This window comes from Papio anubis, chromosome 14 (assembly GCF_008728515.1).
Source record: "Papio anubis isolate 15944 chromosome 14, Panubis1.0, whole genome shotgun sequence".
Lineage (NCBI taxonomy): Eukaryota > Metazoa > Chordata > Mammalia > Primates > Cercopithecidae > Papio > Papio anubis.
In genome coordinates this window covers 87,447,881-87,509,422 of record NC_044989.1, presented here as the reverse complement: position 1 = coordinate 87,509,422, position 61,542 = coordinate 87,447,881, and the positions used below count along the sequence as shown (strand labels likewise).

General features: G+C 46.7%; 1 protein-coding gene and 2 long non-coding RNA genes across 5 annotated transcripts; 1 reads left to right on the top strand and 2 right to left on the bottom strand.

The window, feature by feature from the left end:
• The first annotated feature begins 13,359 nt into the window (after window positions 1-13,359).
• Window positions 13,360-60,701, top strand: CD8B (CD8b molecule). 3 transcript variants are annotated; one of them, XM_003908942.4, is made up of 6 exons: window positions 13,360-13,527; window positions 16,912-17,271; window positions 22,225-22,314; window positions 28,530-28,619; window positions 30,330-30,366; window positions 32,975-33,694. In XM_003908942.4, the coding sequence occupies exons 1-6, from the start codon at window positions 13,485-13,487 to the stop codon at window positions 32,985-32,987; spliced, it is 633 nt and encodes a 210-aa protein (XP_003908991.1). In that variant the 5' UTR covers window positions 13,360-13,484; the 3' UTR covers window positions 32,988-33,694. The 3 variants fall into 3 exon arrangements, with proteins under 3 accessions (XP_003908991.1, XP_009182871.1, XP_009182872.1); XM_009184607.4 differs by lacking the exon at window positions 32,975-33,694 and adding an exon at window positions 60,318-60,701 and having other exon boundaries at window positions 13,394-13,527; XM_009184608.4 differs by lacking the exons at window positions 28,530-28,619; window positions 30,330-30,366; window positions 32,975-33,694 and adding an exon at window positions 60,318-60,701 and having other exon boundaries at window positions 13,394-13,527.
• LOC116270308 lies at window positions 43,531-51,905 on the bottom strand. Its single transcript, XR_004178333.1, has 3 exons — window positions 48,969-51,905; window positions 46,830-46,970; window positions 43,531-43,793 (listed from the first exon to the last, which is right to left on the bottom strand). It is a non-coding gene; the product is annotated as an uncharacterized LOC116270308 (long non-coding RNA).
• LOC116270309 lies at window positions 53,148-56,145 on the bottom strand. The gene is made up of 2 exons (XR_004178334.1): window positions 55,236-56,145; window positions 53,148-54,913 (listed from the first exon to the last, which is right to left on the bottom strand). It is a non-coding gene; the product is annotated as an uncharacterized LOC116270309 (long non-coding RNA).
• Window positions 60,702-61,542: the final 841 nt, after the last annotated feature.

The following is a 61,542-nucleotide window of genomic DNA, read 5'->3' as shown; positions in this document are numbered from 1 at the left end:
GGCCGAGGCAGGCAGATCACCTGAGGTCGGGAATTAGAGACCAGCCTGGCCAACATGGTGAAACCCCGTCTCTACTGAAAATACATTTAAAAAAAAAAAAAAAATTAGCCGGGTGTGGTGGCGGGTACCCATAATCCCAGCTTCTCAGGAAGCTGAGGCAGGAGAATGGCTTGAAACCAGGAGGCAGAGGTTGCAGCGAGCCATGATCGCACCATTGCACTCTAGGCTGGGTGACACAGTGAGACTCCATCTCAAAAAAAAAATTATTTTCCAGGCTGGGCACGGTGGCTCATGCCTGTAATCCCAGTACTTTGGGAGGCCAAGGCGAGCAGATCACTTGAAGTCAGGAGTTCAAGACCAGCCTGGCCAACATGGTGAAACCCCATCTCTACTAAAAATACAAAAATCAGCCAAGCATGGTGGCACACTCCTGTAATCCCAGCTATTCAAGAGGCTGAGGCATGAGAATCGCTTGAACCAGGGAAGCAGAGGTTGCAGTGAGCTGAGATCGCTCCACTGCACTCCAGCCCGGGTGACAGAGCAAGAATCTAACTCAAAAAAAAAAAAAAAAGAAAAGAAAAAAGAATTATTTTCTGTTTTGTCTGAGACAGGGTCTCCCTCTGTTGCCCAGACTGGAGTGCAGTGTTGAAATGATAGTTCACTGTAGCCTCCAGCTCATGGCCTCAAGTCATCCTCCCACCTCAGCCTCCCAGGTAGCTAGGACTACAGCTACAGACCATCACCCCCAACTAATTTTTAAACATTTTTTGTAAAGATGGGGTGTCACCATGTTGCCCAGGCTGGTGCTGAACTCCTGGCCTCAAGCAATCCTCCTGCCTTGGCTTCCCAAAGTGCTGGGATTACAGGCATGAGGCTCCACATCCAACAACATTAATAATTTTTTTTTTTTTTTGAGGTGGAGTATTTAGCCTGTTGCCCAGGCTAAAGTGCAGTGGAAAAAGGAGGGTCTGGAGGGAAGAATGGCTCCTGCCCTTGTCCAGGGAGCTGGGCAGGCATGCGTCTGGGCTGAGTTTTGGCTTCCTTGTCCCACAAGTCTCAAGCTGCCTGACCTGCTGACAGAGTTCTCTTCCTCCCAGGTAGGTGTCTAGAGCAGAACTGGCCAGAGTGTTGCTGCTAGTTCTGATTCAGGTAGAGCGGGACCCACCTCCTGGTCCCCTGATTCACAGGATACAGATACAAGTGTCTGTGTACATTGGGTATAAGGTGACTAAACGGTGGCAGGATGCCTCTGCTTGGGTTGTCCTCAAGGCAGGAATGGTGAGACGTAGCCCTGGAGCTGGAATGAGGAGGTAGGGGGTGGGGAGATGCTCTGCCTACCTTTTGGAAGTAGGCTCTGAGAACATAGAGAAAAAAAACAACTCTGTTTTTCCTGTACTCTCACAGCATGAAATACTTCTGTGACCTCAGATGTGTGGGAGTTTTTCCCCACATGCCAGTCCTCCAGGAGGTGACACCAGCTGGGTGTTCGCTAATTACATTCAATTCTTTGGGGTTTTTGTTTTGTTTTGCTTTTGTTTGTTTGTTTTTGATACTGACTCTCCCTTTATCACCCAGGCTGGAGTGCAGTGGCGCGATCTGGGCTCACTGCAACCTCCACCTCCTGGGTTCAAGTGATTCTCATGCCTCAGCCTCCTGAGTAGCTGGGATTACAGGTGCCTGCCACCATGCCTGGCTAATTTTTGTATTTTTAGTAGAGACGGGGTTTCACTATGGTGGTCATACTGGTCTTGAACTCCTGACCTCAAGTGATCCACACACGTCAGCCTCCCAGAGTGCTGGGATTACAGGCATGAGCTACCGCGCCCTGCCTTAAATTCAATTCTGATGCTACTTACCTGAGAAATTGTCAGATCCCACAGGTGGAGGGCTCAGTCCCACAAGACTGTCTCCCATTGCTGATGCCAATCACAAGCCCCATGTTGTTTTACCTGTGCTTCTGACAAAATGGCTAGAAATTAGGGTTCTTAAGCCCACCTCCTTGGGTTTAATTAAATTGCTAGAGTGGCTCACAGAACTCAGGGAAAAACTTACTTACATTTACTGCTTTATTATAAAGGATATTACAAAGGATATAGATGAAGAGATGCATGGGGTGAGGTTTAGGGGAAGAGGCTTAGAGCTTCCATACCCTCCCTGGCGTGCCACCTTCCAGGAACCTCCACGTGTTTAGCTGTCCAGAAGCTCTCCAAGCCCTGTCCTTTTGGGTTTTTTTTTGTTTTGTTTTGTTGTTTTGTTTGGAGTCTCGCTCTGTTGCCCAGGCTGGAGTGCAGTGGTGCCTTCTTGGCTCACCGCAACCACTGCCTCCCAGGTTCAAGTGATTCTCATGCCTCAGCCTCCCTAGTAGCTGGGACTACAGGCACATGCCACCATGCCACCATGCCAGGCTAATTTTTGTGTTTTTAGTAGAGATGGGGTTTCACTATTTTGGCCAGGCTGGTCTCAAGCTCCTGACCTCATGATCTGCCTGCCTCAGACTCCCAAAGTGCTAGGATTATAGGCGTGAGCCACCACGCCTGCTTTTGGGTTTTTATGGAGGCTTTACTACATAGGCGTGATTGATTAGATCATTGGCCATTCGGTGATCAACTCAACCTTCTGCCCCTCTCCCTCCCTAGAGGTTGGAGGGTGGGGCTTAAATTTTTAATCCCAACCCTCTCATCCTATCTTGGTCTCTCTGTGACCGGCACCATTCAGAAGCTATCCAGGAACCCCCAGGCATCAGTCAACTTAGTAGTATACAAAAAGACTTATCGCTTTGGAGATTCCAAAGATTTTAGAAGCTATATCTCAGGAAACAGGATGAAGACCAAATATATATTTCACAAATCATACCCCCTCGTACCCCTTAACTTCCCACCACCAAGTGGCTGATTTGCCCTTGAACCTGAAAAGCTCAGAACTGGTCATTTCCCCAATAGGTGACCAGGCCTGCCAGCCCCAGGGCTCTGACCCAATGAGCTTTGTAACATCCTAAGTGGAAGCTAGTCCAGGCCATTCAAAGGTTTATTAATACTTGTTGATCATTCTAGAACTGAAGGTCCCTCTGAAGAATGAACACTCTAGCCTGCAGGGTCCTAAGGAAAAGAGACTAGAAGGAGTAGCCATGTGCAAAATTTCACCCTGGTGCAGTTTTATTCATGGTTCAAGCAAAAACTCAGAGTGGTTTTGTTATCAGGGTAAACAAACTTGTAATTTTACTTTGCCCAGTGTTAGGAAAGCTCCTTCTGCACTGTGAATGCTGAGCCATGAGGATTAATCAGGGTGTGAACGTGTAGAACGTTAAATAGACCTGCAAACTTGTGTGTCATGCAAACATGCAACAATGTGTGTGCAAACACATTGATGTGCAGCTCCCATTCACAATCACAGACGTGAACACTTGGAAATAAAAATAAATTACTAAGCCCCCCAACCAACTGAAAAGATGCCATCTTGGCCAAGGGAACCCCAGAGAAAACATAAAAACTAAGTTTCTAGCCAAGACAGGATGGGACTTTGGACACACCTCATTATACCACCCCGTCCCACCTCGCTAACTACCACTAGACTGTCTTTCCTAAAGGTTAAACAAAAACCAGAAACCAGAAAAAAGATTATCTGGCTAGACTCAGTGGCTCATGCCTGTAATCTCAGCACTTGGGGAGGCTGAGACAGGGAAGCATTGCTTGAGTCCAGGAGTTTGAAACCAGCCTGGGCAGCATAGTGAGACCCCATCTCTACAAAACAATTTTTAAAAAATTAACCAGGCAAGACCAGGCACAGTGGCTCATGCCTGTAATCCCAGCACTTTGGGAGGCTGAGGCCTGTGGATCACCTGAGGTCAGGAGTTCAAGACCAGCCTGACCAATATTATGAAACCCCCGTCTCTACTAAAAATACAAAAATTAGCCAGGCATGCTGGCATGTGCCTGTAATCCCAGCTACTCGGGAGACTGAGACAGGAGAATCACTTGAACCCGGGAGGCAGAGATTGCAGTGAGCCAAGATCACGCCATTGCACTCCAGCCTGGGCAACAAGAGCGAAACTCCGTCTCAAAAAAAAAATTAGCCGGGCATGGTGGTACATGCCTGTAGTCTCAACTCTCAAGAGGTTGAGGTGGGAGGATTGCTTGAGCTCGGGAGGTAGAGGCCGAGGCTGCAGAGTGGTCATTGCACCACTGCACTCCAGCCTGGGCAACAAAAAGAGACTCTGTACCCCCAACCACCAAAAAAAAAAAAAAGATTTGCTCCACCGCTGACTTCAACCAACCAACTGGCTCTCCATTTTGCAATTTCAACACTGACCAGCATTCCTTCCTGATAAGAAACCACTGCCCACAGGAGTGGTTCTGGCCAGTCTACAGAGGTTGCACACAGAGGGACTTCATGTCCTCTGCTTCACCTTTTGAGGTATAGGGCCTAATTGTCATAAATTAGGTTAACCATCTGTGATAGTTAATATTAGGTGTCAACTTGATTGGATTGAAGGATACCTAGATGGCTGGTAAAGTCTTGTTTCTCACTGTTTCTGTGTTGCCAGAGGAGATTAACATTTGAGACAGTGGACTGGGAGAGGAAGACCCACCCTCAGTGTGGGTGGGCACCATTCAATTGGCTGCCAGCTCAGCTAGAAGGAAGCAGGTAGAAGAAGGTGGGCTAAACTGGCTTGCTGCGCCTTCTAGCTTTCACCTTCCTCCCAGGCTGGATGCTTCCTTCCCCTCCTCCTGCCCTTGGACATCAGACTCCAGGTTCCTCGGCCTTTGGACTCTTGGGCTTGCACAAGTGGTTTGCCGGGGGCTTTGGGGCCTTTGGCCACAGACTGAAAACTGCACTGTTGGCTGCCCTGCTTTTGAGGCTTTTGGACTCGGACTGAGTCCCTGCTGGCTTCCTTCTTCCTCAGCTTGCACATGGCCTATCATGGGACTTCACCTTGTGATCATGTGAGCCAGTTCCCCCAGATAAACTCCCTTTCATATATACATATAGCCTATTAGTTCTGTCCCTCCGGAGAGCCCTGACTAATACAACATCTAAAGTTGAACATAGGATGCATGTTGCAATCATTAGCCTACTATGCCTGTGCTTCCTTTTCATGAATATTCATAGCTTCTCCTGTAACCTGTTGAATATATATACGTGGCCGACCCACTCAGCATAAATTCCTGTTTCCTTAACCCCTACCTTGAAGTGCTGCTGGCTGGAGTCCAAGCTTCCTGACCTGTCAGAATGGCCACTTGCAGGCTGCAACCTTTTGTGAGAAATAAAGCTCTCCTTTCTAAACTTAGGAACCTCCTCATTTGTCAGGTGACAACACAGTGATACACATACACACACAGCAACCTCCAGTCTGTCAGCCTGAAATAATCAAAGGGATGAACATAGAACTTTGAAGGCTTATTTAAGCACACAGTTTGAGGATATCTACCTGGGAAGTACAGACTCCAAAGGAAGGCGGTCAGTCCTGCGAAGTGAAGAAGTTAAGATCTCACTATCTAGGCAGAAACAAAGAAGTTTAGCGGGATGACAGCATCTTCCATACAAAGGTGGTTCATGATTACAGCAAGCTGATTGGTTTAGCTTGTTCCTTTTTGGAAAGAGATACTTAATATTTTATCATTTATTTATTTATTTATTTATTTATAGAGACAGGTCTCACTCTGTTGCCCAGTCTGGAGTGTAGTGACATGATCATAGCTCACTGTAACCTTGAACTCCTGGCCTCAAGCGATCCTCCCACCTCAGCCTCCCAGAATAATTGGATTACAGGCATGAGTCACCATGACTGGCTCTTAAATCCCTTTTAATCTATAGTTTCTCCTCCATTCTTTCTCTGCTTTGTTTTTAATTTTGGAATTACTTTTGAGGAAACTTGATTGTTACGTGTGGTAAAAATGACTCCTCCCAAAGATATCCCCCCTTTTTTTTTTAAGAGATGGGGTTTCACTATGTTGCCCAGGCTAGTCTCAAACTCCTGAACTCAAGAGATCCTCCCACCTCAGTCTCCCAAAGTGAGCTGCCATGCACAGCTGCATCTTGAATAATTTAATAGTCATGGAGTATTTTGTGCCATCTGGTACAAGAAAGGAAGTTAATCTATAACAAAAGATCAGTGACTAAGAAGGGAAGGGGTCTTATCTCGGTGCCATTCAGTCTTTCACAACATTTTACAAAGAAAAAAAAATTTTAAAAGGATGAACCTATAATCAGATAAGCAAAAGTTGCAGCTGTTAGCTATGTTGCTCAGGTTCCACAATCACATTTTCGTCAAGCCACAGAATAAGGTTGCAACAACTTATTTAAATTATTTATTTTTTGGCCGGGCCTGTAATCCTGTACACGCCTGTAATCCTCTCACGCCTGTAATCCCAGCACTTTGGGAGGTCGAGGGGGGCGGATCACGAGGTCAGGAGAATGAGACCATCCTGGCTAACACGGTGAAACCCCATCTCTACTAAAAATACAAAAAATTAGTGGAGTGTGGTGGCGGGCGCCTGTAATCCAGCTACTCTGGAGGCTAAGGCAGGAGAATGGCGTGAACCTGGGCACAGTGGAGGTGGAGCTTGCAGTGAGCCAAGATAGCGCCACTGCACTCCAGCCTGGTGACAGAGTGAGACTCCACCTCAAAAAAAAATTTTTTTCCAAGTCTCATCTGGGCCTCTATTTCTTTACCAGGCATATTAATTGCACATTTTTATAGCATTTATTTATTATTTGCTTTTTTAAAAAAATAGATATGAATTTTCACTACATTAACCAGGCTGGTCTCGAACTCCTGGCCTCAAGTGATCCTCCCATCTCAGCCTCCCAAAGTGCTGGGATTACAGGTGTGAGCCACCACACCTGGCCTATTATTTGTCTATCTCACAAGACTGTATGCTCCCCGTGGACACAAATCTTATCTGTTTAGCTTATTAATATATGCACAATGCCTGGAATGCACAAGGCCTGGAATAGCAGAGCTTGTGCTCAGTCAGCATGTGTGGGGTGGTGGGCATAGAACACACTGCATTACACGCTGAGTCTGATCGCACAAAACATGCTGTGAAGTACGTGTGATTCATATGAGAACTGTGGGACCCAGACAGGAGAGCCATTCCCCCAAAGTAGGGCACCAGTTAGTGTCCAGCCCAGTTCCAATTTCTGTCTTGCTGATAGGCCCAGGGCCACAAGATACAAATCCTCAACGAAGGAGGTGAGTAGGGGCTAGAATCTAGACCACTCTGCTCACCAGGTTTGAGCTAAGACTGCCAAACAATAAGAAAATTTTCCAAACACAAGCTGATTTTAGATCAATCTGTCAGAGAATGTTTTGAACTATGTAAAATAATATAAATGCATATGCACATGCATATATAGCTATAGATGTAGTTAGAACCGATAGATCTCTCATTGGCCAAGGTCCTGAGCAAAGCCAGATCCTGAGCAAAGCCAGTTGACACTAAGTATCCCAGCCCTTCTTCACCCTCTCATTTTCTTCCTTCTACTTTTGCATTTGTGCACAAAGAAGTAAAAGACCAAGAAGCATGACACACTTAGTCTGAAAAGTATTTAAGGAACAGAGATTTATGTTGCAATAAGTTTGCTAATTTAGATACAGAAATGCTTGATGTCCTCTGGGCAGTCATAACTTTTAAATTAGCTTTTCTTTCTTTTTTTTCTTTTTTTTTAAATTGAGATGGGGTCTTGCTATGTTGTCCAGGCTGATCTTGAACTCCTGGCCCCAAGTGATCCTCGCAGCTCAGCCTTCCAAAGTTGCAGGCATGAGCCACTATTCTTGGCCAGAGATTAACTTTTCTACTGGATCAACATTTTTGATCTCCTGAAAAAAAAAAAAATCCCTTTTTATTTTGAGACAAGGTTTCCACTCTGTTTCTCAGGCTGGAGTGCAGTGGCACAATCACGGCTCACTGCAGCCTCAACCTCCTGGGTTCAGGTGATCCTTCCACCTCAGCTTCCCAAGTAGCTGGTACTATAGGCACACGCCACCACCTCTGGGTAATTTTTTACTTTTATTTTTATTTTTTGGTAGAGACAGGGTTTCACCATATTGCCTGGGCTGGTCTCCAACTCCTGATCTCAATCAATCCTCCCACATCAGCCTTCTGAGTAGCCGGGATTACAAGTGCAAGCTACTGCACCTGGCCCTCTTTCTCTTATTTGAATAAATTTCTTTTTGATAAGAGGCTCACCCTAGAGTCTGGAATTGGTAGGAGCAGAAAAAGAGACTTCCATTTCTTTATGTGATTTTTTAAATCCTGGATATTCTTTATTATGTTTTTTAACATTTTTTATTTTTATTTTTGATTGACAGTACAATATGAACCTAGTGTTTCAATATTTTAAAATAAAATCACTAAAATAAGAAAATTAATGTGGCAAAAAAAAAAAAAAAAGTGGGAGGCCGGGTGCGGTGGCTCATGTCTGTAATCCTAGCACTTTGGGAGGCTGAGGTGGGTGTATTGCCTAAGCTCAGGAGTTCGAGACCAGCCTGGGCAACACAGTGAAACCCCATCTCTACGAAAATACAAAATGAATTAGTTGGGCATGGTGGCACATGCCTGTAATCCCAGCTACTCAGGAGGCTGAGGCAGGAGAATTGCTTGAACCCGGAGGTAGAGTTGCAGTGAGTTGAGGTTTGACACTGTATTTAGCCTGGGCAACAGAGCAAAATCCCATCTCTAAAAAAAAAAAAAAAAAAGTGAAATGTGTCCTTGGGGAGAAATTAAAGTGTCGAAGTGGACTTGACTTTGGGATATACAACTGCACTTTGACCTCTAATAGGGGAGCGTTCCATGGGCCTGGTCTCCAACTTGGAAATAAACTTCTTTTTTTTTTTTTTTTGAGACGGAGTTCCGCCTGCCGCCCAGGCTGGGAGTGCAGTGGCCTGATCTCAGCTCACTGCAAGCTCCGGCCCCGGTTCATGCCATTTCCTCTCTGCCTCAGCCTCCCGAGTAGCTGGGACTACAGGCGCTCGGCCACTCCTCTGGCTAGTTTTTTGTATTTTTTAGTAGAGACGGGTTTCACCGTGTTCGCCAGGATGGTCTTGATCTCCTGGCCTCGGGTGGATTCAATCTGCCTCTCGGGCCTCCCCAAAGTGCTGGGATTACAGGCTTGAGCCAACGCTACCGGGCCGGAAATAAACTCTCTAAAGACATTCTTTTCTTTGCTTTGCACCTCATGTGACTTCTCTGAGTAGGACGGATTCTGCTTTCAATTCTTTTAATGGTAACAGTGGAATCATTAACTCCCTACTAAAAGAGGCTTATTCAATATATTTTTGTTTGATTTGGGCTCCCTTTGATGGTGGTTAGTTTGATATTTGTGACTTTTTCCTAAGGAGACTAGAAAAAGCAATCTAGATTGCTTCTCTTTGATTTAGGTTAGAACTAAGTGTGAGATTTCTAAGTGGAAAGTGAACATCAACCCAATAAGCTTTTATTCTACCTGGTTCAAAATGTTCTCTGTAAAACTGATCTAAAAATCTGCTTGTAATCTGGAATTTTCTTATTGCACTATCTTAATTTTTTTTTTTTTTTTTTTTTTTGAGATGGAGTCTTGCTCTGTCGCCCAGGCTGAGTGCACATGCCGACCTGGCTCACTGCAACCTCTGCCCCCCTGAGAGTTCAAGCATTCTTTCTGCCTTCAGCCTCCGGAATAGCTGAGATTACAGGCACCCCACCACGCCCGGCTAATTTTTGTATTTTTAGTAGAGATGGGTTTTGCCATATTGGCTAGGTTGGTCTTGAACTCTTAACCTCAGGTAAAGAGCACCCCTCATTTGTGAATATAGGAACTGAGGCCTGAGAGTGGGTAAGTAGCAGAGAAGCGATGCTAATGGGCACTCTTTCTGCTATACCAGTGCGGTCCAGGCAGGTTAGGTACTCTCTGATTCCATTTCCCTTTTCTCTTGGGTACCCAACTAAACTCCATTTTCCAGCCGCCTTACAGTTTGGTTGAGTCCATGTGACTGAGTTCTGGCCAGGCACCACAGTGGCAGTGGGTCAATTGTGATGACCCAATTTAGCAGTTCTCAACCCATCAGACCAGCCCTCCTTCACCAAAATGACTCTTTGTAATGATACTTTTACTGCCCTGAAATGAATTTCACAGATAATAGGCTCTACCTACACACGTAATTTCAAAACAAGTCAACAAAAATCCTGAACTATATAAAAGAGGAGATTGCTTTATAATAAACAGATGAGTATTTTAACCAGCCAAAACTCAGGCACAGCTGCAGGAGACAATATAGTGAGGTCCCCAAATACTTATACCAACCTGTACTGAACAAACGTCAACGGAAGATAAGTCAGATCATGAACTGATCTGTAGCTAAGACCAGAAATATGGAAGAGCAAAGGCACAAGTGAATGGTAGACTAAAAACCGCTACATTCAGAGAAGGCAGAACTTGAGAGGGAAAGGTACTTTATGTTGAAAGGCAAAACTGAGTTTTGTTCCAGGTTCAGATAGTTAATTACAAACAGGTTATTCACCTGAATGAATATCCAATGGCACACGTGAACATCAAAGGAAGGGTCCTTTTGTACATCTGGCTTCCCTGACACCACCCATTAAGCGCCCACAGCCCACCTCAATTAATATGACCATCTCCATGCCCTCAATGTTTTTCCAAGAGACCTGCTGACTTACCTCCTCCACGTTCAATGGGCAAGCAGATCCCGAATTTTATTTAGCCCTGAAGATAACCCAGTGAGATGGCATGGTTGGTGTTATTTTCCTCATTTATCCATGTAGAAACTGAGGCCTGAGAGTATGTAAGTAGCAGAGAAGCGATGCTAACCAGTGCTCTTTCTGCTATACCAGTGCGATCCATGCTGGTTATATATTTACTGATTCCATTTCCCCTTTCCTCTTGTGCACTCAAGTAAACTCCATTTTCCAGCCCCCTTACAGTATGATTGAGTCCATGTGACTGAGGTTTGGCCAGTGGAAAGTAGACAGAGTTATGTTGATGCTTCCAGGCCTGGTCCCTAGCCCCAGCACCCCCTACACCACCCTGGTGAAGGCAATCATCCTCTTTTCCCTTTGCACAGTGATCCCTGGAGCCATGAGTTGAAGATGGGGGAAAGATCCTGGTCCCCTGCAGGACTGAGTGGAGAAAATACTCCTTACTCCCTGGCACAGCTGCCCTTGAATATCACAGAACAATACAGGGGATTTGTATTAAGTTAAACCACTAATATTTAGAGGTTAATTTATCACAAATGCAAAAGTTTCCATAACTAATGCATCCAAGGATTCCCTGTCTATGATTTTAGACAATACCTGACAAAGCAGTGAGTAACTTTTAATCCTTTACTGAGAAAGTTGTTCCCTTTGCAATGCTGTGCAATTGCATGAGAGAGTGGATAGAAAGAGGTAGCTTGTGTTTTCTAAAAAACAAATACTTCCAATACACATCAAAGAAGAAATACAAATGGCCAACAAGCACATGAATAGATGCTTAACATCATTTCTCATTCAGGAAACGCAAATCTAAACCACAATGAGATACCACTTCACACCCACTAGGATGGAACAAAACAAAAGCAGAAAATAACAAGTGTTGGCGATGATGTGGGGAAATTGGAACCCTTTCATTGTTGGCAGAAATGTAAATGGTCACAGCTGCTATGGAAAACAGTTGGGTAGTCCCTCAAAAAGTTAAACATAGAATTATTGTATGACTCAGGAATTGCACTCCCTGAGATATAACTGAAAGAATTGAAAACAGGCACCCAACCATATATTTGTACAAGAATGTTCACAGTAGCATTAGTCACAAAAGTCAAAAAGTAGATATAATAGCCCACTCAAATGCCCATCGTTAGATGAACAGATAAAGAAAATGTGGCATATACAGGTACATACAACAAAATGTTGCTTAACAGTAAGAAGGAATGGTGCCACAATGGAGATGAACCTGAAAAACATTGCACTAAGTGAAAGAAGCCATTCACTAAAGACCACAGATTGTATGGGTCCATTACATGAAGTATCTAGAACAGGTAAATCCAAGAACAGAAGGAAGATTAGTTGTTGCCAGGATCTGGAGAGAGGTGACAATAGGGAGTGACTGCTTAATGAGTGCAGGGATTTCTTTTGAGGAAATAAAAATATTTCAGAACTAGATAGATGTGGTGGTTGTACAACATTGTAAATGTACTAAATATCACTGGACTGTATGCTTTTGAATGGTTAATTTTGTGTTATGTGAAATTCACATCAATTTTTTTAAAAAGCTCACACTAATGTGTGGTCTCCCCAGGTCTCTGTCCATCCAGACCTCACCAGTTCAGCCTGGGAGCAAAGGCAGTATCCAGGGAGACTCTGGCCGCTGGCTGGGTTGAGTGACTTCTTTTCCCCCAATGCCTTTGAACTCTCTGCACCCAGCTCCGCGATGCCTTTGAACTCTCTGTCACCAGCAATAGGCAGAGGGGCTGGGGCAAGAGTGGGATGGAAAGAATACTGGATGTGGAGACCAAATGTGACAGTGTCTTTGCCCCGCTGCCTGCTTTAGATCTCAGGGGACACGCCATTTCCTCTCTGATAAACTCTAAGCTGTTAGGGTAACCCATGGGCCTGCCTGGCTGGGTCTTCGTTGACATTTACAAGTGGTCTCTCCCACAGCCCTCCAAGGGCTCCCTCTCCCCTCCAGGCCGCATGCCCAGTTCTCCCTGGACCTCCCCAACCCCCTTTCTGCTAACCCCCGTTTCAACAGGAAGATGCAGCCTGAGCCAGGTCTCCCCTCACAAATCTCCCCACCAGGGCTGGATCACACAACAAATAGAACCGGCCCCAGGGCACTCGCCGGCAGGGCGCAGCCAGTGATTGTCACAGTCCTTCGAAATTCTTAAGATCTAGGTCTTGCTGCACCCCCACAACCTACAAACAGGGTCGGGGCCTTCTCTGCACCTCCAGTTCCCAGCTCACCTCCGTCAGTGTCACAGCTGGTTACCTTTCCTTCCTGCCTGGCAAGGGAGGGCAAGGCTTGGGGCTTGCTGACTCCAGGCCCAGCCCAGCCCGGGGCACGCAGGAGCCCCTCAATAACTACTCAAACAGACAAGAAATGGCCCGAGTTAGTGGCCAGCTCCACCATGCACTACACATCCTGACCTCTCTGAGCCTCGACTGTCACTCGGGGTCACAACCCTGTCCTGAGCATCTCCCGGGGAAGGGGGCGATGACACACATGCAGCTGCCTGGGGGAAGCCGGCGGTGTCACCTCCTTTCTGGAAAGCGGAGGGTCCTGGTGGGCTCTGGAAACGCAGCCCAGACCTTTGCAATGCGAGGAGGATGAGGGCGGAGACCTCGCGGTCCCCAACACAAGACTCCCGCCCCCGCCTTGCCCGGTCCCGCCCTCCCCACTGCTCCCCCCAGCTCCCCGACCCGGGGCGCCCCGCCCGGCCCGGCTCCTCACCCACCTCAGCCGCGACTGTCTTCGCCCGAGCCCCCGGGGCCAGGTGTACCGGGCGCGCCACGATGCGGCCGCGGCTGTGGCTCCTCCTGGCTGCACAGCTGGCAGGTAAGGCGGGCGGAGCGCGGGCTGCCCGAGGGTCTGCGCTCCCGGGGCCTGAGCTAGGAGGTGAGAAGTGGCTGTCCTGGCCTTGGTCCTGGCAGGGTGCAGCGTAGAGGCCGCGGCAGCAGGGCGCCCGGGAGGCAGCTTGGCAGGCACCGTCCCTAAGGGTGGAAATAAAATACCCTCGGACCGCATTACCCCGGGGAGCCGGAGAGCCCCTGAACTGAGGCCACCTCCCCGCAAAAGCCTGGACCCAGGAGAAGGGGAGGCAGTGAAAAGGGGAGCGAGTGAGGGAAGGAAAGAGAGGGGCGCCGGCGGTCACAAGGGGAAGGAAACAGGTCTCTGCCCAGGGTCCCCGCAGGATGTGCTCCGAGGAAGGTTGGCCAGGCCGAGGGTCCTGTGGACACATTTTTATTACTTCCGGGGAAATGTTTGTAGTACAATCAGACAAACATCAGGCGCTCCCAGTTCTGGGAGGGCTAGGGCAGGGTGATCCCTCTGGCTCCCGTTCTCCCTGGTGTCCCCAGTGTTAGGTGTCATGGGTAGCGTGGTCCCTAGGAAGCAGCCTGGAGGTTGGGTTGTTGGAGTTGGATGGGGCGTCTAGATTGTCCTTCTGAATAAGTCCAGCCAGACTGCCTTTTGGAAGAAGCCTCTGCACACCCGGAAAGCTGCCCAAACTGGTCGATTTACTCTCGTGCCCAAAAAGCCCAAAGCTGGTCATCCCGCCAGAGGGTGACAAGGCCTGGCAGCCCGGGGCTCTGGCCCAGTGAGTGCAATATCATAAATAGAAAGAGCCCAGGCCATTCAGCGCACTACAGTCATTACTGATGGATCTAGATTCATCAGGTCCCTCTGATAATGGAATCTCTGGGTTATGGAGGGGAACAGGCAGTGAGGCCTGGCTCCCTGTCCAGCACACAGCAGGGACTTGGCCACAGCCCTGAGTATTCAGTTCCTGGAGGACAAAAAGCAAGTGGGTCCCGGGAAGAGCCGGAGTGTGTCTCAGCCAGGAGAGGAAATGCACACTCACAGCCCAGGCCTTGCTCTTAGAGGAGTCGCCTCTGGGTTTTCCTGGAAGGGCTTCAGGCACCTGTGAACCTGCAGCCCCACTGTGTGCTCATGAGCACATAACTGCCATTCGGGAGAGGACTGGAGGTTTCTTCAGTTCAGTGGTTCCAAGTCAGTTTCTGGGGTCCCACAAGCTGGGTTTGAATCTGGATCACTGTGTGACCTTGAGTGGTCTTTAAACTTCGTGAGAGCCTCGCTTTCCTCACGGGTAAAGTGGGTGCAAAACAGTATCTCCCCCACAGGATTTGGTGAGGATCAAATGAGGCAATGTATGTGCCATGCCAGGCACAGCTCAATAAACTGGCATTACTGATTCTTATTAACTCCCCCAAGAAGTCAGCGACCCGAAACAAGGAAAAACCTCTGCTGTGCTGGAACAGCACTGTGGTGTTTGGGCAGACAAGAGGAAGCCCAGCAGCCACTTGTGCCCCAGGCATCATTTCCGTCTTGTTTTTATTTTTTTTATTTTTTAATAATTTTTTTTTCCAAGACAGAGTCTTGCTCTGTCGCCCAGGCTGGAGTGCAGTGGTGCGATCTCGGCTCACTGCAACCTCTACCTCCTCAAGCAATTCTCCTGTCTCAGCCTCCCGAGTAGTTGGGATTTGAGGCACATGCCACCATGCCTGGAAAATTTTTGTATTCTTAGTACAGACAGAGTCTCACTGTGTTGCCCAGGCTGGTCTCAATATCCTGAGCCCAAGTGATCCTCCTGCCTCGATCTCCGAATGTGCTGGGATTACAAACATGAGCTACCACACCCGGCCCCATCATTTCATTCTTGATGCAAGCAAAAGCTAAGTGTGGTCCAGGAGCAAAGTCAAAAAGTCAAAGTTCATTTCGTCAGTGTTGGAGAAGGCCATTATGGGGCCACGGAGCCTGAGCCGCAAGTGCAGGCAGGATTTTAAACATGAGGTGCTCAGTAAGCCGGCTCCTCGCCTGCCCTCTGGCCTCTTCTGCCTACCGAGGTCTGTGTCCTCTCTGTGCCTCCCCACTCCTGCATCTCTGCCCTGGCCTGCAATGTCTCCCTTTGCTCCACAGCCAAAATGAAGGGCTCACCAGGTCAGATTGTGTTCGTTGGAAGCTGTGCAGCCTTGGTGTGAATGGAGCCCATTCTGATCCTTCTCCTTGAGATTTAATTGACTTCCAGTAACAGCCCTGTGATATGAGACATCAGGAGAGTATTTACCTGTGTACGTGGCCATACAGTTTGCAGTGTGCTGTTTTGGACAGCATTTCATTTCTTTCCAACCCTCAGAGACAGGCAGGACAACAGCACCAAGCTGCCCTCCTTTCATAAGACAGAGGCTCGGTGACTGGCCTGAGGTCTCACAGCTGGCACGGCCAGAGGCTGGGTTCAGGGCCGGGTCTGTGAGTCCTGCTCTAGCTCCTCATGAACAAGCCCCTGCTTGCCGGGTGCTTCTCATCAGAGTCTAAGATGAACTCCCGGCCCTGCTTCTGGGGTGTCTGTCCTTCCACTGGGGAATAGCGATCTAGTGACCCATCGGTAGCTGGGCTCGGGGGTCATGGGCTATAATTGTACCTACCAGGGGATAGTGAGCTTTTTTGCTGTCTGCCCCTGCTGTCCAGCAATGGACAGGCTAGCCACATGCTCTGCTGTGATTCTGGGCTCCTCTCGCAGCCTGTCCTGGGTCTCCTTCGGCAGTTTGGAGCCCACCGAAGGGCTATACATCCAGTGGCAGTCAGGGGAGGTAAAAGGCAACCAGCTTTGGCTTCAGACTTTGAATCCTTGAGTTTCACTCCTAGGCTGAACAAATAACTTCATGCCTCAGTTTCCTCATCTGTGTAATGAGGACTAAAAATCCTGAATCCATCCTTGTGTGGTGGTGCATGCCTATAGTCACAGCTACTTGGGAGGCTGAGGTGGGAGAAGAGATTGAACCCAGGAAGTCAAGGTTGAAGTGCGCTATGATAGTGCCCGTGAATAGCCACGCCACTCCAACCTAGGCAACATAACAAGACCCCATGTCTTAAAAAATTCCAAAGCCAGTTTGAGGCTTGATTGAGTTCCTTTATGCAAGGGCCAGGCATATAAGTACTCAATAAACAAATGGCAGCTCTCTCCCCTGTACCTTTGTAAAGCTGAACTTAGCAAACACCTGCCTTCCAGATGATCTCCTGGAAGGTGGGGTCTGTGAGCTCTGAGTCCAGGAGCCAACAGCTGCACTCAGTACAGTCCCTGGACCCAGTAACTGGGCAGGTTCTTCCACGGCTTTTCCTTTGACACCTGACTCAGTGTGACTGCGAGGTCCCACAACTGTGGCTAGGAAAATGTGTGATGTCTCTGTTCTTGGCTTTTCCTAGTTGTCCGTGGCAGCTCAGTCCTCCAGCAGACCCCTGCATACATACAGGTTCAAACCAACAAAATGGCGATGCTGTCCTGCGAGGCTAAAATCTCCCTCGGTAACATGCGCATCTACTGGTTGAGACAGCGCCAGGCCCCGAGCAGTGACAGTCACCACGAGTTCCTGGCCCTCTGGGATTCCACAAAAGGGACTGTCCATGGTGAAGAGGTGGAACAGGAGAAGATAGCTGTGTTTCGGGATGCAAGCCGGTTCATTCTCAATCTCACAAGCGTGAAGCCAGAAGACAGTGGCACCTACTTCTGCATGATCATCGGGAGCCCCGAGCTGACCTTCGGAAAGGGAACTCAGCTGAGTGTGGGTAAGAAGCAGGCCCAATGCTATCAATGAGCACTGAGCATCGACTGTGTGCCAGGCATGTGCCAGGCACTGGGACCACCATGCTTCAGTGTGCCCCACTCTGCAGCCGTGACTAACGGCACTGCTGCTGATAATGACAGAAAGTACATGGGGAGACTTACCCAGGCCAAGCCCCTCCAAGTGTTTCTGTAGCTAGCTCGCTTAATGCTGCCAACCTCCCTGGAAGGTAGGTCTATCACCTAACCACTTTAGATGGGAATAAGGTGAAACTGGAAGAGATGGATCAGAGTCAGAGATGAGCATTAAGCTTCTCTTTTTTTTGTTTTTTTGTTTTTTTGTTTTTGAGACAGAGCCTCACTCTGTTGCCCAGGCTGGGATGCAGTGGTGCGATCATGGCTCACTGCAGCCTCTGCTTCCCGGGTTCAAGTGATTCTCTTGCCTCAGCTTACCGAGTAGCTGCGATTACAGGCATGAGCCACCATGCCTAGCTAATTTTTTGTATTTTTAGTGGAGACGAGATTTCACCATGTTGGCCAGGCTTGTCTCGAACTCCTGACCTCAAATGATCCACCCGCCTTAGCCTCCCAAAGTGCTGGGATTACAGGCGTGTGTCACCATGCCTGGCCAGGCATTATGCTTCTTATGTGGACAGGGCAGTGCTGTCCTTCAGGCCACATCAGGGACATCTGAAGCTACGGCTGGATTGGGCGGAGTCCCTTGGCCTTATAGTGGTATTAGAAATCCCCACAGAGTGTGCACACAGGGAGAGGAAGCCCTCACTGCCCTGACTTACCTACCCAGTGAGGGCATTTCTAGGGGCAGTGGAGGGACAGGTACCCTTATGTTCTCTGTGAGGGTCTATGGCTCGAACTCATACCTGAGTCGAAGGTAGTAAGGAGACAGCCAGGCCCAGCTCTGCTTGCAAACTTGCCACGCTTTCTCCCCTGGGCCTCAATGTTCTCTTCGGTGTCATGGGGCTGCTGATGGCCTGCATGACCCACTTAATCCCAGAGAAGCTGCAGACCTCTGACTTAAGTCAACAAGTCCAGCAGACACACATTTCAAGCCACAGATGAAATTCTAAATTTTTAGTCATGTTTAAAAAAGCAAAAAGCAAGTAAAACTAATTTAAATAATATATTTAACTCGATTTATTAACTGTATTTTCATCTGTTATTGCTGAAATATTTTACATTCATTTTTCATACTAAGTGTTCAGTGAGCATTTTACATAAAACATATGGCTTATCTCGATTCAGACTGGCCACATTTCACGTGCTCAGCAGCACCTGCAGTGAGTGGCCACCATATTGGAAAGAAGGCATTTAGCTATGGGTGGGGAGGGATTGTGTGGTAACCCGCACCACCTGGCTCTGGCTCTAGCCCCACCTCCAGCTTGGCCCAAGGCTGGAGCCAACCCCCTCCAGGGCTCCCACTGCCCTGCTTCCTGCTCACCTGAGGGCACTAAAAGCCACAAGGAGACCCAGAAATTAGACCACCCAGCGTGAGGAAGTGCAGGGGCAGCTGGGGACAGCAGCACGATTAGGAAGACACAAACCAAAGTGATGCCCCGCCACCTCTTGCCAGCCTGGAGGGACTATTGCAGGCAAGAAGCTGAGGCATCCCTTTGCGTGGGGTCCACTGATTTTCGGATTGAAAAATGGACTTTGGGAGTTTGGGAGTTTGGGGTTTGGGGTTTGGGGTTTGGGTTTTGATGTTGGCTTATTGTTTTTGCCTCTGTAAGCCCCACACCTTTCCACTCATGAGATTTCACGGTCTGAGAAGGTGGAGGGTGGAATAAGCACAGCTAGTTTCCAGAGCTTCCCACCGCCTCCACCCCAACCCCACTCACTCCTTACTTCTGTGTTTCCAAACCCCAAACACCTCCCAGCACTGCAGGAATGTCAATGCCTCCTTACAGCGCTGGCTTGCAACCAAACCTGCTTCTCCCCAGGGCTTGCAACGGGACCTTCTTCAGAGCCAAAACCCAGCTTCTCCCCCAAGAAAGGCCTTTTAGAGGACAAAGCTGGGATGGTTGAGAAAGTGTTTGGGGAAAGACAGGGCCTTTTTCAGGCCCTTAAGTATATCATGGGCTCAAAGTTATATTCCTTTTAAGGACGGAGAGGGAGAGATTAAACTGGGGGCTCAGGAGGAATCCAGGGGGACCAGGCTCTAAGCAAGATGAATGTAAATCAGAACAGTCCCCCAACCTGAGTCTCCCACCAGACCCAGGCTGTGGTACCCAGCCAAGGCACTGAGGGCCTAAAGTGCTGGTTCCCCTCTCGGCTCACTACAGACCATCTGAGAGACGTCCCTGCTTCCTCGAATAGAAAATAAGTTGAATAGAAAATAAGTCAAACAGCACTACTTCTAGGGCCATGAGGAATAAAGGAGGCAACACTCCCAACAGAAGGCCAGGCTCCTTGCCTGCTCTCCAAGACCCTGCTGATGACAGTTTTCCTCTTACAATAGTTGCCCTTGACACTCTGATGACCCAGGGCCTTGGGTGGACCTAAAGTGTTCAACTTTTTGTCAGAAAACCTTTGTACGTGAGGTAGTGTGGCAGAATGAGAAGCACAGGTTCTAGAATCAAGGTCTTTTGGTGCAGATCCTGGCTCAGCAGCCTGTGGCTGTCTAACTTTGGGCACATCATTTCAGCTCTCTGAGCCTAGGCTTCCTCCTGGATAAAATGGGGACAATAGTGCCTGCCCCAAAAGTTGTTGTGTTCAGTAAACTTACGTGGAAAAGCTCAGCACTGCTCCCTGCACATGGTTGGAGCTTAGGGCATGTTCATTCTAGTTGCTTCTTCCCGTCAATGTCTTGAAGCAAACAGCGTGTTTTCTCCACTTTTCAGGGGAGGCTCAGAGAGGTGAGGGGCTAAAATGTCTACTTTTATATAGAAGATGCCAGCCCAAAAATGACTGATCTGTGGGCTTCCCCTGCCTGTCTCCCCACCCCTCAACCTTTTTTTTGAGACGGAGTCACTCTGTCACCCAGGCTGTAGTGCAGTGGCATGATCTCGGCTCACTGCAAGCTCTGCCTCGTTGGTTCAAGTGACTCTCCTGCCTCAGCCTCCCAAGTAGCTGGGATTACAGGCATGTGCCACCACACCCAGCTAATTTTTGTATTTTTAGTAGAGACGGGGTTTTGCCGTGTTGGCCAGGCTGGTCTTGGACTCCTGACCTCAGGTGATCCACCCGCCTAGGCCTCCCAAAGTGCTGTGATTATAGGTGTGAGTCACCGCGCCCAGCCTTAATATTTCTTTTCTTTTCTTTTTTTTTTTTTTTCTGTCCCCCTGAACCTAGAGCTTAGGTGTCTTCTTACTCCCTCTTCTACCATTTTGGAGAAAATCAGTGCAGAGGGGTCTGTTTCCTCAACCCACACAGGCAAGGGTTGGACTCCGTGGCCAGCAGTGCCCCTTTCATCCCCCGCAGGTGTCAGAGCCACAGCTGTCTTCCTTTGTTCTGGGTGTCAGCTTGCTGCCCTCTCCCAGCACTTCAGCAGGGGTCAGTGGGTTAGAATGAAGGAGAGGGGGGACCCATCCAGGAGTCAGGACAGGGGCTTGGGGTCCCAACACAGCACTCACCACTTGGGGCTGCAGGGGCCAGCTCCCCTTGTCTCTGGCATTCACCTTTGAAATTAAAGTTGGAGACTGAAGTTCTCCTAGCTCTGATATTATATATATATTTTAGGGTCACCTGAGAAGGAAAACAAATCCCCAGATATGACACCTGCTTGGTACTGTACATGCAGAAAAGGGCACCCCCTCCCTTCCATGAGCTTCCTCCACGTGCTTAGAGATTGCCGAGTTGGGCGGAGGGTCTGGTTGTGCCAAAGGCTGGGCGATCCAGCCCTGGGGCGCAAGGTCTTCGGCCAGGTGGAGCCACGTCTACTGAACCTTTTTTTTTGGACGCACTGTCCCTTTAATTCTCAGATAATCCTAAGAAGGAGGTGGCAATTATCATTATTTCAGCAAATGAGGAAATCAAGGCACAGAAAAGTACTATGACTTGTCCCAAATCACACAGTGGTTAATCAGGGGTGTAGGTCGGCTGGGAGCAGTGGCTCGTGCCTGTAATACTAGCACTTCAGGAGGCCAAGGCGGGTGGATCACCTGAGGTCAGGAGTTCAAGACCGGCCTGGCCAACATGGCGAAACCCCATCTCTACTAAAAATACAAAAAATTAGCCGAGTGCAGTGGCACGTGCCTGTAATCCCAGCTACTATGGAGGCTGAGGCAGGAGAATCACTTGAACCCAAGAGGCAAAGGTTGCAATGAGCCAAGATCGTGCCACAGTGCTCCACCTGGGCTACAGAACGAGACTTCATCTCAAAAAAAAAACAAAAAACAAAAAACAAAACAAATCAGGGATGTAGGCTCTGCTCAGGTCTGTGTGGCTTCCTCTCTCCAGGACACCAAACTGAACCCCATCCCTAGGCCCCCACCCCTTTCCCAACATCTGAGAACTGAGAAAGCAGATCAAATATTCTACTGCTATGTGTCCTTCAGGCCCTATAGCAGCCTGGGGAACAGTCATAAGGACTTCAGTACTTGGATGTAAGACAAATTTTGTTCATTTGTTCATTCGTTTGTTCTTGAGACAGGGTCTTGCTCCATCACCCAGGCCAGAGTGCAGTTGCGTGATCACAGCTCACTTCAGCCTTGACTTCCCAGGCTCAGGTGATCCTCTTACTTCAGCCTCCTGGGTAGCTGGGACTATCGGCATGTGCCACCAAGCCTGGCTAAACTTTTTATTTTTTGTAGAGAGGGGGTTTCACCATGTTGCCCAAGCTGGTCTCAACCTCCCGGGCTCAAATGATCTCCTGCCTTGGCCTCTGGAAGTGCTGGGATTCCAGGCATGAGCCACCGCGCCCGGCCACAAGACAAAGTTTTATCTTTGAGTCCACCTGGTGTTCACCTGGCTAAGATATGTGTCTTGCTTTCTTTCTGTAGTTGATTTCCTTCCCACCACTGCCCAGCCCACCAAGAAGTCCACCCCCAAGAAGAGAGTGTGCCGGTTACCCAGGCCAGCGACCCAGAAAGGTGAGTTCCCTACCCCTCTGCACCCTCAGAAACAAGGCAGACATCCTCTCGCCCTCCCTCCCTCCCCTCCTTCCTTCCCCAGGCACTTTCCAAGTGTTAACTCTAGAGCCTATCTCCCTGGCCCAAGCTAGGGTCAGAAAGGATGCTGAGTGTGACAGCAACTCACAGTCTCATGGGAGACAGACTCGTAAACTGTTACTGGACAAAGCTTAATGGAGGTGATCTCCACTCACACACCTGCACACAAATGCCCACAGCTTCATTATTCATACTAGCCAAAAGTAGAAACTACCCAAACATCCACCAGCTAATGAATAGATTAACAAAATATGGTATATTTATTATCGTGGAATATTGTTTGGCCATAATAAAGAATAAAGTGAAAGAAGCCAGTCACAAAAATCCATATACTATATGATTCCATGATTATGGAATATTCAGCATATGACCCTCTGTAGAGACAGAACGTAGATTGGTGGCTGCCTAAGGCTGGGGGCTTGGGAAAGAAATGGGGAGTGATTCCTAATGGATATAAGGTTTCTTTTTAAGGGAATTTAAATGTTCTAAAATTACATTATGGAAATGGTTGCACAACTCCATGAATACACTAAAAATCATGACATTGTACACTTTAAACAAGGGGACTTTATATGTAAATTATAACTCAATAAAGCTGTTAACAAACAAAAAATCTACTCAAAGGACTAGCACTTTAAACTTTTCCAGTTTTGGCCAGATGTGGTGGCTCACACCTGTAATCCTAGCACTTTGGGAGGCCAAGATGGGCGAATCACCTTGAGCTCAGGAGTTAGAGGCCAGCCTGGGCAACATGGTGAAACTCTGTCTCTATGAAAATATTAAAAAATTAGCTGGGTGTGGTGACACATGCCTGTAGTCCCAGCTACTCAGGAGGCTGAGGTGGATGCCTTGAGCCTGGGAGGTGGAGATTGAAGTGAGCCAAGATCCTGCCACTGCACTCCAGCCTGGGTGATAGAGCCAGACCCTGTTTCAAAAAAAATGTTTCCAGTTTTAATACCTAACAGAGGACCTAATACACAGTATGTGCTTGTTCATGAATACATGCTTGTTTGCAAATGAACACATTTGCTTCTCTATGCTACACCAGACACCTCAACTGGAGTGTATGCACATACACACACACACAGACACACATGCCCACGCACACGCTTTCCTTAAACCCATCAGCCCAAACGTGTTTCTGGAAAAATACTGACCTCAGCCCAGCAAAAGCCACTGGTGACAAACAGAAAGTGCCATCTGCTGCTACCCAGAGAACAAACCACAAGCAGCCCCAGGAGCACTGCCTCGCACTGCTCAGTTCACTTTGTCTTAAAAGTTTTAAGTACCAGAAATTATCGAGGAGGGTACTGAATAGGATCTGGGAGACTGGGGTGGCAAGCTGCCATCACATGGGGTCACAGTAAAAAGAAAATCAGAACCAATGTACAGAAGAGTAAAGTCTTAAGGAGCTTAAGAGTGACCTTATTTTATAAAGTCCCATGCCCTGACCCCTTCACCTAAATGATTTCAGGCAGACTACAATAAAAAGGATATAAAATGCAAATACAATAGAGCCACTAAGATGAGGGTGCAAGAACTGGTTGTGTACTACGGCTCTGGGGAACCCAGCAACATCAGTTTAAACAAAGGGAAGACCCCAAGTTGTATGGCACCCCAACCCCGGTGATAGAAAGAAACAAGCTGGCACCAAAAGAAGAAACTTTCATCCTAGTGCTAAATTCTAGGAGCAATCTGCCCCATTCATCTTCATGTAAGGACACCTGAATGACGGCGCACTCAGTCATACTTTTATAAATGATGGCAAAAACAAAGCGCTTCAGATTTCTTGCATAATTTCTTTTTTTTCTTTTTTTTTCTTTCTTTTTTTTTTTTCTTTTGAAACAGAGTCTCACTCTGTTGCCCAGGCTGGAGTGCAGTGGTGTGATCTCAGCTCATTACAACCTCCACCTCCCAGATTTAAGTGATTCTCCCGCCTCAGCCTCTGGAGTAGGTGGGATTACAGGTGCCCACCACCAACCTTGGCTAATTTTTGTATTTTTAGTAGCGGCAGGGTTTCACCATGTTGGCCAAGCTGGTCTTGAACTCCTGACTTCAGGTGATCCACCTGCCTTGGCCTCCCAAAGTGCTGGGATTACAGGCGTGAGCCACTGTGCCTGGCCTCTTGCATCGTTTCTTGTACCAACCCTCAGTAAAATCCCATGGCAAAATGCATACCAAACATTAATAAGTTATTAAGAATAACCCGGATGTGTGTGAAGGTGGCCAAGTGGAGTGGGGCTGAGGATGGGTGTGGGGAAAGTAGGTGGATGTTACACTGAGGAGAGCGGCCCTGGGTCAGTGTAGCCTAGTGGCAAGTCAGACAGGCCTAGGTCTGAATCTCTGTCTACTACTACCTGTACTATGAGACATTGAATAGATGATTCAGCCTCTATGAACCTCTGTTTCCTCGTCTGTAAAATGGGGATGCAGGATTAAATGAGATGCAATTATACACCAGGCACTAAGAGCTTGTGGGGCATTCACACAGACCTCAAAGCCTATTATCATGAATGAAACCCATAGGGCCACTAAGAAGGGGTCGCCCCTGAGGCTTAGGGCTGTTTCTGAGACAACACCCTTAGGTGCTAGGGGACCATTTCTAAACCACGGACTCAGGAGCGGAGTGCGAATCCAGAGCTCAGGAGACCCTGAGGCCCCAGCAAGATGAGGAAGGCTGGGCTGGGGGTGTCGCTGGTGTGGATCTGTCGAACAGCCCCTTACCCAAGCACGTTATTTGTGGCAGCAGCTTTTCCTGGAGAGTCACATTTTGGATGGGAGACCATGCTTTAGAGGAGACCTATAGCTACATCGCTGGCCTCCACAGTGGTCTTAACCATGACCTCTTCTCAGGAAGAAGCCCAGCTGCCCTGTACATCCCTGTGACCTGCACCCACCTCCATTACAGTTTTTAAAAACTTAGTTGAGCCGGGTGCGGTGGCTCACTCCTGTAATCCCAGCACTTTGGGAGGCGGTAGGGGAGGGGTGCGGATCACCTGAGGTCAGGAGTTCGAGACCAACCTGACCAACATGGCGAAACCCTGTCTCTACTAAAAATACAAAAATTAGCCAGGCATGGTGGTGGGTGCCTGTAATCCCAGCCACTCGGGAGGCTGAGGCGGGAGAATTGCTTGAACCCAGGAGGCAGAGGTTGCAGTGAGCCAAGATCAAGCCATTGCACTCCAACCTGGGTGACAGAGCAAGACTCCATCTCAAAAAAACAAAAAACAAACACAAAACCTTAGTTGAGATATAATTTGCACACTGCAAAATTCACCTACTTTAAGCATACAAACTCAATGATTTTGGGTAAATTTACCAAGTTGTGTAATCATTACCATAATCTAGTTTTAGAAGATTTCCATCACCCCAGTAAGATTCCCGGTGCTTGTTCACAGCTCATCCCTGTTCCCAGCCCCTGGCAGCCACTAATCTACCATCTGCCTTTGCAGATTTGCCTCTCAGGGACATTTCGTAGAAGTGAAATCGCACACCATGGGCTCTTTCCTGCTTGACTTCTTCCACTTAGCACTGTGTTTTGAGGTTCATCCAGGTTGGGGGAACAAATAGGAGGTGAGAGGGAGCCCAGCAGATGCCCTCAGCATCTCAGAGGGGCCACTCATCCAGCCTCCCACCCAGTGTGTGAATCTCTTCTCCACATCCCAGCGGTCCAGCCTTGGCTTGTTCCCCTCCAGTGACAGTGGGCTCCCTCCCGTGTAGCAGCCTCCTCCCTTCCCTCCCATACCTTTCATGCCCTCATGCAGCTGAGGTGGGACCCACAGGGGCTTGGAACTCGAAGGATCTGTGTCCACACCCTGATCCTGCATTTTAGTAGCTGGGTGACCTTGGGCATATAATTTAACCTTTTTGAATCTTGTTTTTTTTTTGAACTGTGAAATGAGAGATAAAAATAATGGCAAGCCAGGCGCAGTGGCTCACGCCTGTAATCCCAGCACTTTGGGAGGCCAAGGCAGGCAGATCACGTAAGGTCAGGAGTTCAAGACCAGCCTGGCCAACATGGTGAGACCCCGTCTCTACTAAAAATACAAAAATTAGCCGGGCATGGTGGCGGGTGCCTGTAATCCCAGCTACTAAGGAGGCTGAGACAGGAGAATCGCTTGAACCCAGGAGGTGGAGGTTTCGGTGAGCCCAGATCTCGCCATTGCATTCCAGCCTGGGTAACAAGAACAAAACTCTGTCTCAAAAAAATAAAATAAATAAATAAATGCAAATTTAAAAATGCCAATACCTTTCTTCCTCACAAGATGGGAGTTTGCATTTAGTATGTACTTAGCACATATGTATTCAGTAAAAATTCTCTCTCTTCCTTGGCATCCACAATGCTTTCCGATTTTCTGAACCTCAAGCCCAAATCTGCAGCCTTGCCCTTTCACCCATGGGCCCTGGCTCTGCCCCTCAGCTACTCAAGGGACCAGCCACAGGGGCCTGAAGGGTGTCAGAGAAGGATTTGGGGCATTGATAGTGTAAAGTGTGCTGTTTAGCACACAAAATGGACAAAGGAACAGATAGTCAACTCATAGAAGAAAAATCATACAAGTTCCCAATATATGAAAATAGGCCAAAGCTTGTAAGTAATGAGGGAATTTAAGTGAAATAACATTTTCCCCCACTTGACTGGCAAAAACTAAAACATTTTGATGATATCAATGGTAGCAGGGTGCACTATTGGTGGGTGGGGACGGAAGTCAGTGCCACCTTTTAGAGAGGCATTTGACAGCATCTGTCACAATTTAAAATGGGCAAAGTCTGTGGTTTAGTAGCTCCCGTTCTCAGTATTTACCTCAGGAAGGCATCTTTGTAAGGAAATACACATGATGTTTTCTGCAGAGTTATTTGTAAAAGTAAAACACAGGAAACGACAAAAAATGCCCACTGATGACGAGTAACTCATGATACATCCATACTGTCAGATGTTACTCTGCTGGAAAAAAGAACACATTGATTAAGTGAAGGAAAAAAGGCACATTGAAACAGTGAAGATACAAAAGAACAATTTGTACAGTATAATCTGCTGTATATATTTTAAAATACTATATGTATTTAAGGCCAGGCATGGTAGCTCACACCTGTAATCCCAGCACTTTGGGAGGCCAAAGCGGGTGGATCACTTGAGGCCAGGAGATCAAGACCATCCTGGCCAACATGGTGAAACCCCATCTCCACTAAAAATACAAAAATTAGCCGGGCATGATGGTGAGCGCCTGTAATCCCAGCTACTTGGAAGGCTGAGGCAGGAGAATCGCTTGAATCCCCAGAAGGCGGAGGTTGCAGTGAGCCAAGATTGCACCACTGTGCTCCAGCCTGGGCGACAGAGTGAGATTCTGTGTCAAAACAAACAAAGAAACAAACAAATACACCGTATATGTATCTATAAAAATTACATAGGCATGGAAAGAGAAAGTTACTAAATTATCAATGGTGATTAATTCTGTGAAGGAGCGAAGATGTCAGCGAGCACTCTAATCCTATATTTAAATCTCTTACAATGAAAATATATTCAGCTATTTCTTGTGAAATTAAAAGTTTTAAACATAAATAGTAAAGGACTCATTACCAGGAATAAAAATTGTCTACCTCTCAAAAATTTGGATGTGGGACATGAAATTTTATATATAAAATGATTTCAATGATGTTTAAAGTGCTTACAAAGACTAGACGATGATCGGACATGGTAGCTCACCCCTGTAATTCCATCACTTTGGGAGGCCAAGGTGGGTGGATTGCTTGAGGCCAGGAGTTTGAGACCAGCCTGGCCAACATGGTAAAACCCTGTCTCTTCTAAAGATACAAAAATTAGCCGGGCATGGTGGCGCACACCTGTAATCCCAGCCACTTGGGAGGCTAAGAACGAGAATCGCTTGAACCCAGGAGGCGGAGGTTGCAGTGAGCTGAGAACACGCCACTGCACTCCAGCCTGGGTGACGGAGCAAAACTCTGTCTCAAAAAAAAAAAAAAAAAGAAGACTTGAGGAAAAATACATTATATCAAAATGCAAATAGTGGTATTCTCTGGGAGGTGGGACTTCCAGTTGATTTTTTTTCCTCCTTGTATTTTTCTGCGTGTCTTATGCAGAAAAATGTTCAGTGTTGAACACATGTCACGTGTGTTTTTTCCAGGCCCACTTTGTAGCCCCATCACCCTCGGCCTGCTGGTGGCTGGCGTTCTGGTTTTGCTGGTTTCCCTGGGAGTGGCCATCCACCTGTACTGTGAGTTGTCTCCTCTTGGGTCATCGGGTGTCCCTGTTTGCTGTTTGAAGTGTTCCTGGGATACTTACTTCTCTAGGGGAGCAGAGCAGATGGCAGCCTGGTGGGAATGTGCCTCAGAGAACCTATGGTATTTCTGGAGGTGGTTCTTGATCTGGGGCTACGCAGCCAAAACCAAAGACCACCCTGTCCCTGGAGTCAGACAAACCTGGGTTTGAGTGCAATGTGGCTGTTTCCCCATCCAGTACCCTGGTCTCTCTGAGCCTTGGCTGCCTCAGATGGGCGTAGGACATCACCTACCTCCCAGAGTTGCTGCTTGTAAATTCCTGCCCCAAATGCCTGGCACCCGGCACATGTCAGTAAGTGGGAACTCATGTGAGCAGTTGAGACCAAAGCCCAGTGCCCAGAAAAGATTGCCTATGGGGTTTGTGTTGCATTGCTGAAAGCTAGAAATCCTCTCTACGCCACCGATATTGATGATGCTGTCGGAAACTGAGAAATGACTGCTGCTCCCAGCCACCCCAGAGACGGGACTGTCTCCTTCTATGGCCCCCACCCCAAGCTCTGCACAGCACTGGGTTCACAAGAAAGACGGGGAGCCCGAGAGGCGCATGGCTGCCCTAGAGCCCAGAGCCCACAGTCTACCCCGGTTCTTCAGCTCACCTGTGCCACCTCGAGCAAGCCCCTTCCCCTCTCTGCGCTTCTATAAAATGGGCAGGTGGGACAGCAGGGGCATGAACTAGATCAGTGGCTCTTAACTTTTGTAGTTCACAGACCCCTTTGAACACACGATGAAAATAATGGACCTCTCCCCACAGAAATGCACCCAGGTGCATACTTTTGCCTACAAATTCTTCCCCACAAAGGGGTCAATGCACCCCATTCTAAGAACCCCATAAATTTCAGTGGCTTGCAAACTCTTTTGATCAAGGAAGGACCTCATTGGTAAAATATTTTGAAGCACATTTAGTAACATGCATAAAATGTTAAATAAGCGAATACAGCAGCAGTTGGCTGGATTTACTTATTTCATATTTTGTGTGTGTTATGTTATTAAATGTATGTTATTAAATATGTTTCAAAAATAAAAAGTAAGCTGGATATAGGGGCAAGTGCCCATACTCGAGAGGCTGAGGAGGGAGGATCACTTGAGCCCAGGAGCTCAAGTCTAGCCTAGACAACATAGTAAGACCGCATTTCTAAAAAAATAAATAAAAATCAAAAGTAATAAAGGCTGAGATACAAATGTAAATAGATATGCTTTTATTTTCCTCCTACTCCCAGTGGGAAATCTCGCCCTGTGAGTGCACTTGCCCAGGCCTGAGACTGCCTGTGTGTGGGAACTTTCGTGTCTGACCTGCTGTAAAGGGCGAGCAGGTGTGTTTAAGGACGCAGACTCTGCGGCTGATTAATTGAGTTTGAATTCCAGCTTTCCCACTTACTAGCTGCATGACTTTGGGCATGTTATCCGGTAACTCACTCTGTGTTTCAGTTTCTCCACAAATTAAATGGAGATCTTAAAAGTAGTATCCAACTCAGGTTTTCAGTGAGCATTAAGGGGATTAAAATGTGTAAAGTGTTTGGGCCAGGGTCTGGGACCAGGGAGGTGGGCTGAGGTGTCAGCTGCCCCTGTGACCATCCTACTTGGCCTCTGGGGCTCAGTGCGGTGACCCACAGCCCACACTGACTGGCGCCCTTGCTTTCCTCTTCCAGGCCGGCGGAGGAGAGCCCGGCTTCGTTTCATCAAACAGTAAGTGTGTGACCTGGGCGTGGCCCTGGGTTCCTCAGCCCCAGCTGCAGCTTGCAGCCTCTATCTGCAGCAAGGAGCCAAAGTCAGACCTCATCTTCCAAAGATCATAGACTCGGCCAGGCATGGTAGCGCACACCTGTAGTCCCAGCTACTCAGGAGGCTGAAGCAGGAGGATCACTGGAGCCGAGGAGCTCAAGGCTACAGTGAGCTATGATGGTACCACTGCACTCCAGCCTGGGCAACAGAGCGAGACCCCATCTAAAAAAAAAGTCACACACTGTATAAATAGATGGGATGATAGAATTCAGGAACCAAAGAGATAACCTAAACAAACAAACAAACAAAAACCTGACCAATAACTTAAATGTATTTCAAGAACATTCTTAGCTCTCCTGAGGAGAGCAATCAGGCTTTGCATGCACAGAATACCACAGGGTGTCCCAAACTCATCCCATCTGTTATTTCATCCCACTTACTATTTCATCCCCCCTATTATTTCATCCCCTCGGTTCTGTGTGAGATAAGGGGTTATCACCCTCATTTTACAGATAAATGGAGAGACTACTGGAATCGGATTTGAAGACTAGCCTCTTCCACCAGCCATTGCTTTCCTTCCTTAGGAGCTGCCTTTGTCCCACCTGCCGCCCTCGACCCCATCTGGCAAGGAGTTGGCAGAGTCACATTACACTCTTGGGACCCACTGAGCTGAGAAAGCTCCTATACTTTCCCTGGGGTGGGCTGGGACCTTTAGTGGTGGCCATTTAACCACCACCTTTGCAAGTTGCTTTGCCCTGGTAGGGCAGTGACATTATGTACTTGGTCTTTCATGAGGCTGTTGGAAGCCATCATGGGCCGGGGGCAGCATTCCTGCATTTGATTTTTGTTCCTCAAAACAGAGACTGTTTCACATCTGCCTATCCAGTTAATTACATTTGCTCCTCAGAGCAACCCTCTCTATATAGAAATGTTTGGGGAAGCAAAAGTACACACCTCTAAATTGAAGAGAGCAACAGGGTCTCTTGCTCGAGAGCTCTGGCTTTAGGCGGAGACGGAGCTGGGTTTGAATCCCATCTGCCAGTCACCAACCATGTGACAGTCAGCGAGTCACTTTACCTCGGCAAGCTTCGGATTTCTCGTCTGTAAAATGAGCTAACAGTGCCAATCTCATGGTCAGTGTGAGGACACTCTGGGGTATTATCCTTAAAGCATGTGGCCGCAGGCCCCTGGAGTCAGAGCACAAACTCAAGTCACTTCAGTGACTTCAATTCTGCAAGTGCAACAACGGACAAACAAAATGTATTTTTAAATACTCTAAAATGGTACATAGCCACATACATTCATATATGATATGCTCTGCATTGTTGTACACATTCTATTTATATTGAGAGTTGCTTAAACATGCCTGCTGGATTTTGTGGGCAATTTTCAATGATATTTTAATTGTGTACAATTTTCACCTTGTGTATTGGATTTAGGAGCTGCCCCCTACCCAAGAGATAATAACTTGAGTATAGCTGTCTCAGGCCAGACCCCTAGAAAGTTCCATTCAAGGCTACGTGCAGTGGCTCACACCTGTAATCCCAGCACTTTGGGAGGCCGAGGCGGGCAGATCGCCTGAAGTCAGGAGTTTGAGACCAGCCTAGCCAACATGGTGAAACCCCATCTCTACTAAAAATACAAAAAATTAACTGGGCGTGGTGGCAGGCACCTGTAATCCCAGCTACTTGGGAGGCTGAGGCAAGAGAATCACTTGAACCCAGGAGGCGGAGGTTGCAATGAGAAGAGATCGCGCCATTCCGCTGCAGTCTGGGCAACGAGAGTGAAACTCTATCTCAAAAAGAGAAAGTTCCACTCAAAATCTCTCCCATGGTGACCTTTCATGTAAAATAAGCCCCTCTCTGGGTACTAACTGTGGTCTGGGTCTGTCCCCATCCCTTCATTTTAACTTGCTCCCCAGTGATCTGATGCCAGTTTTGCGGGGGCTGGATGCAGGACCTCATGCTTTTGCAAGCCCAGGATCAGCTTGAGGCAGGGAAGGGGCGCTGGGTGGTCATGGGGGCACCCTGAGCCCTCCTCACTCTCTTCATTTTAAACGGATACTCTTTTCTATTGTCTGGGTTTACACTTACCTGTAACATGTCATTTGAACAAAAGGGTTTGTGACTTTTCAAAAGTTTGAAAAGCACCTCTGGTTTTCCTCTCATGATCCAGGCGTGGAGGAAATAACCCCTGAGTTGCGATTTGAGGTCCTTGTTCCCCAGCCTCTAACTGTCCTTAGAAAATCATCCCATCCGCAGGGTAATTTCTTCTGGCCCCTTGATATAAATTTGTGATTCTCTTAGATTATCTTAGAGGTACTACAGGAAGTAACGCAATTCAAAGCCACGGTTCTTTGAGCTGCAATTTTGTTTTGTTTTGTTTGTTTTTTAGCCTTAACAATCTTTTTAGTGACTAACATGGGCCCTAGAAACATACTAACAAAAAACTCTCGGCCCCAGGCCACTTGGAGTAGAACTCTGCTTTCTCATTTGCCATTTGTCTCTGTTACAGGAAATTCAATATCGTTTGCCTGAAAATACGTGGTTTCACAACTTGCTGTTGTTTTCAGGTTTTACAAATGAGCAGAGAATACGGTTTTGGTGTCCTGCTACAAAAAGACATTGGTCAGTAACGAGCACGATGTGGAAAAAGGAGAGAGGGGACACATTCGACCCTGGAGAGTTCACTGGCTGCTGAAGCTGCCTGCTTTTCACTGCTGCAAGGCCTTTCTGTGTGTGACGTGCATGGGAGCAACTTGTTCGTGGGCCATCGGGAATACTAGGGAGAAGCCTTCGTTGCCCCCAGGGCACTTCACAGAGTGTGCTGGAGGACTGAGTAAGAAATGCCGCCCATGCCACCACTTCCAGCTCCTGTGCCTTCCCTGAGCTGGGACCTTTAGTGGTGGCTGTTTAGCCACCATCTTTGCAAGTTGCTTTGCCCTGGTAGGGCAGTAACATTGGGTCCTGGCTCTTTCATGGGGTGATGCTGGGCTGGCTCCCTCTTGGTCTTCCCAGGCTGGGGCTGACCTTCCTCACAGAGAGGCCAGGCGCAGGTTGGGAATGAAGCTTGCTGAGAGGGGCTGTCCAGTTCCCAGAAGCCATGTCAGTCTCTGAGGGCTTCCTTTGGGGCTGGGAACTTGCGGGTTTGAGGATAGGAGTTCACTTCGTCTTCCACTTGTCAGTTTCTCAGCTCCCATTTCTACTCTCCCGTGGCTTAATTCTTCTTTCATTTTCTGCTCTTTTTATACAAATGTCTTAGTTGTACAAATAAAGTCCCAGGTTAAAGATAACAAACGGCTCCTGTGGCATAAATGTGTAGAAGCCCATCTACAGCCAAGACATCAATGCTCAGTGGAACAGAAACCATAAGGATAAAATTTGTACATCCTCCTGTTACACCTTAGATCCTCATTTGCCCAACATTGTAGGTGTAGAGAGTCCTAGAGAGGCTAGGAAGTGCCCAGGGCACCCAGAGCCAGGCTTCAGGTGCCTCGGGCCTATCTCCCGGCCCACTCCCAAGCTGAACTAGCGCTTGTTCATTTCTACCGTGGGATGAACCCCAGGGATCCCTGGCCTCAAGTCAGGCACCAAAGAGACGGTAGGAGGCATGAGGGGTTCTGTCACATGTCCCTTCATTTTCTTATTGATTCTTGGCCTTAACTGTTGGACAAGGAAAAAGCAAGGAGAAAGTGCTGAGCAGGAGTGGAGAGTGGAGAGCAGGACTTCGTTCCTGGGTTTGAAAAAGTGCCTGAGTCCCATCTTAGCCGCCCCCTACCTGAGCTTTAGCAGCCTAGGAGCTATTGCACCATAAAACACTGCAACCTGAGGCTGCATTAACAGAAGTACCATGTCCAGGGCCAAGGAGAATCCCGCCTCATCTGCTTTTCCTGGCCAGCTCAAAGAAGGGCATTGACAAATCAGGTTATGTTCAGAGACCTGTGGCAGCCACAGAATGTAAGAAATGTTACAAAAAAAACAGGAAAGGAAAGACAACCTGGGGAGAGGGTAGTGTGGCCTTCTCCGGGCATCTGGGGTGCGGTCGCAGCAGCACGAGGTGTGGTGGGTGGAGTTAGAAGGGCATAGATGCAGTGTTATCGGAAGGAGGGCCTTGAGTGTAAGTTGTCCAGGTCCTTGGCATTTTGAACAAAGAACTGGACAAAACACACAAAGTCATAAAGGAATAAAAGCAGCAAAAGCAGGAATTTATTGAAGTGAGAAAGCGCTCCCCAGGGTGAAAGTGGGCCCTAAGCAGGTGGCCCATGGTCCCAATTGCAAGGTTTTCTGGGTTTTAAGTACCCTTTTGAGGTCCCTGTCGGCTACCCCTTATCTAGATGAAGGATTTGGTCCGTGGCTAATGAAAGGCTGAGGTGAATTGACGCCCTGTGTGGATGAAGGGATGGCTCGTGCTTGGCCTGGGGTCAATCTAGGGCAGTCTCCCTTTCCGTCTGAGATAAGGTGGAAGCGGGAGGGTTGTAGAGAGAGTAGCCTTTGATCCTTGGTTACTCAGTGTGGGGAGATGGGGTTTTTCCTTTTGGTTTACATTTAATTGGTCTTAGATGCCCTGCCCCCAGACCCAGGTGTTTTCCTTTTGATCCAGCTTTGAAAAATCAGCACAAATTGGCCTCAAGATTCCCTGCCCCCAGAACCTAGTCTCCTGCCTCAGCAGGAGGTGCTCAAAAGAAGCAAAAGCTCTGCCTATCAGCTCCGAGGACAAGGGACAGGCTGCCTTCCAAGGCTGAGGCGAGGGGTGAAAGAACTGGGGTCAGCTGGACCAGACTCCTCTAGGGTTCGTGTTTCAGGTGGGCTCCTCATCCGGGCCATCACAAATAAATAAGAGACTAAGGCCTGCAGTGCACGCGGTCTGCCCTCTTGAAGGCTCACACCCAGTGCGCAGCGGAAGTAAGAACAGGCCGCAAGGTCCCTTGTCCCACTGCAGGCTTTGAAATTTGACCGTCTCCCTGCTGCTGTCTTTGCAATTGCATGTACTTATTTGCAAGTTCTCATGGGGCTGGGCTGGGGGCAGGGGTGGTTGGCGCTCCTCTGTCAGTTTTCTGTGCAGCAGGCACCTGCCAAGGCGGGTTCAGCTCCGGCTGCCCAGGGAGCTAGAGCAGGCTAGGCTGCCAATGGCGGGGGCTGCGGTGAGAAGGTCTGCACCCAGCACCTGACTTTTGTTTTGAAGAAGGAACTGAGCTGCTACTACATTCTATAGGGCCGTTATGATGAAATATGCCCCCCAAACTCCATCCAGCTGTCTTTTGACTACCAATTCCACTGTTGGCATTTATCTAAAAGAAACACATCAAAAAGTGGTATGCACAAAGAAATATGCATCGGATTGTTCCTTCTAGCGCTGCTTACTAGATAAAAATGGGAAATAATCCAAATGTTCATCAAAAGGGACTGGTCAGATAAATTCAGATACAGTCTAATAAGGGAGTTTAGGCAGCTACTAAGGAATGAGCTAGATCCATATATGCTGATATCAAATGATGGTTATGGTAAATGCATGTATTTTTAAAACATCTGTATAGATTATTCTTAATACAATACATGGTGCAATATGTGGTCACTGTTAAAATTCAAGCACAGAAGAAAACAAGCAAAACAAATATATGTTGTTAGAAGTTAGGATACAGTTATCCTTAGTCCAGTGGTGGGTCATTAAGAGGGAGCATGAGGTTTGAAGGTGAGCGTTTCTGCTTCTCAATCTGGGAGTCACTTGCATGAGTGTGTTTCGTTAGAAAAAGCCATCAAGCTGTACACTAGGACATGTTGACTTTATAGCTATGGATATAGATGTAAATTCTACTTCAAGAAAGAGAGTTTTTTAAATCCAAGTACAGAACATTGTAGAAATGTGCAAACTTGGTATTTGGAAGTTTCTTCAGCCAGCACATGGGATGATAGCTCACGCCTGTAATCCCAGTACTTTGGGAGGCCCACACTGAATGATCACTTGAGCTCAGGAGTTTGAGACCTTGACTCTACAAGAAAATTTAAAAATTTTCCAGGGCACAGTGGTGCTTGCCTGTAGTCCCAGCTATTAGGGAGGATGAGGTGGGAGGATATCCTGAGCCCAGGAGTTTGAGACTGCAGTGAGCTGTGGTCATGCCACTGCACTCCAGCCTGGGCAACAGAGTGAGACCTTGTCTCAAAAATAAATTTTTTCTAAAAAAAGTTTCCTGTTTTTTTTTCTTCCCATATTTTTTAAAACATAAAATTGAAATCTCGCGAATATAATACATAACATAGAGAATATAGAAAATTAAATCTTCTAATATTGTTCTGCAGATTTGATCTTTCTTCTCTAATCATAAATCAAGGCCTCTGGGTATATTTGTTTGGATATGTACAGGAAAAGGTCTGTGAGGATTTACTCTCAGCTGTTAATGGCAGTTACTCTGGGGAATTTTCACTTCTGCTTTCTACAGTTCCTTGTGTGAATTTTTACATCATGTCTTACTTTTGTAGTTGGGGAAAAAGCAATGAAAAGTTTGGAAAAAAGAACCTCTGGCCATTGTTATAATAAGAAATTGGAATCAACACAACTATCCACCAATGAAAGATTTATTCATAAATTTTACAAATCGGAACCATGGAAATCACGGTGAGGCAGGTCTGAGGTGGCCAAACAGCACAGTCTGGGTCTTTACCAGCTGCAGACTTTGGGCAAGCTACATTTCCAATCGCATTTACTTGTCTGGAAGTTCATATGGGGCTAGGCTAGTGGTGGGGGTGGTCTGCACTCCAGCAACCTTAGGTGAGCCTGGGTTCTCTGCCCTGAAGGAGAACATCTATAGTGCTTTCCTTTCTGTGTTTTTCTGTGGACCTTAATGGGTCTGGGAGCAGCACTGCTGTTCCCCCCTCCCCCCATCCCCTTCCTCTCAGTGGGAAGTAGCCTGCAGGTGTGGAGCCCACCAGGGCCTGTTCAAAAGAAGAAGGGGGTCCTACACCACCCCATCCCTTTCATCCTTACTCCTCCCCGCCCCCGCCCCGCAGTTTGTGTCTCTACCTGTAGGAAGTGGGCAACTTGTTTTCAGAAAGTGATCCCCGACCCCGCGTGGGCTGCAACGCTGATCCGAATCTATCACCCAGTCAAAGGGAAAGACAGAAAGAGCCTTGTCTTCAGAGGCCTTCCAAGGTTGTGGAGGGCAAAAGATATTTCCTCTGTCGCTTCTTGGGAAACCTCCTTCAATGCGTCACTGACACTCCTGGGGCACCGTGAGTCACCGGTTCCTGGAGGCCTTCCAGTTGCATAACTCAGACAGAAGGAAACCATATTCCCCAGCCCCGCATCAGTTTGAGATTCACAGAAATATGCATGACACATGTGATTCCTGTAAAGCTGAAAGCAGAGGCACTGAAAAAGGCACTTACATCCTGCACAGTACTGTTGGCTCTCCTGGATCCTGTTTTTCCTGTTAGTTTACTGCCTTTCACATGCGAGTACCCTTTTAAGAGCTTTGCTTAGACTTCTAAATTTGAGAGGAAACCATGTCCATTCCTTTAGGTAATTTTGTTGTTGTTGTTTGAGACGGGGTCTTGCTCTGTCACCCAGGGTGGAGTGCAGTGGCGCACTCATGGCTTACTGCAACCTCTGTCTCCCGGGCTCAAGCGATCCTCCCACCTCGGCCTCCTGAGTACCTGGGACTATGGGCATGCACTACCACACCTGGCTAATTTTTTATATTTCTGGTGGAGATGGGGTTTCCCCATGTCGCCCAGGCTGGTCTTGAACTCCTGGGCTCAAGCAATCCGTCCGCCTTGGCCTCCCGAAGTGCTGGGATTACAGGAATGAGCCACAGCACCTGGCCTTTTCATGCATTTTTAATTGTAGACCATTTCCACTCCTGTGCCCGTTTATGACTGAAGTAATACCCACAACTCTACACTCAATTCTCCTCTTCCTTGGGGGGTGGGGTGTGTGTGTGTGTACAGTGCTCTGTTGCCCAGGCTAGTGTGCAGTGGCGCTGTCATGGCTCACTGCAACCTTGACCTCCCTGACTCAAGTGAGTAGCTGGGACTACAGGTGTGCACCAGCATGCCCACTTATTTTTTTATTTTTTTATTTTTAGTAGAGATGAGGCCTCGCTATGTTGCCTAGGCTGGTCCAAATTCCTGAGCTCAAGCGATCCTCCCACCTTAGCCTCCCAAAGTGTTGGGATTACAGGCGTGAGCCACCATGCCCAATTCCTTAAATTTCTTGATGCCAGTTCAAATCTATTTGGGGAAACTTCTGTGGGCTCAGCCAGCCCTGTGCTGGGACTAGGGGTGCAGCGTAGCCAGGATAGACATAGTTGGGTCCCCAGGGCTTGCAGTCTTGCTTAGAGCCTGTAGGCCTCAGTTCCCTCCCTACTAGCTCAGGGACAAGGCCTGTGGGGGTCCTCTGGTTCTTTCCTGCTACCTGTACAAGTCAGTCCTAAGCCTGAGGCCAGAATTGAAATGAATGAATGAACAAAGCAAAAGGCTCAGATAGAAGGTCCTTAGGCCCCCACAAGCTGGGAGCACAGCCCAGCACCTCCCCTGCTGGCTCCCCCGCCCACCCACCCACCTTTCTGTGCTCCTTAAGGCTGTGAGGACCACTCAGGATGTTTACTCTGCTAAGTACAATGGACAATCCCCTTAGAGAACCAAGGTCAACAACTCAGATCTCAATCAGGCACGTGTTTCAGGCACTAAAGATTTGGCTCAGAAGCTGTCCCTAACCCCACGGGCTTTCATTCTCGTGGCCAGGGGGACACAGGCCCAAGGCTGGCACTTGCATGGCTCTGAGAGTGAGTGGCCTCAGTGCCTCACTGGCTGCAGCCTCGTGCCAGCCCTGCACAGACCAGAGAAAGACCCAGGTGATGCCAACACAAGCAGAGGGCATGGATTGCCTTCTCAAAAAGGTTGTGTTTGTCTGGGAGTGGAGTTCACAGCCTCTCGCAGATTTTGTGGAGGTCTCTGCGGTTGGGTGAGGGCAAAGTTACGAGGGGAAGATGTGAGGTGGTGTTGGCGGAGGGGTGGAGGCCCCTCTTTCCCACACACCCCTCCCCAGCACCCCTGCAGCATCCTGAGAGCCTGAAGCTGCCTGCTGGGCCAGGCCTGCTATCTGGGCAAGACCAGGCCAGGTAAAAGGGAGGCCATGACTCCCACCCCTCCACCCTCTCCTCAGCCTCAGCCAAGTTTGGGGGACATGGGGAAGGGAGAGCAACAGTAAACGTGATCAGCACAAAAAGTGGGCCTGACTTCAGATCACGAAGGCTCTAGCTGGACCAGGGCAGAAGATGGAGCTTGGGTTGACCCCCTTCTATCCGAGTACCTACACTGTAGCCACACTGATGCTGCTGGTTTGGGAACAGGAAGGTAGGGCAGCTTCCACAAGACAAGCAGACTTTGGTTGAAGTTCTTTTGTGGGCCCTGCTCAAAGCCCACCTCCCTAGAAACTCGGAAAGCCACGTCGGGTGGTCTACCTTGTGGTGTAGGGGAAGAGGGAGGAGAGAAGAAAGGGTCACAGGGCTCAGACAAGAGCCAGTGCTCACTCTGGCAGTTCCATCTTCCTCCCTCAGGAAGTCCTCCAGCCCCACCCAGCACAGAAAAGAGCTTATCAATGGGAGACAGAGTAATACTGTCGAGTGTTTATCTGCGTAATTTCGGAGTGTGTCTGTGTGTGCTTGTGTGTGTGGTAGGCAATCAATTTGGTGGGGAGGGTGCAGGGGAACATTTGTCTTTTTTTCTTTTTTTTGAGACAGAATCTCGCTCTGTTGCCCAGGTTGGAGTGCAGTGGCATGATCTTGGCTCACTGCAACCTCCGCCTCCCGGGTTCAAGCGATTCTCCTGCCTCAGCCTCCTGAGTAGCTGGGATTACAGGCATGCACCATCATGCCTCCCTAATTTTTGTATTTGTTAGTAGAGATGGGGTTTCACCATGTTGGTCAGGCTGGTCTCGAACTCCTGACCTCATGATCCTCCCGCCTCGGCCTCTCAAAGTGCTGAGATTTCAGGCGTGAGCCACCGTGCCTGGCCTGGAACATTTGTCTTACACATTTTTTCCTAGACATTGTGACATACAAGGCTCTTCAATGGACAACTATCCCACATTTGAGCCTGGTCAGACGCTTCTGATGGTAACTCCAAACCTCCCCACCCTCTCCCCTGCACTGCTTTTAATATCCAAGCTCAGTTAAGACCTTTGTGTGTGTCTGCGTCTAAGAGAGGAAGGCTGATTCACATGTTCTCATTTCTTCTGCTATGACCTCTACACCAAAATCTTTTTCATAGCATGAGTTATGACCCTGACATGGTTAAGCATACATCTTCCAGAAAAATAATAATCTGTCATTTGCATACAAATGTCACTGAGTAAGTGAAAATGTAAAACAGCGATGCTGCTCACTGCGGAAAGCTTGGGGCCAAGGGCACGCAGGTGTTGCTGATCCTGTGATAAGCGCTGCAGCCTCATGGAAAACAGGGGGGCACCATCTAGTAGCGTTTAACGTGAATCAGGGACTGTCACTCAGCACTCCTGGGAATAGGTCCCCGGGAAAGTAGAAGCATCATTGCATCAGAATAATACACAAAGATGATTCTATCAAGATCGTTTGGGAAAAATAAAAATGGGAAACAATCCCAGGTTAATCAATAGGGAATCATTTAATAAGTTGCTGTCTATCTACACCCAAAAATATCATGTAGCCATCAAAAGAATGACTTAAAAAGAATGATTTGGCTGGGCACGGTGGCTCACACCTGTAATCCCAGCACTTTAGGAGGCCGAGGTGAGCAGATCGTGAGGTCAGGAGTTACAGACCAGCCTGGCCAATATGGTGAAACCCCATCTCTACTAAAAATACAAAAGTTAGTCAGGCATGGTGGCGGGTGCCTGTAATCCCAGATACTCAGGAGGCTGAGGCAGGAGAATCGCTTGAACTCAGGAGGTAGAGGTTGCAGTGTGCCGAGATTGTGCCATTGCACTCCAGCCTGGGCAACAGAGCAAGACTCGGGTCAAAAAAAAAAAAAAAAAAAAAAAGAATGGTTTGCCAGCCTGGGCAACAAAGCAAGACCCTGTCTCTACAAAAGAAATAGCCAGCCATGGTGGTACATGCCTACAGTCCCAGCTACTTCGAAGGCTGAGGTCGTAGGGTCACTTTAGTCCAGAAGTTTGAGGTTACAGCAAGCCACTGCATTCCAGCCTGGGCAACAGAGCAAGGCTCTGTCCCCACTGCCCCCCAAGAAAAGGAAGGAAGGAAAGAAGGAAGGAAGGAAGGAAGGAAGGAAAAAGGAAAGGAAAGGAGGAAGGAAGGAAGGAAGGAAAAGGAAGGAAGGGAGAAAGGAAGGAAAAGAAAAAGAGGGAGGAAGGGTGGAGGGGAAAGGGTGAGAGAGAGCAGGAGAGAGAGAGAAGAGGGAGGGAGAGGAGAGGAGAGGAGAGGAAAGGGCCAGGTGTGGTGCCTAACACCTGTAATTTCAGCACTTTCGGAGGCCAAGGCAGGCGATCACCTGAGGTCAGGAGCTTGAGACCAGCCTGGTCAACATGGCAAAATTCTGTCTCTACTAAAAATACAAAAATTAGCTGAGCATGGTGGTGTATGCCTGTAATCCCAGCTACTCGGGAGGCTGAGGCAGGAGAATCACTTGAACTCCGGAGGCAGAGGTTGTTGCAGTGAGCCGAGATTATGCCACTGCACTCTAGCCTGGGTGATAGAATGAGACTCCATCTCAAAAAAAAAAAAAAAAGATATATTAACTTGGAAAGACTGCCAGAGTGTACTATTAAGGAGGAAAAGCAGGATGCAGGGAAGTATTTAAACTATCCTTTTTTGTAATGCAGGAAAGCATCTTCATGTCTGTAGCTGTGTGCCTGTGCCTATGACCCTGTGAGGAGGCTGCAGCAAGAGGAAGGGTGGAGAGGAAAGGGTGAGAGAGAGAGGGAGGGAGAGAGAGAAGAAGAGAGGAGAGAAGAGAAGAGAGGAGGGGAGGGGAGGGAGAGGAGGGGAGAGGAGAGGAGAGGAGAGGAGAGGAGAGGAGAGGAGAGGAGAGAAGAGGAGAGAAGAGGAGAGAAGAGGAGAGGAGAGGAGAGGAGAGGAGAGGAGAGGAGAGGAGGGGAGGCCAGCGCTGACCATGAGTGTTAAAACAAAAACTTTCCACTGGTAAAGGAATTAATTTCATTTAAATAACAAGAGATCAAAACAAAAGTATTCCTCTTTTTATTTTTATTAACTTGTCTGTTAAAATTCAATTTTATAATACATTGAAAAGCTCCTAAGAATCAATGTTTTTATTTATTCTTGCATTGCCTAATTCCCAAAAAGGATCTGGGGCAGCTTACAAAGCTCAACACACACAGGGAGCAGTAAATTGGGGGCAAACCAACAACAGAAGGGAGAGTGGGGGCAGGAAAAGTGGGCATCGTAGTGGCTCATAACCTGACAGTGTCGGCATTTATTCCCTACTCAAACAGGTTATTTGGTGCCACATAAAAACCTCATGTGACTGTGCCCTTCCTCTTATTTGATATGACATCTCCTCTTTTTTTAAAATTTTTTTATTTTTTGAGATCGAGTCTCACTCTGTCACCCAGGCTGGAGTGCAGTGGCATGATCCTGGCTCACTGAAGCCTCCGCCTTCCGGGTTCATGCGATTCTTCTGCCTGAGCCTCCCGAGTAGCTGGGATTGCAGGCACACACCACCATGCCCGGCTAATTTTGTATTTTTAGTAGAGACAAAGTTTCACCATGTTGGCCAGGCTGGTCTTGAACTCCTAACCTCAGGTGATCCACCCTCCTCAGCCTCCCAAAGTGCTGGGATTACAGGTGTGAGCCACCGCACCTGGCCTTCTCTTACTATTTTTAGTTTTATAAGCACTCAAGGTAATTTATTTTCTCCTCTGATATTTGCCTAAAATTACAATTCACCACCCCAGATAGAGTGTGCTGCTCTGGCTGTGGCTGCATGGTGTGAACACTCAAGCTGGTCAGATGAGAGAGCACAATTAAGATCCTTTCCCACTCACTTATACTTTCTTTACAGCAGTGGGATTTATTATTACAATGGCTAATTCCTACAGTTAAAAGCATGGCATTGCAAGCACAGGCACAATGAAGTTACTGACTTCCTGATCATTCTTTTCACTGTTTTGTTTCATTTTGTGTTTTTTTTTTCCCCCTAAAAGTTTGAGAATAATAATACTTCTCTCACTTCCCCCAGCCCCTAGTCTTTAATTTCTTATCAGAAAATTAGGCTGACTCCTCAGTCTGGGAGTCTCTGAGGCTGATCTTCAGTTTCTACTTTGACCACCCGTGTCTGGGGTAGGGGAGCGTCAGTGATCCCACAACTTCGTTACTGGTTAGCCGTGTTCTGGTTTCTGGATTCCTGCTGCCTCATCAGATGTCTCATTTTCCCCATCTGTGGGTCCTAGCAGAAGGAAAAATTGCAGAGACAGAGGAATGCAACTCACCTATTATTTTAGAATCAGAAGGAAAACATTTTCTTTCTCAAAGGCAAAAGTTTCTCTGGCCTCATGGGATTATCAGCTGCTAGATATTTACTGATCAGTTTTAAATTGCTGATTTCAACAACTGAAGTGATGCATGAATAGACTCCATTTGAACATGTGGATTACATGACAAACGTAGCATTCACAAACATGGGGAAAGAATAGATTATAGAAGCTGGGCACGGTGGCTCATGCCTGTAATCCCAGCACTTTGGGAGGTCGAGGCAGGCAGATCACCTGAGGTCAGGAGTTCAAGACCAGCCTGGCCAACATGGTAAAACCCTGTCTCTACAAAAATACAAAAATTAGTCAGACATGATGGCGGGTGCCTGTAATCCCAGCGACTTGGAAGGCTGAGGCAGGAGAATCGCTTGAACCCAGGAGGCAGAGGTTGCAGTGCGCCAAGATCAGGCCACTGCACTCCAGCCTGGACAACAGAGCAAGACTCCGTCTCAAAAACAAACAAACAAAAGAATAGCTTATAATAAAGAGTGCCAGGACAATTGGTTAACTATTTGGAAAAAACTGAGTTTTAGCCCTTCATATCTGACACCAAAAGAAATTCTAAATGATTTAAATAAATAATGTTTCTTAAAAAGACAGAAAGAAACCAGAAATTTAGTAATTTAATAATAAAATCTAATAAAATTAAATGCAAACTGGTTTCTAATGTAAATTGGAAGTATTAAAATAATAAACAAACAAAAGGAATGCATTTTTTAAATGGATTTTACCAGATTGTACCATAATATAACATTTCAGGCGGATGAGAGTGCTGATAAATGGGCTCATTCATAAGCCATTGCTGGGAGTCCAGGCTGGTCTCACCATTCTGAAGGGCAGTTTGGCAATACATATCTAGAGCTTCAAATTTGTGTACTTTTTTTTGAACCAGTAATTTCACTTCTATGAATATATCATGAAAATATTCCTGATGTTATTGGTTATGCACAATAATAACAATAATTTTTTTTTTTTTTTCTTTTCAGACAGAGTCTCACTCTGTCCCCTAGGCTGGAGTGCAGTGGCACGATCTCGGCTCACAGCAACTTCTGCCTCCCAGGTTCAAGCGGTTCTCATGCCTCAGCCTCCCGAGTAGCTGGGATTACAGGCATGTGCTACCACGCCCGGCTAAATTTTGTATTTTTAGTAGAGACAGGGTTTTGCCATGTTGGCCAGGCTGGTCTCAAACTGCTGGCCTCAAGTGACCTGCCGAAGTGCTGGGATTACAGGTGCAAGCCACCACGCCCAGTCCCACAAGAATTATTAGTGGCAAAGACATGCATTGCAGTATTGTGAGCATATTGAAAACATGCTAAAAACTGGCTGGGCCCTGTGGCTCGTGCCTATAATCCCAGCACTTTAGGAGGCTTAGGTGGGAGGATCACTTGAAACCAGGAGGTTGAGGCTGCAGTGTGCCAGGATCATACCACTGCACTCCAGCCTAGGTGACAGAGCGAGACCTTGTCTCAAAAAAAAAAATAAAAAAAAAAAAGGAAAAACATGCTAAAAACCTAAGTACCTACCAGTGAAATAAATGAGAATACATCCATGTAAGGTAATAAATGACATTAAAATAATGCTGTACGAGAATGTTTAATAAATGGAAAGATATTCACAATGCATTATTAAATGTAAAAAGCAGATTATCAAATATTAGATATTCTATGAACCCAGCCCTGGGCAGAAGAGGAAAGAAATTACCTGTGTGAGAAACGTGTTCAATGTCGTGGGGGAATGACAGCCGGTGGTGTGGAGGTAAAAGATTTACCGAGACAGTTGCAGGTAAAGAAAGGCAGAAGATTTATTAGAAAATACGTTGCCAGAGTGACAACGGGCAGGCAGCAGAGAGAAACTGACAGCAAGGAAACAAAGGTTTGCTGGAGATTTTACAGGGTAGTGTTTATACCATCTGTTGAAGAGGGCTTTGTGTAGTATTAATAATGCCAAGGTTGCAGTGAACTAACTTGCAGGTGTCTGGTGAGAGTTACTTGCTCGGAAGGACTGTGTGTCCTGGACCATAAAGAAAGGCAGACTTGTTGCTTATCTGCTTTCTCTTTTTATTTTCCCTTGCTCCCACCCGCCTGACTCCCACCAGCCTGACTACTTTTTCCCTAATTAGGAATCCACAGTAAACAAAATATTCAGAAAGAGCATATGCCAGCCGGGCGCGGTGGCTCATGCCTATAATTCCAGCACTTTGGGAGGCCGAGACAGGCAGATCACGAGGTCAGGAGATCGAGACCATCCTCACCAACGTGGTGAAACCCTGTCTCTCCTAAAATGCAAAAACTTAGCCGGGCATGGTGGCATGCACCTGTAGTTGCAGCTACTCAGGAGGCTGAGGATGAGGCTGGGGAAATTGCTTGAACCCAGGAGGCAGAGGTTGCAGTGAGCCAAGATAGTGCCACTGCACTCCAGCCTGGGCAACAGAGCAAGACTCTATCTCAAAAAAAAAAAAAAAAAAAAAAAAGTAAAGAAAGAGCTTATGCCAAAATGGTTACTCTGATTGCGACAGGGATTGGTGAGGGGCAGATTACGAGTGTTTATGCATGTGCAGTACTTCCATCTGTGTGTTACACTGACCACCAGGCAAAACAACAATGCAATCTCCATTTTGAAAAAAAGAAGTGTGTACGTATATATGGAGAAGAGATAATGACAAGAAACAAATTACTGCTTTTAAAAAGTGATGAAGTGGTATTAGAGCAGCTAGAGTAGGGCCCCATTTTTAAGAGAGTAAAGGAATCTAAAAGATAATAAAGTAGAGGTTGCGGGTTGCTGGTTGCATCTTTGGAGGTAGACCCATATGAATACTTCATTTTCCTCTTCTCTTTGCTTTTCTGTGTTTCTTAGAGTTTTCCTTAAAAAGGCATGTGATTTTGATAATAAGAAAATTATGTATTTTAGGCTGTACCTATTTAAAACCTACTTGCACAGAACTTCACACTTACACATTGACTCTGAATATCACAGGCTGGCGGTCTCTAGCTGCTCCCAGGGTTTCACTTCTCAGTGGCCAGAGCCACTCAAAAGGCCTCTTAACTTCAGAAGTGAGATTGTCAACAGCATCTCCTAGAGTTGGAAAACCTCCTCTGAAGGGGAAACAAATCATCATCATCAAATAACAAAAATTTTTAAAAATTAAAATTTTCCAAAATATAAATGAGATTATCTACTTTATATATCTGTGTTAAAAACTTCTCTGTGGGTCCAGACACACACATTGATCTGGCTAAAAGTTTAAAGTGACCAGATGATCCATATCTTCACATGTTGTTTATTGACATGCACCCCCACTTGCCGGCCACCATCTTCATTTATTAAGCATTTGTTATGCGTTTGGTACTGTACTATTTACCTGCATTATGTCAATTAATCACTTATGCACGTACACACTCTTGCCATTTTACAAGCAGGTCACTAAGCCTAAACTCAGTCAAGTCACCAGGCAAGAAAACAACACTATAAGGATAGGACTTTACTCAGATAGTGTATACCACCCACTGATACCCAGTGAGATGTCCTTGCCCCATCCCCCAGCACATGGGAACAAGAGTCAAGGCAGTTCAAGTTCAGGTCCCGCACAAGTTTTCCTCGTCTGCTCTATGAAGTCCCAGAGTTCATGATCAGTGCATATAAGCTATGAGTTCTTCCTCTACTTTTGTTGTGGGTGAAACAGCAGCAAACTGCAATTAAAATTCAAAAATCTTTGCAACTAGCAAAATCTGATCCATTAGTCCGGAGCTGTAGAACTCTATGTTGCAAAAAGAATTTAAAGTTCACCTAATTCAGCTTCCAAAATAAAACGTGAACACCCTTTACAGCAAACAGCAACCCTGCCCCATATTTGTCTACTCCACATTTTTTTTTTTTTTTTTTTTTTTGGAGATGGGGTCTTGCTCTGTGACCCAGGCTGGAGTGCAGTGGTGCCATCTCGGCTCACTGCAACCTCTGCCTCCTGGGCTCCAGTGATCTTCCCACGTCAGCCTCCTGAGTAGCTGGGACCACAGGCACATGCCACCACGCCTGGCTAATTTTTTGTATTTTTGTAGAGATGGGGTTTCACTATGTTGGCCAGGCTAGTCTCAATCTGGGCTCAAGCAATCCACCCACCTCAGTCTACCAATGTGTTGGGATTACAGGCATTAGCCACCGCACCAGGCCCCCAATCCACATTTAACTACCTCTCATGACATAGAACCCGAACTCTCAGGGCAAGCCGATTCATGTTTAACTCTACCAGAGAGTTTTATTTTTTTTTCTCAAAAGAAGTCCTTGCAAGCTTCCAAGAATCACTCAAAAACCAGTCTACTCAATGGCTTACACTTGACCACAGTCTTAGCTGATGTACCAAGATGAACTTTTTGCTGCGATAAAATCCACAGTCGGCCGGGCACGGTGGCTCACACCTGTAATCCTCACACTCTGGGAGGCCTGAGGTCAGGAGTTGGAGACCAGTCTGGCCAACATGGTGAAACACTGCCTCTGCTAAAAATACAAAAATTAGCTGGGTGTGGTGGTGGGCACCTATAATCCCAGCTACTTGGGAGACTGAGACGGGAGAATCGCTTGAACCCGAGAGGCAGAGGTTGCAGTGAGCCGAGATCGTGCCACTACACTCCAGCCTGGGCGACAGAACGAGACTCTGTCTCAAAACAAAACAAAACAACAAAAAAAATGCAATCATGTCTACATGTGTGAACCATAGCCAATTCCAGTGCCCACTGTAATTCCACCTCTTTCAATCCTGCTAAGGAAACCTCCCACAACGCACATGAGTGAGAGCGACACTGTCTTCTACAGCAATAACCTTGAACCTGCTCTACTTTTTAAAAATGAAGTGAACATTTTTAGTAGCCATGCTTCACACCCAGCAGCAGCACAGTAAGGTATCTATGCAGAAAGGATTAAGATGGTTGTTAGGGTTCTTTCCAAGTGACAGGGCTCAGGTGATTCACCCAAGTCCATGGCCACCCTTGCTGGGTCACCTCCTCTCCCATAGGTCTTTTGTTCTCCTGGCCCCAAACCTCCACTGCTTTCTACATTGTCAGAATAGATCGGTAGTTCCTGTTTCCTTCTCACTTACCGACCTGCACATGTCACAGATTCTCAGCATATTCCATTTGCAAGAAATCCACTGTTTTAGAGTGGCTCTCTGTTTTGTTTTGAATGTTGAGAGGAGCTCATGGGCACTTTTGCTGCATCACCTGCCACACAACTGGGGAGGTGTCACTGGCTAACCAAAAGGCAGGGGTGACGGCCCCTCACCCCTGTGGCCCAGATGGACTCCTCTGACAACCGGGGCAGAGCTAGGAAGACAATACAGACTCTCATGTTGCCTGCACAGAGCTCCCCACAAGACCACACTTCCTCTCGGGCTTTCAAGGGTACATCAATATAAGATAAATGACACGTTCTACAAAACCGCCTGCAAACACGGGCACCTGAGCCTGCTTGGTCTGCAAATGTTTCAAGGCTCAGCGAGGCTGTCGTGGATGTTTTCCCCCCGAGAGCTCCAGTGGTGGAGGTCTGCACATTCAGGTAGGAGCTCCTGTTCATGTCCTAATGGCACCCCTGTCTCCTGGTGTTCTTCAGGTGTGTCTCTGGGGCAGCTGACACCACGTTGAAGACGCAGCCTGTTACAGTCAGGTAGGGCAATAAAGAGTGGAGTGGCGGGCAGGAGGTGAGGCACGGGCAGTGGCCCTTCCTGAGGGGGTCCCATGCCCCCCTTAGAGCCTGCTGTTCAGACTTGGAGGTGGCAGCAAAGAACGGGTCCCAGCACTTCTCTTTGCTCATGTTGCCGCTGCATGCACTTTCTGTTGGCTTCCTCCGAGAGGTGCAGTTATCACCCATAGGAGCCTGAGCTGGCTGGAGCCCCGGGACATTCACCTGGCTCAATCTTTTCCCACCTGAGAGGTGCCTGGGTGCTGCCTGCCAGGGCAGCCGTTGTCTGATTCCAACGTGATCACAGCAACCGCAAGCCAGCCACAAGTCTCTGTCTTTGTGTGCCTGGGGTTTACTGCGACCGTTGGGGATTCAAATGGGGTCAGATTGAAATGGGCAAAGAATCCTCTGAAGCCTGGACTCTTTCCCAAGGAAGTCAAAGAGAATGGCCAAGGAGAGGTTGGAGGACCCCGGAGGAGGGTGATCCGCACCCTCCACTCCCACATCCCCCACAGCCCCCAGTAGAGGGGAGTCAGACAAAGCTGCCACCATCCCTGGGACCACCTGCACACCTGCCCCTTTTATGTGGGGACGTTATGTAGGGCGGCCCCTCTCCAACCCCAGCAGCACACGGCCATGCAGACACCCAAGCTGCGTGGGACAGAACCAACAAGTTCACTTACCAAGGCAGATGCGCCCATCACCCCTGCAAGGCAGATGTGTCCATCACCCCTGTTCTTTTCCCAGCTTCCTCATGTGCCAGAGCCGCCTTAGGAGCTGTGGAGGAAACTCCAGGGCCCATAGAAATTGCTTAGAGCTTTGGAACCCACACAAGAGATCCATCCTCAGGAAATACTAATCTGTGTTATCATCATTATTTATTAGCATTAGTTATGTGTTCTAGAAATAACAACAGAACAATCTAAGTGGTTGACTACAAAGAGGAGTTTCAATAAGCTGTGGTCATTTACTTGGTACGCAACTATTCAAACCTTAAAAATGGTGGTTCTAAAGATTCTGTAAGTGATTCAGGGAAGGTTTATGCAATGAAGTAAAGGAAAAGCAGGACGTAGCACTGCATTTATAGTAAGCAAGATTGAGAGCAGGCCTTGCGACAGAAGCACAAGAAAGCATCCCTGAGTGTGCTCTGGAGGGACTAGAACCTTCTTTACACCTTTGATGGTGAGCTCTCCTCCCCTCCCCTCCACCACAAGGCCTCCCTCTCTCTTCCCTGACCCAGGACAGTGATGAAACCCCCTCCTGCCAGGACGCTGGGAAGGGAATGGGTTGCGGGTTTGTGCTGGGGGAGGCTTTTCCTCTTTTCATCTGCTCAGTCAATCACAGATTTACTCTTCAATCCCTTAGTTGCTCTTTGGCCTACAGCACGTGGCTTCTTGTCCTTTGGCCTCCTAAAAATTAGAGGTAACAATTGCTTTCCTGTTGTATGTCCAGCACAACAGACACTGCACACACAGCCACCCGGCCCTTCACAAAGACGCAGAACAAAGTGGGGCTTTGGGACTGATTTGGCCATTTCCAGCTGTGCGCAAGGCAGCATTGATCTGAGCCTCAGCCTTCCTATCTGAGAAATGGAGCACCTCACACAGCACCTGGCCCAGAAGGTCACATAGGTAAAAGTGTGGCAGAGGTTGTGCCCTGCACGAAGCATTGGCACTTGTTCCTCAGTGTTGACTGCAATCAGCCATAGCCCAGGGCCTCCTTCCCTGCTGCCAGGCCAAGCAGGGAGAAGAGGGTCCCTGCTCTAGCTCCCTGCTGCATCTAGAATGCACTCCAGCTCTCCCCAGTGCTGAGGCCTGCCATCTCCCTGCATGTCCCCCAGCATACACACACACACACACACACACACACACGCACACACACACTGTACAAACGCCCTTCCCTCCTCCAGCTCTGTGCCCCTCCTCTCTCTGCCTGGACCCCCTAGGGCTCCTCCTCAGTCTTCTCCAGGACCACTCCCCATCATCCTACAAACATGCAGCCTATCCAGGAGGCCCCGGGGTGGTCTCTGTCACTGCACTTACAGCACTTCTCACTCTCTGTCATTCTTTCTTCCCTGTGTTTTTCTTCATTATCTCTGTCCACTACACCGTCCCCTTGAGAGACCACATGTGCTTCTTGAGCGTTGCTTAAACCCTGCCTTGAACAGTGCACACATGTCGTGGGTGCACAGTGAATGTCAAATCAATGAGCAAATGAACATTATGCTTACAATGAAAACAAATCAGGGCCTTCATCCTTATCCTCAGAGAGCTTTTTAAAATGATTCTGCAGGCCGAGCCTGGTGGCTCACACTGTAATCTCAGCACTTTGAAAGGCTGAAGTAGCAGGATCCCTTGAGCCTAGGAGTTTGAGATCAGCCTGGGCAACAGTGAGACCTCATCTCTACTAAAAATTAAAAAATTAGCCAGGCACTGTGGTGGGTGCCTTAGTCCCAGATACTCGGGAGTCTGAGATGTGAGGATCACTTGAGTCCAGGAGGTCAAGGCTACAGTGAGCCATGATCATGCCACTGCAAACACCAACCAGCCTGGGTGACCGAGTGAGACTGTCAAATTAATTAATTTTTTTTAAAGTTTTAAAAAATGATTGTGCAAAAAGGTAAATACAGTATGATTCTACTTGTAGGAGGTACCAAGAGTGGTGTCTCTGAATTTGTCAGAGAAACTGAAAATAGCATAGCGGTTACCTGGAACTGGGGGATGGGGCATAGGGGGTTGGTGCTTAATGGGTACAGTTTTAGCTTAGGAAGATGAAAAAGTTCTGTGGATGCATGGTGGTAATGATTGCACAAAAATATCAATATACTTAATGCCACTGGAGTGTATACTTAGAAATGACTAAAATGGTAAATTTGTGTTATGCATGTGTTTTGCCACAATTTTAAAAATAGCTTTAAAAAAATGGTTGTGGAGAAAGATATAAACACATTAAACAACTGCAGAATTATGAGACAACATATGAATAAGTGGCACCAACAACATAAGACAAGAAGTGACACATACTGCTTGATTCTGGCCCCAAAAAGTCCAGTGCTGAAGGCCATCTCTGGAGTGGAGTGTGGCTTTGCACTGAGCATTGCTCTCTGGGAAGGGAAGTGAGTTATTTTTAAGCTTTCCATTTGTAAAGGTATTATAACTGCAGTAATACGCATTGCAAAAATTAGCCACTAGAAACAACAGCAAGGGAAACACATCTTGGTGTAATTTCTTCTCATGTTTTAAAAACATTTTTTACATTTTATATGGTTATAATCATGCTGAATGTATGTTTGTATCAAGCATGCTGTCTGCGTTTTCCTTGTCAATCTTTCCACAAGTTTCGTAATTCTAAAACATCTTGTTAATCCCTAAAAATATACTGAATGCATTATCACTGTTTACTTAAGTATTCCGTTATTTCTGAACATTTCCATTGCTTTTAACATTTAACATCTCTGTTCATACTGTATTGTGCCAAGCCTAAGATTACATCCATTGGAGAAACGTTCCAGATTGGATTACTGAATCTACCCGTATAAACATTTTGATAGCTTTTTATATTGCTTTCTGAGGTCATCATGACTCTCACCTGAAATAGATATCCTCTTTTTTTTTTTTCCTGCTGGGGTATAAGTGGAAAACACATTTTCAGCATTGATATAATTTTGTGTTAGAAGATTGCAGCACTTTAAAACTCTTTTTCCCAAGAGCTAAAGGAGAGTTGATGCTATAAACATGGCAGGAACTCAAAACCCTGGGTACAGTCCCTGGTTCATCTCTGCCCTGTGCCTGGGGCAAGTCAGGGCAGGACTATTGGGAGCTGCAATCCAAGCACAAAGTTGCTCGGAGTTGCAGAAGGAGAAGCCACAGGGCAGACAGACAATACAGAACCTTGAAAGAAGGGCCCAAGCCTGCGCCAGCCCTCCAAAATCAGAGAGGAGCCGGGCTTGAAAAGGCAAAGAAAGAAAGAAGGCAGAAGGAGCTGCAGCGAAGGAATTAACCAGGGGGAAGAGAAGAGTGGAGGAAGCAGGGGGCTCAGAACACTCCCTTTGGAGAGGACTGGGTTTGTGGGGGCTTTCCCCTGCTGCAGCGAGGCCTTGCTAAAAGTGAAACTGTGATTTTCGGAGGGTTCTGAAGGCGTTCACCTAGGGAAGGAAAATGTTCCATTTGGGGGTCCACACTGGGTTAAAAACAATGCCTCTGCCTGCTCTCAGTTATGGAGGTCCCTGAGTGTCTTCAGTCAACTCTGGGCAGTTCTGAGGCTGCAGCAATATCCGAACTCGGCCTATGCCCCAACTCGGCCCAGGGCCTGAAGGCACCCCAGTGTGATCTTAACTCAAGTGTGCCCGCAGGACAAGGCGCCATGTTGCTTCCCCATCACAACACAACTAGGAACAAAGCTCCCATCTGCTGAGTGCCTCACAGGCACCAGCACTGTGCTGGGAGTTGCGGGTTCTTTGGGCAGGAAGAGGTGGATATTAGCAACTCCTTTAGCAGGGCTCAATGGCATCCTAGAAATCACACCACATTTGATAAATCTGAAAGCTAGGATTCACCCCAGGCGGCCTGACTCCAACGCCTTGAGAATTTAAGGAGCAGCAGTCTTCATGAATTTAATGAAAAACCTGGGAGAAGGCCAGTGTAACCTAATAAAAAGTCAAAGTTACTGAATTATTTGAAAAAAAAAGGAAAGTTGATCCTTTCAAGAGCATCTATATAAAAAGAGCACCTATATTCAAAGCCAGCTACACGACCCTATATTCAAAGCCAGCTACACGACCCGTGGTGCAGGAGAAGCCGGGAGTTGGCTCAGAAAAGGTGGGACAGACAGGATGGCTCAGTAATTAGGGCTGGCACATAGCAGATCTGGGCTACCTGTGTGACTCTGAGCAAGTGAATTAACCTCTCTGAACCTTGAATATAAAACAAGAATAATAATAATATCTACCTCACACACGAGCATTAATAAAATAGCGCTTGCAGAGTGCATGGCACATAGTACTCAGTGAATGGTAGCTGCTAGCATTGTTATCTTAATGATCACTGTTATTACATTATATTCTAGTTAGTTTTGATATTTTGGAGACTAGCCTAAATCTCACCACTCAGGCTACAGAAAGGATGTTTCACTAACCTTGGAAATTCCAGTACAGTACCTCAGAGATATCTCACATTCAGTTCCAGACCACCACAATAAAGCGAATATCACAATAAAGCCAGTTACATACATTTTTTGGTTTCCCAGGGTACATAAAAGTTATGTTTACCCTATAAGGTAGTCTACTAAGTGTACAAAGACATTATGTCTGAAAAAAACCAATGTATATATCTGAATCAAAAATAACTTATTACCAAACATATGCTAAAATCACCTGAGCTTTTCTTTTTTTTTTTTTTTTTTTTTTTTTGAGACTGAGTCTGGCTCTGTCGCCCAGGCTGGAGTGCGGTGGCCGGATCTCAGCTCACTGCAAGCTCCGCCTCCCGGGTTCACGCCATTCTCCTGCCTCAGCCTCCCGAGTAGCTGGGACCACAGGCGCCCGCCACTTCGCCCGGCTAGTTTTTTGTATTTTTTAGTAGAGACGGGGTTTCACCGTGTTAGCCAGGATGGTCTCGATCTCCTGACCTCGTGATCCGCCGGTCTTGGCCTCCCAAAGTGCTGGGATTACAGGCTTGAGCCACCGCGCCCGGCCACACCTGAGCTTTTCAGTGAGTCGTAATTTTTTTGCCGATGGCGGGTATCTTGCCTTGATGTGGATGGCTGCTGACTGATCAGAACGGTGGTTGCCAAAAGTTGGCGTGGCTGTGCCAATTTCGTAAAATAAGACAACAACAAAGCTTGCCACATTGATTGACTCTTCCTTTCACAAAAGATTTATCTGTAGCATGCAATGCTGTTTTATAGCATTTTACCTGCAGTAGAACAGCATTCAAAATTGGAGTCACGCCTCTCAAATATTGATGTCTCTTTATCAACTAAGTTTATGTAATATTCCACATCTTTTGTTGTCATTTCAACAATGTTCACACCATCTTCACCAGGAGTAAATTCCATTTCAAGAAACCACTTTCTTCGCTTATCAGAGAGAATAAACTCCTCATGTGTTCAAGTTTGATCATGGGATTGCAACAATTCAGCCACGTCTTCAGGCTCCACTTCTAATTCTAGTTCTCTTGCTATTTCTACCATACCTGCAATTACTTCCTCCACTGAAGTCTTGAACCCCTCCCTCCAACTCATCCAGGAGAATTGGAATCACCTGCTTCCAAACTCCTCTTAATGTTGGTATTTTTACCTCCTCCCATGAATCACAAATGTTCTTTGTTGCATCTAGAATGGTGAATCCTTTCCAGAAGGTTTCGCCCAGATCTATCAGAGGCATCATCATCTATGGCAGCCCTAGCCTTACAAAATGTATTTCTTAAATAACAAGACTTGAAAGTCAAAATTACTCCTTGGTCCATGGATTGTAAAAGCAATGTTGTTTTACCAGTCATGAAAAACAATATTAATCTCCTTGTACATCTCCATCAGATCTCTTGGGTGACCAGGTACGTTTTCAAAGAGCAGTCATATTTTGAAAGGAATCTTTTTTCCTGAGTGAGTCTCAACAGTGGGCTTTAAATATTCAGTAAACCGTGCTCTAAACAGATGTGCTGTCATCCAGGCTTTGCTATTCCATTTATAGAGTATAAGTAGAGTAGATTTAGCATAATTCTTAAGGGCCCTAGGGTTTTTAGGATGGTAAATGAGCACTGGCTTCAACGTAAAGTCACCAGCTGCATTAGCCACTAACAAGAGAGGCAGGCTGTCCTTTGAAGTCAGGCATTGACTTCTCTCTAGCTGTGAAAGACCTAGTAGCATCTTCTTCCAATAAAAGGCTGTTTTGTCTACATTGAAAATCTGTTGTTTAGTGTAGCCACCTTTGTCAATAATCTTAGAAAGATCTTTTGGATAACTTGCTGTGCTGCAGCACCTATTAGTTTCTATATTAGCACCTGCTTCTTCATGTTGCATTTTGATGTTAAGGAGATGGTATCTTCCCTTAAACCACTTGAATCAACCAACCTCTCCTAGCTTCAAACTTTTCTTCTGCAGCTTCCTCACCACTTCTGCTTTCATAAAATTTTAGAGAGTTGGGACTTCGCTCTGGATTAAGCTTTCTCTTAAGGGAATTTTGTGGCAGTTCCGATTTACCCAGACCACTAAAACTCTCTCCATTATCAGCAATAAGGCTATTTCGTTTTCTTATCATTCATGTGTTCACTGGATTAGTACTTTTAATTTCCTTCAATAACTTTTTCTCTGCCTTCTTAACTTGGCTAATTATTTTGACACAAGAGACTTAGCTTTCAGCCTATCTCCACTTTCAACATTCCTTCCTCACTAAACTTAATCATTTCTAACTTTTGATTTAAAGTGAGAGATGTGCAATTCTTCCTTTCCCTTGAACGCTTAGAAGTCATTGTAGGGTTATTAATTGGCCTAATTTTAATATTAATTGGCCAAATTTTCATATTATGCCTCAGGGCATAGGGAGGTCTAAGGAGAAGGAGACAGAATGGCTAGTGGTGGAGCAGTCAGAACACGCCCAACAGGTTCACTGTCTTACATGGGCATGGTTCATGGTGCCCCAAAACAATTCAAATAGTAACATCAGAAATAACTGATTACAGTCACCAGAACAGATACAATAATAATGAAAAAGTTTGAAGTATTGCAAGAATTATTAAAAGGTGACACAGAGGCACAAAGTCAACACACGCTATTAAAAAATGGTATTGATAGATTTGCTTCATGCAGGGTTGCCACAAACTTTCAATTTGCTAAAAATAGAACATCCGTGCAGCACAAAATGAAGTATGCCTATACTTTAAACAGTGCCTGGAACACAGCAGGTACTCATTACATACAGTTATTCTGTTAATTATGAATATATGCTTTTATTTTTTATATTTATTTGTTTATTTTGAGATGGAGTCTCGCTCTGTCACCCAGACTGAAATGCAGTGGTATGGTCTCAGCTCACAGCAACCTCCACCTCCCAGGTTCAAGCAATTCTCCTCCCTTAGCCTCCTGAGTAGCTGGGACCACAAGTGCCTGCCACCACACCCGGCTATTTTTGTATTTTTAGTAGAAACGAGGTTTCACCATGTTGGCCAGGCTGGTCGCAAACTCCTGACCTTAGGTGATCTACCCGTCTTGGCCTCCCAAAGTGCTGGGATTACAGGCATGAACCACTGCACCCAGCCAGTGAATATACATCTTTAATATGTAATTACCTCTTCCCAAGAACTATGAATTATGCCAAATATAAAGAAAACTACTGAAGGTAATACACTAGCTGCAAGTTTATTTAGCAAATTAGCAGATTTGCTAAATAAATCTGTCAGATTTAGCAAATTTAACTTTTGCCAAATTTGCTTCAATCTTTTATTTCAAGCAATAAAATGTTTGTGTTGAGACCCCTTCTTCACCCCTATTCCATCCTCAATACTGCATACCCTATCTTGAAATTTGTGGGTTCTGCCTTGAGGCTTTGTTTATACTTGTGATTCTCTTATTATGTAAGTATCTATAAACAATGACATAATAATGAATAATATATGGCATGTGCTTTTATTCTTTATAAATAATGTCAGACTGTACATGCACTTTTAAAATTTGCTTATTTCATTCAACATATATATATATTTATTTATTTTTATTTATTTATTTTTTTTGAGACAGAGTCTCGCTCTGTCACCCAGGCTAGAGTGCAGTGGTGCGATCTCAGGCTCACTGCAAGCTCTGCCTCCCGGTTCATGCTATTCTCCGGCCTCAGCCTCCCGAGTAGCTGGGACTACAGGCACCCGCCACTATATCCGGCTAATTTTGTGTATTTTGTTTAGTAGAGAGGGGGGTTTCACCGTGTTAGCCAGGATGGTCTCGATCTCCTGACCTTGTGATCTGCCTGCCTTGGCCTCCCAAAGTGCCAGGATTACAGGCGTGAGCCACCGCGCCCGGCCACATTCAACATATTTTTGAGATTTACCTGTGTTGATGCCTGTGGATCTAGTTCATGTATTTGTGTCATATTTTATTAATGTATTACAATTTTATTCATTCCCCTATTATTAGATATTAGTTTGTAATTATTATAATTTTCCAATTTCTGTTGTTTGTGCTTCTGTGAACATTCTCATACATCAAAGCTTCTCTGAGCAATGAACCTGGAAGTGGAAGTTCTGGGGCCAGAGCATCTTCATTTTTAATAGATATTTTTCCTAGATATCCCAAATTATCTCCACAGCAGTTGTAACAGTTTACATCCCCATCAGCATTGCATAACAGTTATTTGGCCATATCCTTTCCCGTGCTTGATGCTATTGGTCTTGTTCATTTTGCTAATTTGAGTATAAAATGATATCAGTTGTTTTCATTTGCATCTCACTGATTCAAGTAAGGTTTAGCATCTTTTTATTTGGATATTGGCTTGGTCACGTACTTTGCCCAGTTTTAATTCTGCTGTCTTCAACTTATTACTTTGTGAGAATCTGATATGTTATGGATGAAAATCTTCTGTTGCTTTTATGCACTGCAAATATCTTCTACTAATTTGAGACTTAAATTTTGTATTGGTTTTTGCCCTGCATACTTTAAACAAATGTTTGAATGGTAACATCACACTTTTATGGCTTGTGCTTTTATATTTTGACCAAGAAATTCTGTCCTTATCATGTCTCTGTCTTAAAAACACATTTTTAAAAAAGTTTTGAAACTTTGCTTTTCATATTTATTCTATCTGGAGTATACATTTGTGAATGGTTTGAGATAAAGTTCAAGTTTTACATTTTTCCCACATGGGAAGCCAATGTCACAGCACCAATGATCGAATCCTTTACCCACTAGAGTGCCCAGCCATCTCCAACATTTTCACATCTGTATTTTCTAGGGCCCCCCACTCTCTTTCATTGTTCTATTCATGTTGAAGTTACTAGAGTTTATAAGTAATAATATTTGGAATAATGGGTTCCCCCTTACCCTTCAGCAAAATTATTCAGCTATTTTTGGTCCTTTATACTTCCACATGAATTTGATAATCAGCTTGTCAGGAGAATCTGGTTGGCAGTTTGAACGCACTGGATCTGTAGATTAACTGGGGAAAACTGACATCTTCCTGAAGTTGAGTCTTTATGTCCATTATAATGCACCCCAGAGGATAAGTTTCCATCAGAATAAATTCTCTGACATTTGTGATCGTCTTGTCTTCCAACCTGTGGTGACAATAGCCACCCTACCTTACCACTCTCCTGAGAGAAATTTTTAAAGCATGGGGATGTCTCTGAAGTCTCTTGCAGCTGTAGACCCGCACATCCTTGATTCCAAATGGCAGAAAACTAATTTGCAGGTCAGACACTATTGAAATTTACCTTGATTAACCATGGCAATAAAATTGAGAGTGATGCCTAAGAGGGGAATCACCCGCTTTCCCAAATGAGATGAACTTTGGGGAATAACTGAGTAGGTAATTCTCTGTGTGTGGTTTCCTCTTTCTGAGAAGAAATCAACAGAAACAGAGTTTTCTGACTTTGAGATCCTGAATCAAATGTGTTTGGATCCTGTGGTAACCCTAGGCCTATCGAGTGTTATACACCAGCTCTTTCTGTGTTTAATTTGACACAACATCTCACTCGACTAAGTCACAGAAAAAAAAAATCAGTCATTACTTAATAGTAAGTAACCAACACCTTGACTTGGTGCATGTATTGAGACTCTCTTGTTTTTCTTTTTGCAAGGCCTCAAGGGGAAGGTATTTCAGGAATCCTTGTCCCCCGATGCCTGCACGGAAACTACAGCAATACTGCAACCTTACGGAAGCTGCTTAGCCCATGGATCCTGAAAACCATAGGCAAGAAGCACAGGTCCCGATGAGTGGATCTTTACTACTTTTACCAGATTCCTCCGTCCTGCAGAGGGATCATCCCACACACCCAGCAGAGACTTCTCTGCCACCATCAACCCCCCAAGTCATAGGGGGCTCAAGTTCTGCCCTGGTGAGCTGTGGTCCCCATCCTTGTGAACCCCCAAAGTGTCCACCTTGTGGAACTAAATGTATCCATCTTGAATAAATTTGCCCCAAATCCTAAAGACTGGGAAAAGGGAACCATTGAGCTTGTTAAGTACTGGGGAACGTCTTTGCTTCCTGCATCTCTCGCACCAGATCACCATGAGTATGAACCACCCATTTCAGAAGAACCACCAAATGCTGAGGTTAGAGAGGGTTACTTATGTCAGGCAGATGTTCTCTCCTTGTGAGGTAAAACATTTTTAAGCGTCTTTGGTTTTTTAAATTTTATTTTTATTTATTTATTTATATATTTTTGAGACAGAGTCTCGCTCTGTCACCCAGGCTCGAGTGCCGGGACTCGATCTCAGCTCACTACAATCTCTGCCTCCTGGGTTCAAACAATTCTCCTACCTCTGCCTGCTGCGACTACAGGCACATGCCACCACACATGGCTAATTTTTGTATTTTCAGTAGAGACAGGGTTACACCATGTTTGGCCAGGCTGGTCTCGAACTCTTGACCTCAGGTGATTCACCCACCTTGGTCTCCTAAAGTGTTGGAATTAGAGGTGTGAGCCACCCATGCCCAGCCTACTTTTAATTTATTTTTTATTTTTGAGACAAGGTTTCACTCTGTCACCCAGGCTGGAGTGCAGTGGTGCAATCACAGCTCACTCTAGCCTTGACCTCCCAGGCTCAGGTGATTCTTCCACCTCAGCCTCCTGGGTAGCTGAGACTGTAGGTGAGCACCACTACACCTGGCAAATTTTTGTATTTATTTTAGAGATGGGGTCTCCCTATGTTGCCCAGGCTGGTCTTAAGGTTCTGGGCTCAAGCAATCTGCCTGCCTCAGCCTCCCAAAATGTTGGCATTACAGGCGTGAGCCACCATGCCCAGCTCGCTCTTTCTTTCTTTTTTCTTTCCTTCCTTCCTTCCTTCCTTCCTTCCTTCCTT

Coding starts and splice junctions, on each gene's coding strand:
- CD8B (XM_009184607.4), top strand. CDS start 13,485: ATGCGGCCGCGGCTGTGGCTCCTCCTGGCTGCACAGCTGGCAG. Junction 22,315..28,529: donor CAGGCCAGCGACCCAGAAAG/GTGAGTTCCCTA, acceptor TGTTTTTTCCAG/GCCCACTTTGTAGCCCCATC. Junction 30,367..60,317: donor CGGCTTCGTTTCATCAAACA/GTAAGTGTGTGA, acceptor TCTTTTTGCAAG/GCCTCAAGGGGAAGGTATTT.